The sequence below is a fragment of the Populus trichocarpa genome, chromosome 1 (assembly GCF_000002775.5).
Source record: "Populus trichocarpa isolate Nisqually-1 chromosome 1, P.trichocarpa_v4.1, whole genome shotgun sequence".
In the NCBI taxonomy this organism is placed as follows: Eukaryota; Viridiplantae; Streptophyta; class Magnoliopsida; order Malpighiales; family Salicaceae; genus Populus; species Populus trichocarpa.
In genome coordinates, this window is record NC_037285.2 from 9,798,633 (window position 1) to 9,870,721 (window position 72,089).

Here is a 72,089-nt window from a genome sequence, read left to right on the forward strand (position 1 = left end):
GTACTGATTAATGATTATTTATAGAAAGACTGAAATTAAACAAGAGATTTTATATGCTACTTGCTGAAGTATAAGTGAAATCTTGGTGATTTCAGCAATGGTTTTTCTTCTGGCTTTTTCTTTCAAGAGATTTCTTTCATCATTACAAGCTGGGCTGGTTCTCTGAGTTTGCATATCTTCTTTTTATGTGTCTTTGCTTTTGTTCTTTGACTCTGTTCCAGCGTAGTCTTGCTCGGTGTTTCTGGTTTCTCTTTGGGTGTCTTTTAAGTGAGTTTTTGTACACTAATCCCAACTTATCAATTGAGCATGGTTGAGATAGATCGTCCATGAATCAACCAGCAAGACATGGAAAAAAAAAAAAAACCTTAATTATCTAGAATAACATAACACTATTTGTGAGAAATAAAAAAAAAATGGTGACAATTTAGTTAATTTTTTTATATAGGTTTTTTATTTGATGCTGAGATGTAAATTTAGGATCAGGATAGAACCCATCACAAAAAAAAAAAATTAAATAAATAAATTGACGATTTAATCTTACTTGAGATATATATATATATATATATATATTTTAAAAGAAAGAAAGAATAGAATAATAGCAATTAACTTCAGGACTCCTTGGCGTTGATATTCGTTGTGAAATATAATTTCATCCTAAATAATTAGTTCTTTTCGTGGGAATACCAACGACTTTTTTTTTTTTTTTAATAATACCAGTGCTATTATTCAACACAAAGTACCTATTAACAAAACAGCTAAAATAAAATAAATATGGGGGAATTTTTATGTTCACATCAATAGTGAAATAACTGATTTTTTTTTCTTTCAATCAAATCCTTTTATAGCCTAATTGGAAAATATTAAGCTTGAAATTATGGTTAAAATACAAAATTAAAAGATAGAGGCTTAAAATATAAAAATAAATAAAATATATGGCGAACCGCGACAATTTTTATTTTTATCCAAAAATTTATTTTCTTTATTTTTTAGCTCTTGAGTTGGAAAAAGAAGAGACAAACTTGCTTAAAAACAGTGAGGAAAGAGAAAGTGACTGGTTTGATCTCTTTTCGACAATGAAACTTGTTGTTTTTTGTGTCAAATAATTTCACTCAATGAAAGAAGTTCAATTGTTGTGAATTATATATATGAGTTGATAAAATGTTTTAGGTTGTTTGTGTGGTTTTTATCATGTGCTTTCGGTAAAAATAGATTGACAATGAATTTTCATTTTCAATTCAAATCCCTTTAATTTCTATCCATCATAGTGTGGTTGGAATCTAAATAGTAGCAAGCGAGGTGTCGTCTATTGTTGGGTTTTTATAAAAAGAAATAGTGGTGCCCCTTTAATTTCTAGCCCGCATGCCTAGTTTTTTTTTGTTCAACCTGTAGTGAAGCGTAAGAATTACAGGTTGAACCAAAAATAGTTTTTTTATTTTTGGTTCAACCTGTAGTGAACCAAAAATAGTCTAGATACTATTTTTGGTTCAACCTGTAGTGAAGCGTAAGAATTACATAGTTTTTCTCTAAATCTAAATGTTGCCTTAATTTATAAATTAATTGTTATTGTTGTTTTTATTTTGTTAAAAAGATCGTAAAACTCTCTACGGCCAGGTTTGGAATAGAAAAACATAATAGTTGGTGATAAGGAAGCCCGATTCATTAATACATAACCCTGACAAACCCCTTTAAACGTTTGTAACTAAAATAGAATTTACTAAAATCAAATTTGTTGGTCAGTTTCTAATGGGCCTTTATGTTAAAATATGAACAAAGTTTTTGCTCATATTAATGCAGACCTGCTCAGGTTTTGGGTTCAATGCCACATCGAGATGGCTTCATTATAGATCGAGACTTGAGAGAGGTGCCCTTATAAGAGTTATGTAGGCTGTATCAAAAAGGACTATAGTTAGGGGGAACCAATTATGCATGAAGAGCCTATATGTTTTTTTTAAAAAAATGTTTTTAAAAAAATTGATTTTTTTTAGTTGCTTTAAATTAAATTTTTTGGTGATTTTAAATAGTTTTGATGTACTAATATAAAAAATAAATTTTAAAAAAATAATATTATTTCAATGAATTTTCATGTAAAAAACATTTTAAAAAACAATTACTACTACAATACCAAATGGGCTCGTAGCCTCCCATGTTTGTACTTGTTCAGCGCATCACTGTATATTTATATTTAAAAATATGGTAAATACATCATAAATTATGTATAGAATTGGTTTTGTGAGTAAAGGGTGCGCTTGTGTATGTGTGTTATTTGAATGAAATAACAATAAAAATGAAGGCACATTATAAACATATGAAAACATATGATCTTATTAAAAAGGAAGGCACATTTGTCAAAGAAAGTCTTGTGGTATTATGAGTCAGATTGCTAACAAAACTAAAACAGGTTGAAACATGATAGAATCAAAATAATTCTATAAGCATGATCAGACAGAGACAATTATTTTGAATACAATAGGGGCAGGCTTTATTTTCCAACTTTGGTACTCTTGCATGGGTTTCATTGACGGTATGGACAAAAAACTGCGGTAGAACTTCGTCTTGTGGGACTCATTAGCAAATGCATCTATAACTGTAGGGGCTAGGGTCAATGTTGTTGACTGCACAAATATTGGATTGTGTTAGGGCTCCTGACCATGTTCAACCATTCTTTTTTCGGGTTGAGCTATTGTCGGGGCCTGAACAAAGGTGATGAGTCGATTGGAAGAACCTTCGTCTTAGTCATTTATAAGTGCTTGCTCGAGTAAGCTAGTGAGGCAAGTCATGCTAACTTTCAGAGACTCCAACTCTTTTTAGAAATGAGCATCACAATGAACACGCTCTTCATCTTTCCTATTTCTCAGTCGAAATCGGATGTTGTAGACTTTACGGATTGGAACTCTTTGGGGATCTATATTTCAACTTGGAGAATGTATGTATGTTATTTATAATAAATGAAAGTATGTGTATGAATGCAAATATGTGCACCTGCATTTTTGGTATGGATGGCGAAAAATCCATAGTCTGATTATCTCATATTTTTTTTAGAAAATCATAGTTTTAACTTAAAAAATCATGCAAAGTTCAAGATTATTGATCAAATTTGACTTACAATCAACAAATACCAGAGACTATGGAAAATTGATGTGAAGAATGCATTTTTTCATGGAGAGTTGGATTAAGAAATCTAAATGAACCGACTAGAAAGTTTTCGGAATCAAGATCATCGCAAATATTATGTGTGTAAGCCGAGAAAGTCTACGAATTAAAACAAGTACTAAGAGTTTGATATGGTAAGATTGCTGAATTTTTTATTCAATAAGGTTATTTAGTAACACCTGTAGATTTCAGCATGTTTGTAAAAATTGATGGAAGAAAGTTAGCTATCGGAGCTGATGATTTAAGCATCACTGGGGATGACGTGGCATAAATTCTTCAAACAATAGAGGTAGAACGCCGCCGAACAACAATGGCAACTCAAGAGAGTGCATGGTTGATACAATTGATGATTGATCTACATCAACGAGTAGATTATATACAGTTTTGTTGTGTTGTGGTAACTAGTCAGCATTTTGTTTGGCAGCGAATCTAGTTTTTCATTCAAGAATTAAACATGTGAAAGTGCATTATCATTTTATCATAGAAAAGATGTGGCAGCAACAAATTAAGTTAAGATTGATCAAAACAGATAATCAAATTGCAGACGTATTCACAAATAGCTTAGGTAATGGTAAATTTGAATTTTTTCGTCATCAACTTAATGAGGTAAAAGGATGACTTCTTGAGGTACTAGGAATGGCAGCTGATGTTCTTGTTCTGTTTTGTCAAGGATATTTATGAGCCGTCTAGACTGATCAAGTTGAGCAATAAAAAAAAGGGGCTGTTCTCACGCAAGAACATACAGGGAGTTATTCTACACAATGGTGGCCTCTCCCAAAAAGGGGGCAAATAGACATGATGATCCAGCTAGGGTGGCAGCACCCGACCGTGTGGTACAAGGGACCACACGGAGAATCTAAAAGAAAGATGTTTCCAAATTCTACCATTTGTATGGCCTCAATGCATTACAGTTTCTACGTTAATTGTCACTTTCAAGTATAAATGCTCCGTGTGATTTACCAAGATCTCAGGCATACAAGGATAAAATTTTACCTCGATAGATCGCTCTCCAGCACTGGAGCCCTGCGTATCAAACCTCAAAAGCATGGACATTTTGAAGGAAAAATGCCTGGTTTTTCTAGTATGGATGATTCATCAAAACTCAACAGCTGGAAAGTAAAAAACGTTGTATACCACATGCTTCAATAGAGGAAAAGCACGCAAAACAGCTTCGTGAGAAGTAAAACTGTATTCAATACTTGATATTGCCATCAGTGCATAACTTACAGGTATTAAAAGAATGATAATCCCAATAAATTAAACCAAAAAACCCAGGGAGGAGACTAAAATACATGTCAAAATCACCGAAAATTATCAACAGAACTAGAATTACACAACTAAGCACTCACAACCACAAACTGTTCTAAGAAGACAGGCTCGAACAAGCAATGACAAAAGGCAAGTTATCACAGGGGAACATCAACCAAAAACGGACATCAAAGCACAGACAGCCATCAGCAGCATGAACAATAGCTTTGATCTGTTACCTGTGATTGATGCTGCAAAAGAAATATCTTCTGGCCTGAAAGAAAGAAAATGTACTATGAGAATCATGTCACACTTATGAGATGACTTTGAAGAATGTTAAAATTAAACGGGCAATGGTCTATACTTCTGCAATTTGCTAAGTTCACCGCAAAAGAGGGCGTTGTCTGGAATGGGCAACTCGGTTTTGTTAGTCTCCTCTGGATTGACAATTCTGATATACGTTTCCTGGCCAAGATACCAGGAGTCAAGGTTTTCTGTTCTGAGGTTCCAGACTCCAACATTGTCAAGTGAAACCAAAATTGCCGTCCAAGCTCCAGGATAAGCCTGTACAGAATAGGAGATTACAATCAAGTTGCAAACAAGAAACAAAATAACTATATGGATAGTCTGCGCTATTAACTAGCTTGTTATAGGTGTTGCCATGTCGGTATTAACACCAGTTAATGACTAGCAAGCAGCTATTTTAACCTAATCTTTTCTTTTCCAGTGTACCCAATCTCTTTATTAAAAAATGTGAAAAAAAATCTAGAAAAACTTTACAGGAGAGGAAAACACGATGACTACGAACTGTGACCCAGGATTTTCAGAGACACTGAATGTATATAAAAATCTTTCAACAACATACCTGGACTGTGGAGCGTGCAATGCCATCCCACTTATTATATGTGCCCCTGCTGTTCTCTGTCCATTCACCATAATCCATCCTGAAATAAATCAATGAAGCGCTTGTGACTGAATCTACATTCTCAAAACCCTTTATACACATTGATGAATGTAATGAAGTGTTCGAGGATGGAAATGAATTCCTACCCCACAACAAAAACCGCATATCCACTTAGGTGATAGCTATGCATCTTGGTGTCATTGTTCTGCAGAATGACTTCCATAAATCCCCTGTATGTTCCATTGATCACTGATGTTGCCATTTTAGGTGGTCCTGTAAGGGGCGTCTCAGGGAAATCAAGCTTATACGCACCCTTCACTTTGAACTGGTCTGCAAGCCTGATTGGAGTAGTAGGATTGACAAATGATATCCCACTGAGAGTTGCTCGTCTTTTCCCGTTAATTGTTACCAGAGGCTTATTTTTCAACACGTAAACATCGGTCACATTGATTGAGCCATATCTGAATGAGCCTTGAGGGTTGGGACGTGCACCACTTGCAGAAACATTCCATCTGCACAGTTTGACCGTAGAATCCTCACAGTGAATTATAACGAGCAAAGTTTATAATAATGTGAAAATTCTCTAATACAGAAATGCAATTCCGTTAAAATTTGATTGCAAGGTTATAATACAATATTTTCCTTTGGAGCAGCAAGGAATAAGTAGCTTATTTGAGGTCCTAATTTTTCAAAATTTTGAAGCACACAGTACTTTTTTCTCAAATCCCAGTTCCTTTTCTATTTATAGGGAAAGATGAAATTATTAATCAGAGCACTCATTAAGTTCAGAATTGCTAAACAATGCAGTAAGGCATTTTAACCACCATAGAAGCCAACCTGATGGATCTTGCTTGGTTCATTGAGAAGGTTTTGTCAAACTCATCATTAGGTGCCTCTGGAAGGGGACCCTTTGCCTTCCCCTTGGAATTTGTGTAATGCAAGATTGCAACACCAGTAACCCTTTTCCACTGCGATTCATTCACAAACCTTGCACTAGCTACAATGTAGTAATCAGTACTTGCGTTCTGATCCATTGTCACCAAAAAAGAATAAGATTGCCCTACATGTATATCTAAGCTAGTATAATTTTGTTGCACTGTATATGATCCCTCTGACTCAGCTAAAAGCAGATTGTGGTTCTGGATCCTGAAATTCAAACTAGTTGAAGTTCCAACATTGTGCACACGGATGCGATAGGTTTTCCCTGTCCAATATAGCAACATCAATTATTTAGAAGAGTGAGCTTGATCTTTAGGAACTCCATCATAAGCAATACAGTACAACAACAGTACAAGGAAGTTTCATTCTAACATGATGCATCGATAGGCAATTAACATAAGAGCATATCTACAAGTCTTTTGAAACTACCCTATTTCTTGAACAGGTCAATCATTTAAAAAACAAATTTGTTCCATTAAAATCTAGAGGCCAATGACAGAGTGTAAAATGACTAATTTACCAAATTCACAAAGAGAGTCCCATCTATATTATTGGTATTTCTTCCATCCCCTGTCATCGCTCTACCCCTCGAATTGTCTCACAATAATACCCATGAAGAAAGGGTATATGGTTTGTGTCTAGCGATCATTAACTAATTTGGAAGGTTAAAGAGCTGCTGCAATGCATTACTCAGGAAGAAATTCTAACAGGGGGAAGAAGCAATTCCATTTAGTAACAAGGGGGAGCAGTTATTAGGATCTAAGTCAATATAACAAATGAAAACTAATCACCTGGTTGAACTTCAATGGTTTCATAGTCAATGCCATCAGGGACAAGTGTTGTGTTATATTGGTAAGGGCCTTTGCCATTAATAAGAACCCCATCTGGCATCCCTAGATCTTTCCCAGCATCAAGAGCCTTCCTCAAAGCCTTCAATCCAAAATTAAATCAGCATCAAAATTGTAAACCAGACTCCTATCAGCAACCTGACTATTAAAGTTCAACATTTTAACAAATACTAACCGTGTGGTTCCTTTTGTACCAATCACCAATCAAAATGACAATGTCCCCATGTGGAGTATCAAAAGGAATTGGAATAATAGCCCGGTTGTTTATAACAAAGCTGCCAAATCCACCAGAAGCTCTCTGCATATGGAGAGTAGGGAAGTAAAAGAAACTCCCTATCTGATCTTTAACCTGAAACTGGTAAGTCCAGTTCCACTTTGGGGGAATTGGACAGTTAGTACCAAGAACCCCATCTTGCCATGAACTTCTCCTTTGTTGAATTCCAGACCTATAACATCCACCATCAAATTCCAGTCAGTAAAAGAGGTACATGTCACCGTTTATACTCTAAATCGCCACGTAATTTCACGGTTCACTAGCAAAGAACCAAACTTTAACACTATGGCACTACAATTCACAGTTTAATTCAAAATTAGTAGCAAAAATGCAGCAAGGAAAGAAAAATACCAATGCATAAGGAGATTCTCATCCAATTTGTTCTTGATATTGATAGCAACATTGTTGTTAGTGGTCACATTGATAGTAGGACCAGGAAACTTTCCATTTATAGCAATAACCTGCAAAGAAAATGCAAAGTAACACCATCGCAGCATGACTCACAAGCTCATTTTATTCTACTAGCTAAATCTACAGCATTAACTTCGGGTTGCCATTTCCTAAGCAAAACTTAGCAGATCTGAAGCTAAAGATAGAAACTAAAGCAAAGCCGTTTGTCAAAAATCAAAATTAAGTACACCCATATGAAAAGATCCACTGAAAGTAGAGTAAAAAAGTTGACAAAGGGAGAAAGCAGAGGGAGAGAGATCTAAAGAACCAACCTGTTGAGGCACACCAAGAGGAGAAGCAGTGATGTAGGAGACTTCAAAGTCATAACTAACAAAAGGATCTGCAGCTAAACACAAGCTCAAAAGCAAGCAAATGTGGATAAGAAACAAAGCTAAAAACTTGCTACGCAAAGCCATCCTTTAAACAACTTTCAATGTTTTAGAACAAAAGAAAATTTAGAACGTAATTTTGTAGTTGGTTATGGTTTACATTACAGGACAGGACAGGGAAAAGGAAGAGAAGGAACTAGAGAGAGAGAGATTTTGTGGGTGTTTTTTGGACAGAGAGAAACGGCTCTATTTCAGTTCACTTTAATTTTAGTGGTGGTTTTTTTGGGCTGTGTCGAGAAAAGAGTATAATTGTGTAAGAGTGACTGCTCCTCAAGCTTTTTGACGGTAACCGGTCATAGTTCATGTGTGAAGGAGAGAAAAGGGAGAGAGAGAATGGTAGATTCAGCTATGTTTGGCTGGGTGGTCCTAACATCATTTAATTAAATTTTAAGATTTTTTTAATTTTAAATTAATTTTTTATTTTTTTATATGTTAATACCAAAAATAATTTTTAAATATAAAAATATTATTTTAATATATTTATAAATAAAAAATATCTTAAAAAATAACAGGTGGTATACACTATTTGTACAGGAGAGAAAAAGGGTGACAACCAGTAGCCAGTACGTTCAGTTACCTCTTAAAATATCACATGGTTGCCAGCCAAAGAACGCGCATGGCCCATGCATGGATCCCACTTCACATAAATTGGGTTTTTGTGCGTGGAAAATGTTTTCCATACAACTTATTTCCTATCAATCTATTATTTCGTGCCTACTTAGTTTAGAAAAAATATATATTAAATTAATAATTTTAAAATATATTTTGTATAATTTTGATACAAAAAAGGTTTTGAGATTTATGGTTATTTTGTGAGAAACTATAAATTCTAGTGAACAACTCTTTTATTTATATTTTATTTAAATTAATGTTTGATTTTTATTTTATCTATTTAAGTGGTTAATTTTTATTTGAATGCATTTCATTACCTGAGATTGTTAAATACTAATAATGGCCAACAGAAAAAACATATTTCTATTTACTTTTGCTTTTTCTACAAAGAAATATAAAAATAATATTTTCTATATTAAATAGTTATTTTAACTATTCATTTAACTGAACGGTTGAAATGTTTAAAAACAAAAATAAAAGTTAAAAGTAATTTTTATTTAATTTTATCTATTATTTTAGGTTGAAGATGATCTTAGTTGATATAAGCCATGTCACAATGTAAACAGTTTCGAGTGATGAAATACACTCAAATTAAAAAACAAAATCGAAGGTTGATCACTCAAATATGTAGAATAAAAGAATAGGGACTCAAACGTAATAAAAATCAAAGATTGGACACTAAATTTGCAGTTTTCTCTAATTTCAAACGGATCTATTTTTGCCACATATTAGTACAAAATGGTCACGTGTCAATTGATACCATCCATGTCAGTATTTAATAGTTTTAGGCAAGGTTGCCAATTCTGTTCCGTTTTGTCCAAAATAACCGAAATATTTCATATCAATTCAAAAAACGGAACAAAACGGAATAAATTTCATCTCATTTTAAATCTCGGTCCGTTCCGAATTTTTCGACTAAATTCCACCCGGAACGTTCCGGTTTCATTCCACATGTTCCGTTCCGCTCTTGAAAAGCCATTGAATCAAATTGAACCTTCTTCAATTTAATTAATTAAATCATCCAATTATAAAAAGCTCTTTTTCATTACTATTTTCAATAGCAATGATATTGATAATAATATTGAAAATTATTATTACTATTTCATTAACAATGATATTAATTTTTTAAAATTAGATTTATCACTAATATATATGGTTTATATTCATGTTGTTTTTTTCATGTTTATACTTTGTAGAAATTTGAGCAAAACAAGAGATACTTTAGATTCCATTAGCCTTGATAACATTGACCTAACTTTATATTTAAAATATTTGTGTTAAAATATTTTATTTTCATAATATTTTGATATTTTATTTAAGTTGAATTACTTTAAGTTAAAAACCTATTTAATCTTGACTATTTAGGAATATTTTAAATTTTAAAATTATATTTGTTTGGCATTGTGTTTGTATTGCATAATTTATAATTAATTTATCTTGAATTTGAATTATGTTTGTTGAATATATATATATATATATATATATATATATATATATATATATATATATATATATATGTGTGTGTGAACAGTACAACCTCGAAACGGCACGCCGAAACACTCTGTAACTGAAACATTCCATTCCAATTAAAAAAACAAAACACCTACCGAAACGGAATTGACAACCTTAGTTTTAGGAGACAAAAAAACACTTAAATAGAAGAGAGAGAAAAATCAAAATCTCATTACTCAAATAAATAAAATTAAATAATTTAAACACCCAAACAAAATAAAAATAAAAATAATTAAAATGCTTGACACTGATTATAGTTTTCTCTTAACTTTTCTTAGAGCGTTCATGGTTATAGTTGCAGTGGTTATAATAATTATCGATATAAAAGTTATAAATAATGTAAAGAAAAAATTGGAAAAAACTTAAAAATAGATTTTAGAGATATATTTTAAGAGAGATGAGGTGTTTCTCGAACTTTCCGTGTGTGTGGATTTAAAAATGAAGATACTTATTTTTAAGTGAGTTTTAAATATAGAAAATAAGTTTTTATGTTAATTAAACTATCACTATCTGAATTTATTTTATAGTAATAAAACTGATTAGTTAAAATAACAATTTATTTTGAATGAAATATTTAGTTTTATTCATTGAGGTACATGTCTCATTTCAATATTCATCAACTTAAAATGTTCCATTTACTTCAATTTTATTTTGATATCAATTATAAATATATATTGTTATTGCTCTTATATCTTATACAAATAAGACTCTTTTCTCAATTTTTCATCTCACTTTGGATTCTCTATAAAAGTCTATATAAAAAAAAAGAATTCAAAGTAGAATTTCTAATAAATTAATCAAAATTTCATCATCTTAAATTGTATTTGCACAGTTTTATATGTTTAGATTTATTTTTAATTTGTATTATCTAACATATACAAAGTATTGAGGTATTTTCATGGTGGATTGAATCTTGGTTTTGAAACTTGATTTGTAGTTAAGGATCAAAATTTTAAAAAAAATGGACCGAAGTTAATAAAAGAAAATAAAACAGACCGTATTTGGATATTGGCATAAAAAATTCAATTTAGTACTTACAATTTTTATCAAAACAGTTATTTGGTTCCTTTTATTTTAGCATTGTACATTTTGATCCCAAATTTTATTTTTTTATTATTTTAGTTCTTGGATATTAAAAAATGAGAGAAAGTAGAAAATAGTTGGATGGCTATATATATTTTAGCCACAAAAAAAGTCGATCTTTTTATTTGTATCAATAAGTCTGTCTTCTCAGTAAGAGTTAAATGTAGGTAGTCTTTTCTTTTAAAAAATAGATTAGGGTCCATTTTGTTTTATTTAATTTGTTTGATTTTTATTTTTGGGTGTTTTGAGGTTGGCAATTTGTTTATCAAATCTTATATAGTGTGTGTTTAGGTGAAAACAAGCTAAAAAATGAGGTTGAGGGGTCTTAAAACTTGAACCATGATTTTTTTATTACCAAAGATGACGGGAAAACAAAACAGGTTGTAATAGATCACTTGATTAAATAAAAACTTGAGAGAGTGAAGTCCGCTCTTGAAAAAGAAAAAAAAAGTCAAGCTCGGGCTTCCAAGCCTAGGTGTACTGATTTTTTTTATAAGAAGCTAGGCGTGAGTTTAGTATGTCAAACCAATTATACCTAATCTTTTTATTTTATTAATTTTATTAATTTTTACTATTTAAATATTGACTAATACCCTTACTTTTATTTTTTAAAACTATTTGGCTTAGATTTATTATTAAAATAGTGATTAATTTTTTAATATTTTTTTAGTTTTAGAATGCTTTGAAAAGATTAGTTTTATTTGTCTCCAATTGTTTTTCTCTTATATCTTATATAAATCAGTTATATTTGTATAAATAATTTATAAAAATGGAGATGTTATATATATATATATATATCAATGACAACATATAAAGCATAAACCTCCTTTTGTTTTTTAATTAAAAAATTAAAATACATGAAAACATATTTATAACAGTTATTTTTTCTCTAAAATAATGAATTGATAAATTAAATTGTAAAGACAATTATTAATTCTAATTAAATGCTAAATAAGAAGTTGATATTTCTATTAAAAAAACAAATAATAGATACATATGTAAATATTTTATAAGTATGTTTTACGGAACTTCTTGCTAGTTAACGACAACATAGATGCAATAAATTATTGTCGGTAGTCAGATTGTTTTTTCTTTTTTAAAGCACAATTTAATTACTAATTTACTATTAAAAGTAACATTTTTAGAATTACTGAAACTTTTACATCATTTTATGTTTTTAAGAATAATAAAATGACTCAAATAACATTGAAAACAAAAATTTTAAAGCTAGCGTTCATGGGATTTTTATCTTCTAACTATGGTTTTTTTTATTATCAAGTTTTTAGATGGAAATTTATTCTTTTAATAAATATAAAATAATATTAAAATGAAAGAGGAAGTGGCATGTGCAACTTACGTGTTTGAGCTCCTGTGATCTTCTGACGGCACGGGCAACACCTTGCGGTGGAGACAAACATTAATCATTATTAAATTTTAATTATGCGGCGGATTTATTGCCCAGTGCTGGCCTCCCTGAAAAACAGAAAAAGAAAAATTAATTGCTTAGACTTAGAGATGCCAACGTGACATTATAGCCTACCCAACCATGCAACCAGCAAGCGTGGCCTCATAGGGCCACATGGACAGTGATATTCCACTCATGATCTGGCAGGCTAGGGCATCATTGCAACGCGGCGTTGATATCCGACTTCCACTTGTGATCTGGCTAGTGGTTGAGTATCATAGCATTTGGATCAATACTTTTCATGCGTGGATCTTTGAATCATGGGCATTAAGTAGATTTCTTGTTCTTGTGAAGTTGTTTTTTCTTCAATTCATTTTCAAACCTATATACACATACCTATCAACTTCATTAATTAAACCCAAAAAACTTCTTACATTTCTCAGCTATGTTGTTTTGTTCATTTTCTTTAATTTTTTACGTCTAATTTGCATAATTTATGCACTAAATTGGTGTCAATTTAAAGCAAGTTGCAAAAAAGTTAAGGCCAAATTCATTATTTATACCTTATATTTTCATTAATTTTATTAAAAGAGCCCCTTTATTATCCATTTGGTCAAACGAGTTTTTATATTTCTTATTTCAAACAATTGAGTATTGTTTGTCCAAATTAAAAATTTATCTCAACAAATCATTATTATCAACTTTTTTTTTTCATTCTCTTTAATACTATCAGTCGTCCTCGCCATCCCCATCTTTCTTATTGAGTAATATCTTTTTTTATTAGATAAATTATATTTAATTGATTGAAACAAAATTACAAGGATTTAATTGATTAAAGTGATAATGAAGGGGTTTTTTTTTTTACGAATTGGTGAAAACGTACACTAGGTGCAAATTATGAGTTTTGCCAAAAAAAAAAAAAGTTAATGATCATTAATGATAGAATTTGTAAAATCTTAATGATAGAGTGGGTCATATATAACTAACACAATTTCATCCAAAAAAACATAATTATATATGTAATTTCAATGAATAGGTATATATTATGGTTAAAGAATTTTGTTTCAATAGATATTTATGAAACTCAAGTATTAATAGAGTTGGGTGACAACATAAAAAACCAATGAAACTCAATCTTGGTTAACGAACAACCAAACAACTTGAGTTTTAAAAATGAATTTTTTTATATCATTTTCATATTGATTAGTGAATTTAGTAATGTGTTTTCTTGTTAACTGGTTATCTTTTCTAGAAAAATATTTGAAATCAACTATCTTGATTTTTATAAGAATTGGATGCAACATATTAACTCACTTAAGATATGGACTATTATATATAGACATATTTGTACGTCCAACTTCTAACTACATTTATGTTAAGTGTTGAGTCAACTCAACCTTGTCAATTGTTTTTCTTATTTGTTAATCAACAATAGTTTGAGGTGTACGAGGTTAAAGTTTCTTGTTGAAAAAAAGCTTTATGGGGCACTAAGTTTCCTAATAATAGTTGTTATGGCTACGAACATGGTTGTTATGCCATGTAAATGGCTTGAGGCTGCCTATACACTTATGAGGTCATTGGTGCATTAGGAGCAATCATGCCTTGATTGAGAAAAGCTTAGTATAATGCTTGATACATGGACATATGATATCTAGTTTGGTGTTATGTGTTTCCAAACACCTCTATTGAAGTGCTTTTTATTGTAAAATATCCTAATACTTTCCTCTCATGTGTATGGATAAAAAAAGTGTTCAATCTACTTCGTTTAAGATCATTTTTTTATCTAGTTGATTTGATCATATATGACCTGTAAAGTATATATGGTTAACTACCATAATACTATTATGGTAGTTAACAAAACTATGCAAGTATAAGTTGTATTAGCTATATTCTCCATCTACATCTAGATTACACTTAAATCAAATTTATGTAAGTTTAAGTTTTGATAAAAAAATGTTATTTTCGGAGTAGCCACTACTAACTAACTGGAATTTGACACAACTAGTTGTGACCACCTAACAATGTCATCTAGTCTGTAAAAAAGATAGATATAAGGTTGTGTTGAAGGCATAGAAGCACCAAGATATCTATTAGAAGTTAATAGAGGCAACATCATTAAGAAAAATGAAAAGGTAAAATATTGCACGAGAACTTTAGGGTTTTATTCAAGTGTAGTTTTTCTATTGTTGCATGAAATTAGATGATGAATATCCATCTTGTGACATGTCTAACGTGGGTTGTTCTACTAGTACATATGATGATAGAGGATTGTTAGGCTCTTTATGACAAAAAAGAATGGCCTTTATTTGTTGTTTATATTGATTGAACATCATTCATTGTAGCAATGATCTTACATGTAGCATTTTTAGGTAGCATGGTTACTAATCATAAATAATTTATAATACTCGCCACATTACTTTTTTAAGGATTCTTATTTTAGATTAGGATTTGGTCTTCTAATTAATCACATGAACTCTTATCTCTATTATCAATCAATTGCCTTTTCATAGTTGATTATGCCTTTTTATTGTCAAAATATATTATATTATATTATATTAGACTAGTAAACAAGGATATTTAATTTATCATAACAAGAGCATACAAAACATAAAAGATTGTTCAATGTAAGCATATAATGCATACAATTTTAAATCTATAAACATGCAAAAAAAAAAACAAAAATTAAGACAAACATGTTTTCAACATAAATATAATAAAAAGAATACTAGCATGCATACTAAATATATAGTCAAACTTGCAATTTATATAAAATCAAAGTCCTAGCATGCATACTAATAATAAAAATAACAATATTTAAATTAAAACAAAGAATAATACATACTTGTTAAAGTACTTTAAAGAAATGAAACTTTTGTTGTTGTCAATGATGAATCTTTTTTTTTATAGGTTTTATTGCTCCTTACTTATGCAACTAGGATGTTTTGGAATATGTCTTCCAATATTTTAATAACACTACTTTAGTTTAGATGAATTTCTAAATAAGATCTTTGAATCACAATAAAAGAACTCAAATATCTCTCAACAAGCTATGAACTTAAATTCTAAGGTGAGAAAGAGTGTGAAAAAATCTAAAAAATTCAAGTTATAAACTCTTCCTTCGATCATTTTTTCATAACGAATTTTGAAAGTTAAAAGGTTGGAGAATTAATTCTCACCATCATCAACCTTTGATTAGCCACCATAAATTAAGGATTAAATTTTAAAAAATCAATAATTATTTGAGATTAATTTTCTATTTATTTATAATTTATTTAAATTATGTTAATTAAATAAATTTTTAACACTTTCAACCCTCATGATCGATCATAACCTCTAAGCTTTTGGTCAATAGCTTCCTATATTTCCTAGTTGATTTGATCATAATAACTCGGAAACAATTAATTAGCAGATAGAATGTCTATTATAATATTCTCATCTTCGAATAAAGAAGGTGGAGTGAACACACACACACACACTAGAATACATATAAAATTAATTAATTAATTCCATGGCATAATTAAATATACTAGAATCTCATGCAGAAGACAGAAGTCGTGAGTGATGACTCTGATAGATACTCAAAGGATTACCAAAATTCTCATTCAAATGTTTTTAATTGCTTAAATCCGATCTACCTCCCATGTTGAACAAGCACGTGATTGGAGGGAGCCAACAAAAGATAAACAAAAATAATAATAAATAAAAATTGCTCAGCTAATTAATAACTACAATTCTAAAAATAATATAAATATCCGATCTAATTCTGAGAGATGTACCTCGACTGATCAGACTTTAAATTTGCTTTTTAGAAATCATCAATTTGAATGTCACAAACCTCAGGATCACTAGAAGTTTAAATAGTCGTTAACTTCAGGGATCGTGAGATTAGTCGAGGTGTGTACAAACTGGTTCGGACACCCATATTAATAAAAAAATATAAACACCCCCATCTAATATTATACTATTTCTTAAAAATTTTAGTTTCATTATTATTCCTACGTCTTTAATATTCTTGGCGAACAACAACAGTGCGACACCCTAGCAAATAATACTTTAACCTCGAGCCAAAAGGTACATTTACCTAACTTGTTAAAAAAAAACAAAAGGATAAATCATAAATTTGATGCGTACCTGGTCAGAATTTCTTAGTAAATTACCACTTATACTCTCTCTTTTTTTCCGTAGCCTTGAAGATTATCTATCATGCAGGCATGGCGGAGCTACGAATTTTAGTTTCGAAGAGTTAAATTAAAGAAAAAAAAATACTAAAAATCTAATTTGGCTGAAAAAAAAAAGAATTTTCTTGCATGGACAGCCTCTAATTTGGCCCCTGCATGCAAGAACATTATTATGCTAGCCCACATGTTAGAATATACAATTAATTAATCCACTGGGGCACTGGGCGAATGTTGTGAATTTCTAGGATCATGCCATGTGCTTTCATCAAATCTCGATTTACCTTATCCCTTGCTTGGTCAAAACACTCTCTTTGTCTTGAGCTTTCTTGTAAAGAGCATCCTTGCAAGCTCATGAGCCGAGAGTTAATTTAGAAATTAAAGTGGTTGGCAGAAACAATATTTGAATAATACAAACTTTCGCAGGCTGCGTTTTGGTAGAAACTTGACAAGGAAGAATTCTGAAGATCAAAATCAATCCCATTCTAGAGAAGAACAAAAGTTTTATAAGAGCAGCTGTCCTGCATGCATATATAAATTATCGTAAGTAGTTACTTTATCATAATTTAGATCAGCCACTGCAGCAAGACAGACAGCTAGGCAAACCTACCAAGCCAAGTTAAGTTACAAGCTGGCTATTGCGTTCTTGTATGAAATCACGATTAAAAAAACACAAAAGAAGAAAACTTTAGCATGCAACACGTTAGTTTCTGCTTTTTAAAATGTTTTTTTTTTGTTTTGATATATTAATTATCAAAAAAATATATTATTTTAATGTATATTTAATTAAAAAACACTTTACAAAACGGGCAGCCACACAATTTCATCGACACATTGAATGATGATAAAATAGAATCCAGTTTCTGCCCTTCAACATTACAATTTCAAATTAATAAGAAACTGATTTAGTGGTGAAGCTGGTGAAAATTAATGACATTGATGATTGACCCTCCTGGCACAACTTCCATTTCGTAAATTTTCCCCCTTAGAAAACAGTTGTTCAACAATTAAATGATTTTTTTTTGTTTGATCTGAGATTTTCTTTCATCTCTCAACAACAACATCATTGCCCCCTCCCCAAAAATAAATAAACAAACCTTTCCATAACGACCGAAATTAAGTAAAGGAAAGGAGCAGGGATATTGCATTGGTGATTCGATCGTGGGCCATCACCAAGATCGATCATGGCTACCTCTTCAAATTGTTATTCTATGTGGAGTTGGTGTGGATCATTTCCTTTCACATGCTGCGATGATCGATCTTACTTTCATTCATTAATCACGCCAAGCCAAGGAAAACTCCAGACATGCCAACTAATCAAACCATAGCTCAACTTATACGTACGTGATATTCTTATGAAATGATGCCTTGCTGATTAAACCACAGACACATCATGATGAGTTGGGATGTTAGATATCCTGCAATAGATTCGTAATTAGTTGATTCTCTGATCAATCATGATAACTTGAACATTGGTTAGGAAATTATAGCACTGCCATGGGGCATCCGAATTGCCGATCAGTGGGTGATTTTCTTAAATTAAACTGTGATGCGGATCAGTCACTGTTTTATTACTGGGAAAATATGTCGGCTTAGGTTGATAACTTTGATTTTATCTTCAATAAGGCTTCCTTCTCGTTAATTTTGTGGTAGAAGATTATTCTTAGATTCGTGAGATACAAAGAGAAACTTGAAAAAAGAAAGGCTCAAATAAGTTAATTGGAAGTCCGGGAAATGGAAAGAAGTAGATGCTATCTGAGAAATTAATATGCATTGTTCAACATCTTCAGTGTTTTTAAAATAGATAGGCTCGATTTCATATATCTGTTTTTCATGTGTATTATAGATTTTGTAATTAGCAATAACAACTATTGTTGTCATTGGAAGTATTTTTTTTTTAAATCATTTTTATATTAGATTTATTAAAAATTCAACTTCATTATTTATTTCAATTTTCTTTATTCAGAGTTATGATCATAATTTTTAAAAAACATCTCGACAATGAGTTAGTGCTCAGTTTTATATTTCTATCATATTATTAAATAAAAAGCTATTTTAAAAAAAATATAATTATTGAGAATTAGACTTCATGATTTTATAGGGTTATTGTTATATCATAAAAATATTCTGGTATTAAGTTGGTACTTGATTTTGCAAGCATCTATTTTTTTCATCAAATAATTAAATAATAGTTTTTTTTTTTTAAAAAATATTAAACTCAATGAAGTTCATAATCCAACCTAGGTTGATCCGAGTTGATCCAATGTATTGTTATCTTAATGTTTTTCTTAAAAAACAATTTCTTGAAAATATTTTTAAAATAAATATATATTTTTACTACTCATCTAAATTATTTTTAATCCATGGATCACACCAGAGCAACTTTTATAAAATATAATTTAAAATTTAAGCTAAATAAAAAAATATAATCAGGAGGTTACATTTAACCCGCTGAGTTGAGTTAAATGAAACTGTCACCCACCATAGAAAAACCCGTTGAGTTGAGTGTTGAGTTGAGTTAAATGACAGTGTCACTCACCATAGAGTAGAGTAGTGCAGGGAATTATCTAGTGTATTTGTATTTTTTAGTATTAATGATTATTTTTGGATTGTCTATTTTTTCGACGAAGAAGAAGGGGAGAGAGAAAGAAAAAAGAAAAGGAAAGAACATGTATAGTGATGTGATAATTAGCATGTCAATACGCTAACTTGGTAGTGAACATTGCGGGGCAGCATGTTGCTCATTGATCTCCTTATGTTTCAAAAAGTATACTATTTCCGACATTTCATTTCAGACAAATTTCTAACAGAGTTACATTCGAATACCAAGCATCATTTATTTGGGGGAAGGAGGGAAACACAAGGAGATTGAAGGAAAAATGCCCAAGACTATCCTTTTCATTTATTCCATGAAGCGGAGATCTTCTCAGATATGAACTAGAAAGCTTTATACATTTGGGGGAGGCCAAATCTTGGCAAATAACTCCTCAACTCGCTTTGCTTGATTAACATAACCATCCAATCCAGCAGCCAGAAGCTCCACAGATGCAGGCCCCATTGCTGATGCAAGGCTTAATTGATCCCATTTAATAAGCTGAGCAGAAAGGGAAGATGAGTAAGAAAATCATTTAGCAGTAACTGATATAGAGGGCTCACTAAGATGAAGAAAACTGCTATAATTCATTGAAATGTTTTATTTTTTTTTTCCTCATCCAAGCTAAATGTCTGGGATACAACTGAGGGGGGCAATTGTTTCTGGAAAATAAATATTTTCCCAATTTGAAAAGTTAGTAAGCAGAAAATAACTTGTAAGCGGAAAATAACTTATAGTCAAACTCGAAACACCTTTTCGGAAATCAAAATCTGAGCGGGAAAAATTCCTTTTTGATGCCAACCTTGAGTACCTTTAAACTTCAGAAATTGACTTACGGTTCTCAAGAGAGGAAAACATTTTACATGGGATCCACATAAATAAACAAGTTAAAAAATACTGTACAACCATCACATGCTAACACTCAATTGGGATCCACATCAATAAATAAGTTATAAAACTCTATTTGGCAAAACGTTTTGGGCTCTTCGCATAAATGATCTTCATTTAAAACACCCAAACATCGGAAAATAACTTATTTTCTATGATAATGTTTTCACCAGTAAAATATTTCCCTAAATGCAGATTGGTTTCTGCAAAACAAACACCCCCTAAATGAACAGATTTCTGTTGTGACCAAATCTTACTCCTTTGGTCATGGTTTTCTAAAACCCTACAGAAAACAAATGTTGATAAATAAACAAAAAAAAATAATCTGTGACTCAATCTCAAACAGGATGCAGATAGTTGCAAGCATAGGTTTATGTACATAAAATGGAAAGCACGTGCGTCTATTGTGTTAATAATGGAGACAAGAATGGATACAAGAATAATGGTAGTGATGTGACTCATTGGTTGTTCTAGCATACTGGTGATGCATGATGATTATGACCTAGAGATAACAGTAGCATATTAGAAGAATACTATTACATTGATAGGTTCAGTAAGCACTGCATGATCCAACAGCACTACGAGATGCAACATGCACGTGAAACCTAAAATCATAGCTTTGTTCCCTCTTTGACAATTCTTCATGTGGTTTTCAAGAAATGCATTTTGCTTCACTCTGCTATGCTGCCTTAATTTAACATTGGAATTTGTGCATCTACAAGGAAAGAAACGAGAAGATGGAAATAAAGCAGACCTCTTCTTCACTGAAACTGTAAGCAGCAGCAGAATGTGGTGATAACCTCCGAACAAAAGAGTACTTCTCATCAGGAGTGGTTAAAGACTCTTTCAGAGATTGCATTACTTTCAATGGTGCAATGATATAGTCAACCCTGAAAAGGAGGCGGAACTCTTAAAGATAAAATACTGATCTTGATGTCTAGCTGCCCAATCCAATTTTCCAGCTAAATATGATAGGAAAAAGTGAGGTGTTACCCCAAGAGACTGAATAAATCTTGTTTGTTGCGAACTGCAGCAGCCATCAACTTCGATTTATACCCATATTTGTGGATGTAATTGTAAGCCTTTGTCACCTAAAATGAGTAACTATAGTATGTAAAAAGTCTTTCTTTTTTTCTTCAAAGAATAACTTTAAATTCTCTAGCTACTAAGATCTTGGGGGTGCAGTAAAAAGCAATGGTGGTGTTAATTTATAAGTTGATCATCATCATTCATATTTGTATTAAAGCATCAATAGACTAGGCACGTTAAAATCAATAAGCTAAAACTTTAGTGCAAATTAAGAAATCAGTAAATTAGAGATAACTATTGTTTGACTAACCAGTGCCAACCCAGGATCCTCTCCTCTTTTCAGAGCAGCTTCAATCTCAGGGTCACCAGAATGGTTCCGCGACCAATCCTAGAAGATATAAAAATGCACTTTCACAATAAACTAATGTTTCAGCAGAAAATATTGGCATCTCTCAGTAGAAAGGAATACTTACCCTAAGGCGTCCCACAAAAATCTGAATAACAGAAGCACCAGCTTGAGCGGCGGCGGCGGCTTGAACAAAGCTGAGAAACATGAGAAAACATCAATGTTCAGGAAACTTAAAAATGTATTGTCATCCTATGAGATATTGAATATCAGGACTCTGACTACAGCATTCATCTAAACAAATTACTTTTGCAAAAACATTACAGAAAGTGACTGAGAGACAAGATGTAATGGAAAAAAAAAAAAACATCCAATACCAAAAATAAGCAGGTAATCCACAAAGCATTAAAAAAAACTACGAATACAATGAGAATGAAAATCTAGTAATTTAGCTGTGCATTCAAATTAATTCAGACAATAAAATATCCAAATCTAAAACAACAGATCAAAATCTATTAGGAAATAAAATTGCAACTTGAGCAAATCATTCAGCAAATTAACACATGTACAAAGTATCATCTACTCCTTTGAAGTTCTCAAAGCACAAAGTACAAGATTTGTATGGAAAAAAAAATGAGGAAATGAAATGCATCCTCAAATGTCATAACTTCCAGACAATGTCATCAAAATCCTAAAACATTGCTGGATTGAAACAGTATGCACACTCGCCTTGGTGCACATTTAAGTTTATCCCAATAGATAAAATAAATCACACTTGCTAATTTGACATCAATGACTTATCAGTATTTTGCTAGTTCTATATAATTTCATTGCGGATTTTTGCATAGATCTACTCAAGTGAACAACAAGTACCTGTAAACAAAAGTCAAATGCGTCTGTATGCCCTCAGACTCCAACAATCTCGAGGCTTCTATTCCCTGCGAGAAGACAAAGTAATAGGGGAAGAAAGGGATAAAAAGAGTCATCAAAGTTATTGTTTCAAATGTGAAAAATTCTTAAGATTGCTAGTAAATATATTATTCTCAGATACCCACTTGCCAAGTTGCTGGAATTTTGAATAACAATCGCTCAGGAGGAACATCAATTTCACCGTATGACTTCAACAAGTCATGCACCTACATATGATAAGTATACAACCACTATTACAAAACATATCATGTCATCTGTTACACAAAAGTTGATATTTCTCGAGCATGCTCTTAATCCACAAGCAATGTAAAACCAAAACACACGATCAGAAATAGAAATAAGATTTTATAAGATAGTTACTAAAACCAACAGCCGAATTGGTGTTTGATCATTTTCTATAAAAGTTAAAAGGTGTTACCTTTCTAATAATGCCATGGGTGTCATAAGCCAACCGCGCATCCACTTCAGTTGAAACTCGGCCGGGTACCAATTTAGATAAATCACCTCCAACATTCACCAAAGCCTATAACAACACCAGCAACCCACGTCATCAATCCAACAAACAAAGTTCACATTACATGTATTTCCTAACAAGCAATCATAAAAATCCAACAAAACAAACCTTGTTAGCGAAACAAGACAATCTCAGCACATCGTTTTCAAGAGAAGAACACCCTGAATCCGCCAATGCGGTGTCCACAGCACTCTACAATTAAACCAAATTTCTAAAATCTATTTCTCACACTAGCATCGATCAAAATGAAAACAAGAATCCAAAATTTGATACTAAATGTTTGCTTACTCTGAATATTGTATCGGGCAGGCTACAGATACCCAAAAGAAGTGAAGAGCTAACAGTGGCAGCAGTTGGAGGAAACCTGTATATACATAAAACAACCAACATTAGCGGGGGGGTGTCAATAAAAGCAACCCAGTTAAAGAAAGGGAAAAAAAACAACAAATATACTTCTGGAAATCATCGAAAACGACAGTATCAGGCACGATCTCACTCAAGCTAGACACAGCATCCAATTCAGTGCTAGCACCTATAAAAAAGGGGGGATCCAAAATCAGTAAAGAGTTGCAGTTTAATAAAACGGGATATGGAGAGAGAGACCAGCATCAAGAGAAGAAGCACGAATTTGAGGAAATGAAGGGTTATGGAGCTTGAAAAAAATAGCATTTGAAGATGGTGATCCACTGAGTAACCTCAGTCTCCCTCCTCCTCCTCCTTTCTGTTTTCAAAACAAAGATCAGATAAATGAATGATGAAGCTATAAATAAATGCATTAATTACACAATAGTGATTACCTGGAGGAAGGAGGATTTGGAGGATAGAGCAGAAGAGAGCGGAGATTGCAAGGAGAGTGACATTTTCTTTTTGTTTTGTTTCTTTAATGTTCTGTTCGAGAATAGAGATTGTATATGTAGTATTGTACTTCTTTCTTCCTTCTTTGTTCTCCTAAAACGTGGATGAGAGATCTGAGATACTTTGTGTATGTTTAAAAAGGTTAAAAATTATAAATAAAAATATATTTTTAGTTTAGAAATGTATTAAAATAATATTTTTCTAAGTTGATTGGTTTTTAAAACAATGATTTTTCATATAAAAAATGATGTCAACACATATTAATTTTTCAAATTCATGACATGAACTATTAGACTATAAGCATTTTTTAAAAAAAAAACCACAAAACTCAATTCTCAATCAGTTAAATATTGTATAATTAACATGGAAAAAAATATCAATTACATAAAAAGATCCAAAAAAAAAAGATAATTAAAATAATAGGGATCAAAATTTAAATACAAAATAAAATTTATTTTTGAATGAAGGGTGAAATTAAAAAGAAAATTAATTGAACAAAAGGACCAAAAAAATTAAAAGAATGAGGATCAAAGTGAAAAAAATAAAAATAATTCTTTTATTGAAGGGTAAAATTGAAAAGAACAATCAATTTAACAAAAGGCTTAAAAAGAAAAATAATCAAAAGAATAAGAACAAAAATGATCAACATAACATATCACAAATTGAGATTGAAGGATGTAATTGAAAACAATTCAAAATTTTACAAAAGAACCAAAAATAGAAATTAAGAAAAAGAATAAGGATCGAAGTTGATATCCTCACAAATCAAAGGACAATTATAATACTTTCCATTGGCAACACGGTTTTTAAGATGAGGAGAGAGAGAAGAAGAAACGAAGGTCATTGGCATCGATATGTCAACCTAACGCCACCATGTGTTACCTCAATAGGAAGAGGATGATGCGACGTTTTCAATAACATAGTGAAAGCTGAAATTTTTCACCATGAAGTGTCGCACACGCCTCTTGAAGGGCACAGGTGCCTCCCAAATACCAGCACTTGCATTACACACGTTAGCTACTTTTCTTTTTTAATATGTTTTATATTTACTCAAAGACCAAATTACCCCTTACCTAATCTGATTGTTACCAAAATCCCGTATGAAAAGACAGAAGTGCCATTGGACTCCATTTTTAAATTTTTTTGCATCCAATGGTATTTTAGTTTGTATCCAATTATATTTTAGTCCTTCCATTATAGTTTTAAAATGGAACAACGCCAACTTACCCTCAAACAACTAGATAATGACCAAATGAGATTTGTGCTATGATCATCATGCACGGTTAGTTCAAGGATTTTATATCAGAAGATAAAATCCACCATTACATTGTTTTAATGAACACGAGTTTGCATGAAAAATAGTTTTCCAATCCCTATTAGCTTTATTAATGAGTTCAACAAAATTGCAGTATCATGATATCTTATCTATCAGAGGAAATAAAAAGGATCATTATCTCTTATATTAAAAGAACTATGGTAAAACCCCAACTCTTTCATTTTTCACCCTAAAGTCAAATTACTATCCATTTCCTCTATATTTTTTTTTTACTTTGATTCCCTATCTTTCAATCTCACTCTCTCTTAACAAATTAGTCAGAATTGGCCTACAATTCAGTCCAATAAGGGCTAAATAAAAAAAAAGACTAAAAAAAAGTGTGAATCATCCATTTGTCCTACAATTCAGTCCAATAAGGGCTAAATAAATAAAAAAGACTAAAAAAATGTGTGAACCATCCACGATGTTTCGTGAGGGGATTCACAATGCATTTTGCATAGTGGATTTCCCTCATCTTTTAAATGTACTTACTAGTTTTGTACCTGCGTTTCCTTATAGGTCAAAATTTTATTCTAGTAAAAAAATGAACATGCGGGCTTTTCAATGCATTTTTGGATATAAAAATTTTTTAATCATAAATTAAAATGCTTATACACCTATCTAACTAATTAAATCGATGTTTGATTAAGAAATAATTAAAATTAAAATATTTGATCTCGCAACATAAGTTATGTACTAAGTTTTGTTCAATAACTATGTTTCTTATAATATATTTTTTATTTAATCAAACGATTTATTTGTGTGAATAAAAGGTAAAAAAAGTCTCAAACAAAAGCAAATTGAATCAAATTATGAAACTCAACTATAAAACAACTTAACGTTGAATGATGAAACTAAAAAATTAATTAAAAAAATATGGGTTAACCTACTTTAACCCGATAACCCCGCTACGTTAGGCACATGATTGAGATAACTCAATAGGAAGAAAAGTGAAAAAAAAGCACGAAGACCAACTCTAAAAAAAATATTGAAGAATGAAACTGAATTTTTTTTTTCAAAAAGACATAAAAAAGATCGTAGCCAACCAATGTTGACCTTCAAAACTCATGAGCGTGGTCCTGAGTCAGAGATTGACCGCGCAGAAGATAAACCTAAAAAAACAACAAAGCAAAATTCTCAATAAAAAAATATTGAGGCATGAAACTGTAAAAAAATAATTAAAAATCAACAATAAAAACTCTAAATCAACCCAAGTTAACACATTAGCATCGCGACCACGAGCATAGGATTTGGATAATTCTATGAAAATAAAAGCAAAAAAAAACATGAATACAAATTCCATAAAAATCAAATATTGAATGATGAAATTGAAAGAAAAAAACTATAAAAGACTTTAATGAATACCAAAGTCAACTCGTGTTAACTTTCAAAAATCATGGCTCAATAAAAAAAATATAGAGGAATAAAATTGAAAAAATACCATAAAAAGGTCCAAAACAAAATAAACATCTACAAAAAGAATAGGGGTAAAATCCGATATGAAAAAAATTGAAATTAAATGATGAGGAATGAAATTGAAATAAAATTTAATTAGTGAAAGAATTAAGAAATATCAAAAGAATGAGGATAATATTTGATATAAAAATCAAATGCAACATAATAACCAGGGATGAAATTGAAGGAATAAAAAAAAGATAAAAAACAAAATAAATAGCAATAAAAAAAATTATATAAAATATAAACTGTACCACACTACTATTCTTTGCCCGACCACTTTTTATTTTTATTAATATTTTATATTTATAAAAAATCAAATTGCCAATAAATACGAAGAGCGTGTTTAGCAGTGTGGTTGCGGGTGCTTTTCAAATAACTTTTCGTGCTAAAATGCATGCCAATGATTTTTTTTATTTTTTAAAAATTATTTTTGACATCAGCACATAAAAACGATCCAAAATGTACAAATCATATTAAATTTTAACAAAAATAAAAAAAAATTCAAATTTTTTAGGAACGCGGGTTGAACCGCGTTCCCAAACGCTTCCGAAAAAGAGAAGCGCCTTGGAAGGAACCAATAAATACAAAATAATAATATTTTAGTTTATTGGTTAATTAAGTACTGTTTATAAAGAAAGTAAATAATGGTTTTGTCCCTAATCAATGTTGCAAATGAGTAATGTGTCCTTGTAAAAAATCAAATTACCTCTTAGTGGCTTTTTTGCATGGACAAAGTGGAGAAAGTACTGTTCATATCTACGGTACTTTCTCCGCAGGACTTAGATTCTGTTAATAATAATAATTAGCCATGACAGCGAGTCAATTGCAACAACACTATTAACAGGAAAATTGTAGGCTCACAGATGCAGCCACCCCAAAAGTATCAAAGTAGCCAGCAGCCAAATACCCTGTTATCAGCTGACAGCAAAAAGAGGTCATCATTCCCTAACAGCAAGCATCCCCAGGAACATTCATTGCTGCAGGAAACAATATCCAGTTTTCTTGATTAGTAGAGCACGATTAGGAATCGATTGTCAATGGCAGTGAGCTCCTGCGCCTGCTCCAGCTGTTGACTCGAGGTAAGAACTCATTTTACCTTCAGACAACAGCAGTTTTCTGATACAAAGCAACCATTTTACCATAAAGTCAAGACCATAAATAGAAAACCAGTGGGAATAGGAGAGCGGCGATCGAAACAGATGGGGAGTTTGCATAGCATGCATGGAGGCAAGTCCAAAACCACCGAAAATTGCAGTATAATAAACTGCTCACAGTGACCGCAGCTAAGATTCCAGTAGCAAGACTGAAGACTGTAATTCATAGCATCTTTCAGAAACAGCTGCTTTGAGCTCAACCTTAACATCTCTGATATTTTAAATAAAGAATCAACTGGATAAATAGACCTTTAAGCTTAAACTTAAAAGCAAAAATGGCTTTACAAGTTGAAACGAGGTAAAGGGGGTAAATTGACAGTAATTTAAAACCACAGCTCTAAATTACTGGTCCAAAATGCAAAATAATGAACACTAGCACCAACAGCCTCTTTATTTTGCAAAATATCTATAAAATATTCAAAATCAAATTTCTAAATTATCTCTGCATGTCATCAGATGTTCCTCGTATTATTCAGGATGCATCCACCTTCTTCCATGTCACCAGGGAATTGAGAAATTTCATCACCTGAAGTATTGTCAAGTTTCCACCATAAGATTGGGCAAGAAAAGCAAAAGGAGATTGAGATAAAGATGGAAAGTTCATGGAAGACAAATGATAAAAATTTGAACCTCCGATGGATCTCTGAGAGAGTAAACTGCATTGGTTTCTTTGGGTCTAGATGACACCAAAATTCCACAGCCTCGATTCCCCTCCCGGAGCACCTGGTTTTAGACCAAATTATCACATAGAATTAAACACAAATCTTTCCCCCTACATGAAAATTAAAATCTTGTCAAGATTAAATGATCTTTCAATACCTTGAATGCATCTTCATCTGTCAGATCATCACCAATATAAATTGGGAGTACATCATCTCTATTACTTAGACCTGCGCCTCAGTATATGAGGTACAAATGGTTAATAACCTAAGGAAAAACAAATCTATATCACGTAGGATGTTTAGAATCAGCAATCTCACCTAGAGATTCAAGCAAAAATTCAACTGCTTTTCCTTTATTCCAGTCAATCATTGGACGGACCTCTAAAACCTGAATACACAGCAAAGCGAGTGCAAAATCATATTTTCAAGAAAGCAGCATATAGATAAGATCATATCACCAAAATCAGTATCTAGCAAACAATCAGAATACCTTCCGTCCATGAGTTTTTCGCAAACGAGGATACTTATCTAAAATATCCTGAACACATTGTGCAATAGATTGCCAGTTCTGAAGTCAAGTAGCAGCAGGACACATCTTAGAACTTGGCCAAACGAAAAGTCATATAATGGTAGACATCTCAATGATAAGGATATTTCATCCATAGAACAACAGTGTCTTACCTTCTCATCTACATTACGGAAATGTACAGAGACGCAAAATTTATGATTCTCAACTTTTGCACCTTTGATCCCCTTAGTATCCTCGACAAGGGTTCTAAAAACCTGGGTGAAATTCAAGGTAGTCAGTTTACCCTCTGAAACAATGACGAGAATTTTATGTTTTATACATGAAACGCAACACTGTGCACCTCATCGATCAGAGGTATAAATTCTCTAGCAGGCTGAAACAGATTCACCTCCTTGCCCTATGAAATTCAAACAGCAAGTAGAACAATTTATTTAGTTTGTAAAAAGAAGGTTCAACAGAATATAAAACCCCTGGAGTCTAATTTTGCTGGAAACATGAGGAGAAATACATACACAAAGAGCCAGAAATCTGATACCTGTTGGTCAGTAGTTGATTCATTACAGTTTGGATGGTCATTGGACACCGCTTTTCGTACAGGGCCCAAGATGTCCATCCCATGACTACCAGCATAATACAATTCTGTTAGTCCTACAAGCTGATAAACCTGGAAAAATAGAATAGCTTAGCACAATGGCAACAAGTTATAATTATACTAGAAAATAAATAGAACATGTGCATAATGGGGAATTCTCCTCCAACCTTGTCACGACTTCTTCCACTAATAATCGCCGTTGGGAAATATTTTGCGAAGTTTCTTACTGCAAAACGCATCTGAAAACAGTTCTCAATTTAAAGATGCAAACACCAAATGGTAAAAGATAAAAAAAGAAAGAACATGTTGAACATCCAGCAAATTATGAGCAATTCTTACATCATCAGACATAAGGGCATTATCTGGGTCATCTACTATTGGAGAGAGAGTACCATCGTAGTCTAGAAACATTGCTATCTTTTTGTTTTTGGCAAAATTTGCAATTTCCTCAAATGAGTTGAGTGCTGATGGATGCTTGAGCTACACAATCAGAAAACAAAGAAAAGAAATGACATACAAGCAGAACATAAACCACCCATCATACATACTTTGAAGAGCACAAACTGTGGCCTAGAAAAATTCTGATTTTTTAAGCATATTGCCAAACGAATTGGCCAACAATGAAGCAAGCATTACCATCCAGGTGCCGTAAGCTGTGTCAGCACCATCCTTAATGAGCTTCTTGCGAGGGGGTGATGAGGATTTCATGGCATCCAGACATGCGTTCGAGCAGACTTCATCAAGTTTCCCAGGCTTTTTTCTAGGAATGTTAACGTTTCTATACTTGCTAGAGGAGAGTGATCCTCCCGATGGTGCGTAAGACAACAAATTAGAATGGATGCCGAGCCTTGACTTGTTTATTGGAGCAGGATCAGTGAGAACAGGAGAAGAATGGTTTGACTCGATATCCATGGTAGCCAAATTACTTGGTAGTACTTGTGAAGAATGAATTATGATACCAACAAACACTTGACCAAACAATAATTTGTGCACGTTATACAAAATGCCTTTTACCCAACCCTTTTATCAATGAAAAACCACCTCTTCAATGTTTTCTTGTCGCTGCTACTAGGAAAGCTGTTCATCAAGCAAGCACTTCCTGAGAACTGGCCATCACAGCAAATAATTAAATTTCAATGAAAATTTACATCAAAATATGAATGTATGCCTAAACAGAATCTAAATTCATACCTTGTCATCTCCAAAGCTACACAACATTTGATGGGTGGCAGAACATTATTTGCACTAGGATTTTTCAAGAAATGAAAGAATGGTTCCAGCAAAATGCACCAGAAATATCTGTTCAAAAGATCAATGAAAGAGGCATGTTTAGTCTTGGGAACTTTGCTTGCTACACAAACGCGTCTGGAATCTTTACACAGATTGAAACGACCCGCATTCAAATAAAATGGACTCGATTTGTCTTCAAGAAATGCAAAACTTGACCGTACCAAAGTTCAGATATTGACCACCATTAATGGTAGAAGCTAAGAGAATAGCTTGTCCACATCGATATCAAAGTCAGCTATCCTGATACCGACATTGATATTAGAATTTTCGAGTCTTAAATGCACACAACATTTTATTAAAAAAAGATGTCAAGATCAGAGGCCTAACACATCATATAATACCCTGACAGGTTCTTAAAGTGGAATTCCAATGGACATTATCTATTTTTCCCTGCAAAAAGGACAGGTATGTAAAGAAAATAAAATGAAAGAGACAGCAACCTATTACTTTAACATTTTATCATATATATCAGCTTAAATATATGAATTTTCTTGCTGGAGCAAATAATGCAAACGAAAAGCAACTACCAACAAAACAAAACAAATATGAAACCAATTCCTATTAAGTAAAATCCCCATCACCTAAAAATCAAAACTTGAGTAAAACGTGATATATAGGCCAAAACACATCCAGTTTGCTTAGGTGGGGAAAATCAAGATTCATTATTTCAACAACCAAAAACATTAACCTTATTTTTACGTTCTTCACGACCTCGAAGTGACAATTAACATTGTTAACCAAAAAAACATTACAGTAACGATGATACTCGACTGCACAGTACTCGCTACAGACACGATAATAATTATAAAATCCCAGAACCAAGTATATGATTGATAATTAGCTAATATAATTTGAATTATCTCTAAAAATTCTCCACCTCTTCCACTACGACATGATTTGTTCACCTAGATTCACTCGAGTATCAAGAAGATAAAGATGACAAATAATTCTGGGATTTTCCAATTTGATGATGATACAATGATATCTGTGTGGCCAATGAGCATGTAGCTCGAGATCTCTCAATAAAAAAAAAATGGTCCTGTATATGTGTATATGACACAAAAGGCGAGACTACGTGGGCCTTTCCACATGTAGATCTAATATACATCATTTTCAATGTACATAGTTCTTTCATAAATCAAAATCAATTAATGTACAGATTGCAAAACGAAAATTTCATTTTTCTGCAACGATCAGCTACCAGAAGACCATACAATCCGACCCCACCGCGAAATACGTAGTAAAAACTTTCAGCTAATGTTTCCTTTTAATTTATTAACTTTCTCTCGTATTAGCCCCCTCCAAATCGATGTGTTTAATTTTGTTGTTTTTGGGGTTTCTTTTATGTGTGAAACACCGGTGGGAGACTTTTTCAATCCCGAATATGTAATTAACAAAATCTGTCATTATCGCACAACTATTACCAGGCGAAAACAACTTCACAGCATCGAAAAGAAATCTAAACTGTGTAAACAGCATACAGAGCTTTCTTTTCCCATTACAGGGTCATTGTATCACATCAAGAAAAGCGATTAATTAGCACACGTTTTGAAACCTCAACGAACTAATTTTCCTTAATCATAACAACCGACAAAAAAAGAAATTTATGGTAAAATGAAGAAACGAGCAGCTCGGCTTTCAAGATCACCTGCTATAGAGATCAATAAACTAATACAAAACACACATCCAAGAGATCCAAGAGTAAGGAAACATTATTTCACCAAAAACCAACCATAGGCATTCAAAAGTCATACACTTATCTCCCAAGATTTAAGGTTTAAGAAAAATAAAAAAGATTAAAAAGATCGCATCCTTAATAGATCATCGGGATTGCTTGTCTAACCAGAAAGAGATGACAGCCAAGCCAGATCTCACAAAAAGGATTCATACTTGTCAATATTGTTGACACAAAGTTACAACAACATTGCACATGAAAACATGAAAATATCTTCAGATTCTAAAATAAATATATATAAAAAACAACAGAAGTCGTACCTAATCCACGTGTTAACAAAAGTGCCTGCCTGTTTTTTTTTCTGTTCTTTTATTTTTTTCTTATCAAACAACGACTGATCTCTATAATGCAGTTCTCAGATCAAAAACCGAAAACCTGAAGATCCCACAAAGAGAGGGGGGGAAAAGAGCTGAGAGAATTAAATAGGCAAAAGTAAAATCATGTATGGGAATGAAACCGAGAGAGAGAGAGAGAGAGATGACTAATATATACATACATAAAATGGAAAGGGAAGAAAACAATCACCTCTCTGATAATTAAGAAAGTTGCAGAGGAGAGAGAGGAAGTAGAGGAAAGAAGGGAAGGGAAGAGAACGAGGGCGAAAAGAATGGGTATTTATAGAGTTTGATATGCCATAGAAGACGTGCTTAACAAGGTAAACCCTAAACAACCAGGTTGTTGAATCAGGAAACACCGCTCTAGTTTCCCCTTTTTAAACGTAAACCCTTAATGAAAAATCTGTCTAAATTGAATATTAATTAATTAATTAGTATAATAATAAAATAACTTCCCATTAATAAAACAACCTATGTCGTAATCCCTCACAAATTCACTGGTCCCTTCATAAATGTTGGGCCATTTAATTAATTCTTTTTTATATGAAATATGAACTCGTACTGTATGGACCAAATTTGTTATATATTAATCTTGAGTAATATAGATCAATGGGTAAGGTTTTAAATTTGTTTTTTAGAAGTCATCATTTTGAATTCCACAAACCTCAAGGTTACTAAAACCTTACATGATCGTTAATTTTAAAACCCGTAAAATTAATCAAAATATGTTTAAGCAGACTCGGATACTCATATTAATAAATAATAATAATAATAATAATAATAATAATAATTTGCTATATATAGTATTTATTACAGCATCAGGTAATGAATTATATATAAGTTACATGTACGCACAATTTGGTATGAATAATAGGTTGATCTAATATATAAAATTGCTAAACATTAAAAAAAATCTTTGAAAATATTGGATGGAATAATGAATTTTAATGATTTGTGTTTTTTTAATTTTTTTCTTGTTATATTTTTATATATAAAGTAAACTCGTCATGGTTTGAGTAATGGAATTCACAATAAAATGAAAAGAAAAAAGAAAACTGCTAATTTTACCTAAATAATTTCATCTATGAAAAACAGGATCTGCGCGTAAATTAACTGTCGAGATCTTTAGGATTCTAAAGGTAATTCCGTAATAATAGCATTATTAAAAAAAAAAAAAAAAGTACGAGAGGGTTAATTGATTGATTAACCGGAGTAATTTAAAATAGGAAGCAGCGGTAGTAGTGGAAGAGGAGGGTTGATGTTTCTGGGCCTGTTTTGCATTATTGGCATTATTGTTGAATCGTAGTTTCAGGTCACAGGAGTATTAAAATGGTGGCATCTGAGAAAACATGAGGAAAGAAGAGGCCACATGTCAGTTTTTTGGGGGTCCATGTTGCAAAACACGGCCAGATTGAGCGCTCCCGTCTATTTCATGCACCGTCGGCATTTTTAGAGCCCTGTTTTCTTCTTTTTTTTCACTCACAGAAAAACACTTGCTAGCTAAATTCCACTTTCTCCATCTTTACGATCTCCTGGCTTCAATCCGATTTCAGGTGGAGGTTTAATGTCGATCTTGGTCATTACGCTGTTTGAAAGGAGTTCATCAACTCTATTACCTCCACGGTGTCTTTGTGTGTCCACCTTACTTAGACTACATGAATTTATTAATTAATTATCATATCAGAATTGATACGATTTAATCTTTTTTTAAGTAAGAACATTATAAAACATGAAATTATAAGTCATGTGAATTTTAATGTAAAATATAAAATTATATATGATATTTAATTTAAATGAATAAAATACTCAACAAATTAATAAGATCTTGAGTGATGGATACTTCCATATTAATTATATATATCTAAATATAAAAATAAAAATGTGTGGTAGAAAGCCTTTTCATCCTACTCATTTTGTTTGCTTTTGGTGACATAAACAAAATAAATATAAACATGTGTTAATTGAGTTGATATATATATATATATAAACTTTGATGTTGGTTATTGGGTGGTCCGTCCATAATGGATGGGTCTGATCCAAGTTATTAGAGGAGTTACTAAAAAAAGTAACCGTTTTTTCTAATCATATATGAAGGGACATAACTTATATGTAAAAAAGATAAGTTTCATTTATTGAATAATCATTCTTTTTTTTTTCTCTCATCTTGGACACTCTGTATATATTACTTTGACAAGATTTATAAAGACGTTCGTATTGTGGAATATCACTTTGATTCTAATAATTAAAGTGGTACTGAAATAATTAATTCAGAAATAAGAAAGTGAATTCTCACAAATAAGTTTTCTTTCCAATCTATACTTGAGATAGTTTTGAAGTCAATTTTCATCCTTTTAAAATATAAACTATCCTCATTTCTTTTCCACAATAACAAAATACTATCCAAAACTCATGCTAGAAAAATATGATTATATAAAAACTTCATAAAGAAGGTGAATCAAAACCAATCACAGTTTAAATATTCAAATATTTAGAATGCAATTACAAGTTTCATCTATTTTTTTAATATAAAAGAAAATAAATACTAGAACTACTTATACTTTCACTTAAATGTGTGTATCAAAAAACTAAAATTTACGTACTGATGAAATGTATCATCAAATAAAGTTTTAAAATTTATGGGATTTGGGTTTTATAAATTTGAATAGGGTAAAACAATCTTGGATTAATAAAAAGACGTATTTGGGCCTATTTAATGTTATTTTGTAGTAGCGTTTGGTAACAAAGTTAATATAATGTGCTTATGAATATTTAAAGTAGATAAATAATATTTAATGATGTATGTTTCTTGTGTACAACACACACACACACACACATATATATATATATATATAGAGAGAGAGAGAGAGAGATCATTTATATAAAATCAATGATTAAAAAAAAGAATTTTAAAACATAATTATAAAACACCGTCATCTTTGATATGTGCAATAAAAAAATTATTAAAAACTTGTCATTTTAATTAAAATGAAAGTAGACCCTACAATAAGCACTTAAAAATGGAGGGTACCCTGCTTTGTTTCAAAAGCAAAATAGTTTTAGAGTTAATAATTTGTTAAACATTATTCTTTAATAAAAATATTTTAACATGTAATATTAAAAAAATCAATATCCGATAAAAAATATTTTTTAAGCTAACCCATAAACAATTTATCTAAAAAGTTTTATTTATGATGAAAACAATCTACTTTTAAAGACAAAAAAATTGTTCTATTATTTTGTATGATGAATAATTAAAGTAAATAAATGACATGAATTAAATATAATAATACTAAAATTAATTCTATATCAACTTAGATTTTAAATTCCAGTGTAATTACGGGCTAGAGAATGTGTATTATGCATAACTTGAAGGAGCTCTTTCGGCATCTTCTCCTCTATCTTTCCTAGCTTATTTTGTACATGGTTTTGCTTAGTTTTTAGCTCTCTATTTTTCTTTATGTTCTAGAGTTTATGTTTTGGTGCTTTGTAGATAGATAGAGTCTAATTATTATTTTGGTTCTTAGACTTCTAAAGAAATGTATCTTTTAAAGTTGTTGGAATTATAAATTAAGAACTATTTGTATGATCATTTGCACCAAATGACTAGCATTTTAGTCCTAAGAACAAATGGTTTAGTATTTGACAATAACATTTTCCTTTCTTCATTCTAGTATCTCGAACAAGTAAGCATATTGTATACACACTCATTTTAGTTTAATACTTTATGTTTTAGGTATAATACTATTTTTTGTATGTTTTAGTATGTATGCTAGGATCTTGTTCTGTTAAATCATGATTTTGAATATTTTATTATATGTTTAGTATGCTTTAATTCAATTGTAAGATTAAGTATTTTATTTTGATTTTATAAACATATGTCGCACTCGACATCACAGCGATCTTTTAAAATTGCATGGGAAAAGAATAAATATCTGGTATCTTGTTCTTATAGGGGAAAATATTTAGTTTAATGAGTCGCTACCTAGTATTATGATAACTAAGAATCCTAATTGGTCAACAGATATTCTATTGTACATGACTGGTTACGCGAAAGAGAAGATATTATCACTCCTAATTAAAATATCCTATCTAAGGTAGGCTGCATTACTGATTTTGTCTTAAATTGTTAAGGGTTTGTTTTATTATGCTTTTGATGATCTTTCTATAATATTACTGACTCTAGTGTCAATGAATATTCAACTACAAGTATTTTCAACTTTAGTGATGGTAAATATTACAAAAAGGGTATGGTATTCCTGACTTTGACGTCAGTGAATATTAGGGTTCAAGATAATTTTCAATTTTTACTGTTAATATTTCTGACTTTGATGTTAGCGAACAACAAGGGTATTCCTAATTCTAACATCAGTAAATACAAATATTTCTGACTCTGACGCCAGTGAATAAATAAGTAAAATTTTGAATTTAAAAGCAAAGCATATCTTTTTACTATTTTTTTTAAAGAAAGAAAAAAAAAAGACAAATATGTATCATATACTAGATTCACATTTCACATTATAAGTCTATAACTCAATACTCAATAAAGTCATCAAAACAAAATATGAGGAACTCATAAATAAATCAAAAAGGATCCTTGAATTTTTTCAGAATTTTCTGATATCTAAAAATACTTGTTTGGCTAGATATCAAGATAAAAAAGAGTTAATTTACTCTATAAATAGTATCTAAATAATATCACTGGAAGCATAATCAAAGAAATATTTTAATGATTTTCATGATTATATTTCTATTCGGTTTGAGTTGCGGGTTTGGCAACATAGCTTGGGTTGACCTAAAGTCAATTGAAGATATCGTTGCCTCAATTGATTTTTTTTTACTTTATATATATTAAATTTTGAGTTTTAAATCAAAATTTTATTTGGAAATAGAAAATATATTAACAATGCTTGTATATTTTTTTCTTATATTTTTAAAAAATATATATTTTGATGTGTACGATGGCTTAATCAATACGATCATTCTTGTTAAGAATGTTGACTGACATAATGGTCAGGTTTGATTTTTTTTTGTTTGTTTATAGAATTATATTTTTCTAACAAAAATGTGGAATATATATATATATATATATATATATATATATATATATATATATATATATGAAACACGATGAAAAGAAAGGTAGGAATATACCAATAACCATAGCCATTTCATGAAAAGGATAAGGTAGGGATAAGTTTAATTTCAAAATAAGTGAAAGATAAGTAAGTTTTATCGAATAATATCATCATCTGTATCTATGTTTTTAAACAAAATTATACAAAAAAGATATTAGAAATAAAATTTAAAAAACCTTAGGAATAGAGGAAAACCCGGCATAAATGCAAAAACCAGGTGGCAGAAAATGGGGAATCTTACCGCGTCACGTGCAAAAATCCGAAGAGGCGATAAAAGCCGGTTTCCTTTCACAGCTAGAGAAGCACGAATCTCGTGGATACTCACGCGCCCCATCATTTATTCATTTCAGCTGGTAAAGTAACATTTTAGGGGGTGATTGAGCGGTGCTAAAACTTATTTTTTAAAATAATTTTTATTTAAAAATATATTAAAATAATATATTTTTTTTATTTTTAGAATTTATTTTTGATATTAGCACATTAAAATGACTCAAAAATATCAAAAAATAATTTAAAACAAAAACAATTTATAAATTGGTAAAACGATGGTGCAACCACTGTATCAAACGAGGCCTTAGTTACTAGACTCGCAGAATCTCTATAAAGTGTTACTTGATTATTTAAAGGCACTGTTTATATTTGCCTTTGAAATTATGTTTTGTTGCATCTTAAAAGTACGTTTTGAAAAAATATTAAATTGATTTTTTAGTATTTTTTATGATTTTACGTGCATATATTAAAAACTAAAAAAAATATGAGAAAAATTATTTTAATACATTCTCAAGTAAAAAGACACATTTGAAAAGTATCATGCACCACAATATCAAACATATACTCCTTGCATTTTGTCACCATATCATATAGTGGAGTGTTTTTAACAACTAGCAAAATTATCAAAATAAAATTAACAAGATAGCATACTTGAAAAAATAATTATAAAAATAGCATAAATAGATAGGTTGTGCTATTAGGAGTAGCACAATCTTCACAATTTTCTCATACGATTGTTGATGTACCAAAAAAATATTTGGGTTGTTCGGGCCTCGACCCAAACAACCCTAGTCACCCTAGGTCTGGCTTGGGTTATACACCTCGTGTTAAATAGTTTAATTCCCAACTAAAAAATAATAAAATAAGAGGAAATTTTTTATGACTAGGGGTGAAGATTCCCAATTAATTGGTATAGAATCCTCAAAAAAAATAAAAAAAAATGTATGCAAAAAATATCGATGGTCAGGGATTTGACAGAAATAACCCATGAGACATTTAAGTTGGTGATATTGTCATAAATAAATGAAAATTTGGTCTTCCTTCCTCTTTGGTAAGGGAAAATAAAACTTGATTTTTGTTCTTCCTCACTTTCATCTCATTCATTTCTCTCAAATAGCTACTTACATTTTTAATGTTTTGCTGTTAACATGAAAAAAAACAACTCATTTCTATTTAATAACAACTATGGTCCAGGGAGAATCTTTATATGGGCCAACCCTAAATTCTCATATTATCATTTATGTTTTTCTAGACTATGAGGGTTACATTTCAACTTCTATTAGAATGCAAGTAATGTAATGTTATTTTACAATTATATTCATTTATATTGTCTAATTGTAACTTTAAAATGAGATTAAATTGATGTATTTGTAATGCTAAGTGGTGTGCTAGTAGAGTATTTGATAATAATTCAACACATGTGTTGTCATTTCATCGTAGTGAGTTAAATAGGCAGCAACCTATCATGTATTTTTTTAAAACCATTTGTTTAGGACAACAACTTAACTTCAATAAATTATTGTTGTTTAATATTTATGAAACTCATCTTCTACAGGTCATGTGGACTTTGTGTGAGAATGATAAATTGGCAGTTGCTTTAGTTGTTCGCACTAGCGGATGGACATATGGACATCAATGGTCTCGTTGATATTTTTTTAAGACGGTTGAGATACATTACCCAGATCAAGTAATGCAACAATTCATCTACAAATAACACATTCCAATTGATATTGATATGAGTGATGCATTACACGTCATAAATTATCATGGTAAAAATGATGGTTACATTTGGTTAAATTGTCATGGAACTTGTGTATCACAGTGGTATGCATAGAGAAATAAAATATTTATAGAGAGATATTTTTTATGATTACAGAGGAGTATATGATTTAGTATATAGGCATCACACATCGAGTCATTACACCAGATTCAGAGTAAGTTCCTCCCCTATAGACATGCAATACGAGTAACATGCCTAACATATTCAAAAAACAGTAAGTAATTAAATATTTTTAGAATTAATATATGTTAAATGATGTGTTTTATTTATAGATATTTTAATTTAATATCAATGTTTTATTAATATTAGCTTGACTTGTTGCTACATAAGGGTTGATAAGTTGTATTTATGCTTCATAATATTGAAGAAGAACACGAAGGACACATATATTCATTTTGGTGGTTCAATGTTTGCCGCAACATGCTTGACAACTTTAAAGAGATGTTAGCTCTTGATGATGTCATGTAGAGGATGAAGATTGAGGCCACTCAGGCAGAAGCATGATCATGATGCAATTATGCTATTAAAGAGTCTGAATCATCTAATAGACGACATATTAATATATTTTTGGATTTCAATTAGTAAAATGTTGTATCATTTAAGTATTTCATATTTCTTTTATATGTATGTATGTATGTATGTATGCATCCATGTTTATTTATTTTCCTTCCTCTCATGAAAACATTCTCATATAAATCTAAAGTTCATAAATATAGTGGTGAAAATAATTAAAATTTATGTTTTAAATGGTAAGCACGAGACTACTTGTGATTATAAAATATAAAAATTTATTGTATTTGATTATTGTAGTTATTTGCATATGTTTTTAAAGGGGACAATTTTAGGTAGACTTTCTAAATAGAGGATTTTTTGCTAACATATTATTAAAATTGGAAAATTTCATACTCTAAAATCATTAACTAAATTAAAATATAAGATTAATAAACTAAATAATCATTAAAATTATAGTTGTTATGTAATTCAATAATAAATCTCATAAGAATCATTCTTGTTATATTTAGATGCAGAAAAAATTTGTTACGGAATTTTTATGGAATGATCTACGATGACTACTATAATCTAATTAATAACATAATTCTAAACCGTGATATTTAATTATTGTTATGATTAATAAGCATAAACATCATATTCAATGGATATTATATTTCACAATTAAAATATCAATTAAATTTTATATTTTATAACTGTGATATTTTAGTTACTTCAGGTAAAAAAAATTCTTAGTGCTGTTTTAATTGACCTAATCATCTTACATTGTATGCTAACAGCACAAAATGGCCATTATGAAAGTGCACGCATCACTAAGAAAAAGAAAGAGTGTGAAATGACCATGTAGACCAAATAAAAGAGGCGGTTGACAAGCGACCTTTGATTGATTATAAATGAGAGAATGCAGCCACGCAAGATACACGAGGCGAGACCTTGTCTTCAGCCTAAAAGACAACACGAAATATGGGCCCCGCATCCACAAAACATACACACGGCTGGCGGAGGCTTTTGGTCCTTTAGTCGTTGACGTTACGTGATCACGTGTCAACGTACTTTAGATGGGGACTCACAGAGGTTCCCCATTCCATGGCTCAATAATAATAATAATAATAATCACATGAAGGGACCCACAATTTTCAAGCAAACATTATGAGAGAGAAAAATGTCTGATGACGTGGAAATGACGTCATGAACTGGGACGTGACTTGTCGCTGACTCGGACCTTTTTCCCTTCTAACTAAATTTGGAGGGGGCAGAGCAAAAGGAGGGGGCTTGACTGACGGTGGCTTTGAGGGAGTGAGAATGGTCATTTTCAGATAAAAGAAAGGAAAGAAAGCGAAGAAGAAGAAGGACGAGTGACGTGGATTCACCAGCCAATTAATAACTCACCCGTCATCGAGATAAGCATTCACCTGGCACTGTTGGATAAACAAAATTTAACTTTTTTAAAATTGTGTTTTAGTTGGAAAATTAATGTTTAATATTATTTAATAATACTATGTAAATTAAAAAAATATCGTATGATGACATAATATTTGTGAAATTTAATCGCAATTTTAATTTTATTTCTGATGATATTTTACCTGATTTTGTTGCACGCTCAAAAAACCATGAAAACTATAGTCCTTATCAGATGAATTTCATACGTGGTGAAATTGTAGATAAGTTAATAGAATAATAAAAAATATTTGATATAAAATATTATTTATTTAATGATGTAATAATGGTAGTTAAATCTACAATATTTAAATTAAAAACCATCAATATTAATATATATCTTTTTTAATTATTTTATAACCTCAATTTGAAAAGCATGTTTAACCAAACACATTAAATTACTTTTTATTCAACTTCAATTTCAACCATAGTTTTAACCAAACATATATAAATATCAAACCAACCTCAACCAAAAATACTTAAATTATAAAACAATTATTTTCAAACCACAACCACGTAACCACGGACTTTATTTTTTAGATTATTATGGGGTTTTCTATTTTTGATTAAAGTATAAAATGAGGTAACGGTTGCGGTTTAAAATATTATTTTTGCTTAGAAATATATTAAAATAATATTTTTTTTATTTTAAAAAAATTATCAACACACCAAAATAATTTAAAAAATAAATAAAAAATACAATTTAAAAAAAATATAATTTCAATAGCTTACAATAACCAGAGAACGACATACTCCTAGTATGTCTGTTTGAGAGTGTGGTTGCAGTTGCTTTTTACTCGAAAATGCATTAGAATAATATTTTTTATTTTTTAAAAATTATATTTGATATCAGCACATCAAAATAATTAGAAAATATCAAAAAAATATTAATTTGAAGTAAAGAAAAAAATAAAAATAAATTAAATTTTTTAAAAAATATTTTTAAAACACAAAAACAAATAGGAATACTTTGAATCCGGGTTGCAATTTGCCTACTGCTAGTAGTCAAGGCCTACTTAGTTTTGAAGAATTGTGTGCAATTAAAATAATTTCTCTCTTTTCTTATTATTTGAACTTTCACCTACACATATAACTTTACCAATCGAATTCTACCATTCTTTGCATTTTGTCCCTGATCTAATAATATTATAAGCTCCCCATTGCAACTTCAAGATTTGAAAAGAAATGGTGTCATCTAATGAATTTTTTGGGAAAAACCACAAACCTTTTTTTTATTTTATCATAGATATATTTCTATTTATAAGGATTCAAGGTTTTTAATTTTTTCTTCTATTTCTTTTAGGGTTTTTTTAACATTTTTATGTTTTGTGAGCCTTTTTTAGGTTTTAATTTTTATTTTTTTAAAAGTATTTTAAAGTCAGATTTTATTTTTAATTTTTTTTTATGGTGGGTGTAAGGGATTCTCATTTAAATTTTGTCAAATATATATATAAGTGAAAATATGAATATATAAAGAAAAAAAAAATTTAAAAAAAGCTATGAAAGAATATATCTAATAATATTAAAAATAGATTAATTTATGAATCCATATATAAACAAGGAAAAAAAAAATTAAAAAAAGCTATGAAATAATACCCTTTTCTAAGAGTGTTTTTTTTTTTTACACTCTAGCACAATAACAAATAAAAAAAAAAAACATGGTTTGATAAGTCGCATGTGACCTCTACAACTCGCTAAAACATATGATCATGATAATTTTTCAATCTCTCTCAACTCCTGCCTCAAAAAAACAAACTCAATAATTCAAAATTCATAAACACGTTTCATAATTCATCAAATTAACAATTCATAATTCATAATTAAACACAAAGAAAATTCACACACATTTGATTAAATTTAAACTAGATTCAATTTTTATAACATTAAAGCATATACTCTAACTACATCTAAAAAGCACCCCAGCTGATGAACAAGCATATACAACCCTAACTCATCTAACTTGAGAACATGCTTGTAGCATCTTTATAGAGGCCAGCACCAAAATCACCTCAGCTTATAGACAGTCTTGAAATACTCTTAGTTCGACTTACCTTCCCAAATATATGTTTTTGCTCATGATAAGTTTTGAGACATTTAGCCTTCCTAATCTTCTAAAGTCCACTATGACACATTGAGTGTATTGTTGACAACATAGTTTTCAGACCCAGCCCGGACCAAGGGCCGGGTTCCGGGTTTCGGGTTTCGACCGGGTCGCCCGGGTCAATTATTATTTTTTTAAATCAAAACGACGTCGTTTTAGGAAAAAAAACAAAAAACAAAAATCAACGGGTTGCAACCAGATTTTTGACCGGTTCTTGCCGGGTCCTAGGTCGACCAACCGGGCCAGGTTTCAAAACTATGGTTGGCAAGGGCACATTTCATCTCATCTAAACTTTCACATATGACAACTGATGTTCTTCAATCCTCCCATTATAAATAATGCACCTAATAAATACATTAAAAAATAATAAGCACTCGTCATCTATAATAACATTAATAGTATTTAATAAATGCTATATAGATAAAAATATTACATATCAATCAATTCTGTCTCAGATATCGAGGCTCATAATGCATCAAATTACTTAAACATTTAAGAAACACACAACCATGTTGGTGTAATAAATCGGCATGTTATGAAAAAATATCATTCATGTAGCTTTTTAAATCAATTGTCGGATACTACTCCACAAATATTTGATCTCTCTTATCAACCAAAAGATCTGGGTAAGCTACATATATCACTAGCTAATTTCTGGTCCTGTACGACCTTAACTCATCCAACTTAAGGGTGGGCCTATAGCACCCCTATAGGGGTTAACACCAAAATCTTCCTAGCTCATAAACAGACTTAAAACACTCGTGGATGGACCTGCCTCCTTAACTACATATCCTTATCCACGATAAGCGATTTTATTTTTTTTATGGTCGCATCAAGACGCTTAGCCTCCCCAACCTTTTAAAGTCCACCATGACACAAATTAAGCATATTGTTGGTCAAGGCCCATCCCATCCCATTGACTCCTTCACAGTTAGCGACTGCTACTCTTTAAGCCTCATGTTATAAGTAATACGTCAAATAAATACCTTAAAGAATAATTAACAATAATCATCTATAATAACATTAACAATATTTAATAAATACTATATAGATAAAAATATTGCATATCAATCGATTATGTCTCCAATATAAAAGCTTGTAATGCATTGAATTACATTATCACCTCGGGAAACACGATTATATTGGTGTAATAAATCAACACCTTATAGGAAAATGCCATACCATATAGCCTTTAGATTAATTATCGAATGCTACTCCATAAATATATGATCTCTCCTAGCATCCCAAAGATCCAGGTAAGCTGCATGAATCACTAGTCAATTCTTTTCTCGTTTACCTTGACGATTGATACCATACTACTCATTACATGTATCAACATAATATAGGATATATTAAGACATGCCAAACTACTGCATCATTCGATCAAGAGTAATGCATCTCAACTATATCAAATCCTCGTTATATGATGTCTATTTAACATGTCAATACATTAAAGATATTAGAAAACAAGTCAAAACTAAAAAATTTATGCCCAAAGAATGAAAAGAAAAATAAATTTATAACTCATACTTGGTGAGGCTATTGTACATCTAACTCGTCCTGATAAAACTCATGTATGTGAGTGAGATTTAAAGTAAAATATCTAGACCCATACCATTTGACATGACAAGTCATAAAGCTAGTATATTTTTTTGGTGAGGCTATTATGCATCTAACTCGTTCTGATAAAACTTATGGATGTGGGTGAGATTTAAAGTAAAATCTCTATCCCCACACCATTTGACATGACAAGCCATAAAATTAATATATTTTTTGCATTTAATTTATATAAATTATGTTATTCAAAATTTATTAAGTTTTATAATTACCTGGATCTTATAAAGAGTTGCCTATGGGTGTCTATGTTGAACATATTATTACCTCAACTCCCTGAACGCCCGAAATAGATATGTTTCCACAATAAAAGCTATATTAATTTACATTTACAATTCAAAGTTAGTATTTAAAATGGAATTAATTATACCAAACAAAGTAATTTCTTCGTTGAAAAACATTTAAAATAATTATACTTTGATAAATAATAGACACCCGAATATTTGTTTCCTCTTCTTCATACATGCTTTATATAGTTACTGATAAAGGTATGCAAGCATGTCCCCTAATTATAGTTAAGAATGACGGGAGGAATATTGACATTACATTGTCTACAACACTGTGGATTCAAGGCCCCCTAACATATACATTATATATACTTGAGCATACATAACCAATTGATCCTTTATATCTACAATTGAGTATAACTTGACACCCAAGTAAACTCCATACTAGAAAACTTTTCTTATTTAGATATATCATTCAAGTAGAGCTCTAGAATATGCAACTCATTATTGGTAAACCCAAACATGTAATTCACACTTCCATCACTATAAATGGATACACCGACATAACAAGTTGGACTAACTTTATTTTGCACCCTCTAAGTAATTTCAACTTTAATTTCAAATAGATTACAATCAAGTCGATCACATAACATTCTTGATAGCTCAATAAAAAACATATCTAATATAGCAATTAGAAACTCATTACTTTCTCCATTGTAAATGATACAATTGTCAGTATAGACAATGATACCACCATATAAACATAGTATTTCAATATTATGAAATTTTTCAAAAACAACACAACAAAACTCAAGCCTAATTTATTAATATCATGGTATTAATTAAGGTACATAATTTTAATAAAAGTTTATTCAACAAAACTCTAACAATAACATAAAAGGCAAAAACCTAAATTCATTAATTTTTTATATAAATAACAAGATTTTCAACTCAATTGATATATTTCATAGCTAATTAACATATTTTATACCTAACTCAACGTGATCCATAATTTAACTTAAAAAAGCTTGATCCTAACATGAGCAACCAAATTGTAAAGCAATCTCTCCTCCCCTCCCCTAACTTGAAAAATGAAAACCACAGGTGCAAAGTAGAAATACCAGGCTTGCCATGACCTAGAAGAAGCAAGGCCACATCACCTAATACAAAGGCAGGATTAATCAAAGAATGACTAAACAATCGAACATAAACCAACAACTAAATGAAGGAAAAACACTTCTAGGAAGAAAAAAAAAAGAACAGACTCCTCTCAATACATAAATGTCTTTTATGTGAGACTAATACCATTCATTTAACACAAACCTACAATCCAACTCAGCCTAAACAGTCAAAGAAACAAAGATTGATTCCTCCAAGCCAAATAGATATTGGGTAAGCAACCAAGGGTGGAGGCATGCATGGGCTAGGGTGGGTTCTAGCCTAGGTCAAGATTTTATCAATATTTTTTACTAGTTTTATATAAAGAAAATTTGTAATTCTTAATTGAGGTATCAAAAAATTCTAAAAATTTACATAGAGCCTTCTAATATGATGTTTTAGCTAGGGTTAAAATTTCAGAATTTTTGGAAAAATTCAGAAATTTGATAAAAAATCACAATTTGACCAGTTTTATGTTATTGGGTGTAATTTTCAATCCGACCATCAGATTGAGCTGAAATTTTACGAGGGATCTTAAAATATATTAAATAAAATCTGGTTAAAATTTTAGGATAAATAGAGTTTGGTAGACTTGTAGTGCTAAAAAAAACCGTCAAATAAAAGCAAAACGAGTCATTAAGGGTAAAATGATTATTTGCCATTAAAAAATAAAACAAATAAGTTCTTTCTTTCTTTTATATGTTGCCGACTGGGCAGAAGCAGAATAGAAAAGAAAAGAAAAGGTGAGAGAGAAAGAGAGAAAAGTAAGGGAAAAACATAAAAAAAAATCCAAGGAAAAAAAATAAAAAAAGTGAGAGAATAACCTTATAAACTTACAAAGTACAACTTATAAAATATTAATCTAAGAAAGAATCAAGTGAAGGAAGGAGGAATTGAGAGAGGGAAAAACTTTAATTACTTTGTTTTTTAGTTGACATGAGATTGTTATTTTATCCCGGTTGAGGGGTTGTTATAATATCGATTCAAATTCGATTATAGATGAATTATATTCCACAAAACATCGAAGGATGTAACTTTAATAGTGAGTTTCTTGTTACTTTCACTTTAATTTTATATACTTTTAAATTTATTTTTTAATATTTTAGATAGTGTATTTGAATTAAAACTTTACTGTTAACTTAAAAAATTCATGTACATGAGTTAATAATTTATCTTCAAAAAATATTTGTATATTTATTTAATAACTCAGGGCAGGAAAAATTTCTGGCTCCGCCCTTATAAGCAACCAAGGAAAAGAATGAATGCAGTTTAAGAAAAACACATAAAATCTACAATGTGAAACTTACACCATCCATTTTCAACACCAAAACCACCACAAAAAAGAATCCAATAAGAGAGAGAAGAAGAAGAAGAAGAAGAAAAAAAAAAAAACTTCTAAGACTATGTGTGTAAACCTTGGAAAACATTGAGCTGTCTGCTGAAGAGAGTCATGAATATTCAACCCAGCCAAGCATTCCCTCTAAAGCAAGGATCCAAAACTTGAGAAAACCAACTGAAATCCCAAAAAAAAAAGAAGCAAAGCGTAAGCAGGCTTCCAAAGAATAGAAAATCCAACAACCCAAAATAAACAGGAGCTGGAATGAAAATTTCAGAAGAAAACTACAAAGAGAGCACAAAATTACGAAGTTGAAAAGAGCGAGGAGCAAAAACAGAAGTTTAGAGGATTGAACTATCTCGTAAGAGGAAAACCAAATGTAAAAAACCCTCTCACAGAGATGGCAACTCAATCCCAAGACAGAGAACAAAAAATAAAAACGCACAGTAGCCAAAGCTCTTCAACGTCCCAATCAATCCCACCCAAGAAACTGACGTGAAAAGCCCAGGAACCAGCAATTGCAATATGAAACAAAAAACAAACGAAACCAAAAAAGAAAGAGAGACTTATCTTGTAGCTTGCCAACGAAACTAGCACAGTGGCAAGAGAGAAAAGGCAGAACGAAGGTCACGCAGCTTGTTCGCAAGCAACCATGAATGAAATCCAATTTTACCAACCCCCATTTTTCTAGTGGACAGGGGGACAACCTAGTACATCACAAGTGGGGTGTTCAGTGTTTATAAACATGGCAGCGAAGTATTTTTTATTAAATTTGCTTTTAACATCGAAATTTAAAAATATTAATTTAAAATAAAAACTTTCAAATAAAAAATTAAATAAATTAAAACTCAATTTCAAACACCTTTAATTCACAATGAGGGCACACCCCCATTCGATGAAGAGGAAGGCTCAAGCCATCCGAACCCAGCCCCGCCAAAAAAAATAAAATCAAACGCGACAACTTCAGGAACCCAAAGCTACCACCCCCTGAACAAAGTTCTTGGCACGCCTTAACACGAACCTAAACCAAACAAAGCCGCCGGAAAGACGACAAGAAGCCTTACGGGCCCGAGAAGCATGGCTGGAAACTCTCTCATTTGCGTGAAAAGACATGCGAGAATTAGACAGTGGTAACGAAAAACACTGCTTGAATCCACGGTAGAATATTCACTCATAGGTCACAGTGTTTCTTATCACTTTTTTTTTTTGGACTTGAAGCTGTCGGCCACTTTGTTAATTAGTCTGCCACCGTATACTCTCATCATGTGACAAAAATGCTACTGTAAAATTATTAATGGAAGGATCCAACCAAGTGGTTTCAAGCTCTCGTGAAACATGTTCTTAGCTTTCTTATTTAATAATAATTAGACTAGGAGTGACAGATATTACCGAATTTTTTAGAAAAAGTTTAGGCATCACGACGGAGTCCCATTATACACTATAGCTAGAGTCGAGGGCAAAAACTAACAAAGCAAGTCCTTGGCCCTTGGTGATAGTTAATGGATTAATTTGAAGACTTTCCTTGATCAGTTCTGGTTTGTGTTTGAAAAAAATACTTAACAATTTGTGAGGAACTCTGTCACACTGAGTCACACACACGTACCAAAGAAAGAAAAATCCTTTGGAGAGAGAGGAGATGAGAGGAAGCCATCCTGTAAGGACAACTAGAAGATCAGCTGTAAGCAATTTTATTTTGGTTGGCAGAATAGAATATAAGCAATTTGGTTAAAGGATAAGTTATTAAAGAGAAGGAAGACAACATCTGAACTGTCTTAATTCCCTAAACAAATTCATTGCACAGTAGTAGTATCTATTTTGCGCGCGCGCGCGCGTGGGAGAGAGAGAGATGAAACAAGAAGAAAGCATGGTCAGTATGGACAAAGGATAACAAGTTAAAAGGAATGAGAGGACAACTTCTGAACCCTGTTGAGAACCCTGAGCAAAGCATGACTGTAACCCTTAACTGAGAAGTTGCTACTTCCTGTATGTATTGTTAAACACTTAACAACTGAATATTGGTTTTAAAAAGATTCATTTTATTTTCTGTATATAAAATCAAAGATTACTAACTATAGTTGAGGTTGCCCACTTGATGATGCTTCAACAGATTATTTTGTGATCAACTTGCTGTCTATGAACTGATTTCATAGACAGTAGCACATGTTGCTTTGCGAGCAGCCCTAAAGAACCTTTTAACTTGCTCCCCCAACTTGTCATAAGAGATAATCTCTAAAGATCGGACACGGATGCATGCAAGAATTTGGAACAAGAATGATAATTTTAAATAATCACTCACATGATTTTCAACTGCTGAAATCCATTAAGATGGACTCAGGCACGTTAATTATATATGCAAGTTGGTCTTTAATCAAATCAAAGACAACATACTGTACATGGAGTATTCATACATACACATATATAGAGAGAGAGTCACTGCAGATTAGTACGCGGCAGGGTACGCTCAATAAAGCTCCGTTTGTTTTTCTTTTTCGGTGCATCACAGTTTTGCACGGATTCTGGAAACTCTGTTTTGAAATCATTGATTAAGAAAGAGCTATAATTTGTAGCTTTTTTTAAAATAGTAACTGCAAAAACTAACACAGTTGCTGACTAACTAGCATCCAAACCAAGGTCGACCAGAATTCTGAATGGCTGCGTGTTCAGATAATCGGGGTTACCAATCTAGGCATTCGAAGTTGTTTATCGAAAGAAATGTTCTTGTGTTCACAAAATGACACTGCAGATACACAGCAAGGAATACAAGTACATGCTATTACTGTATTACCTACCTCTTTCGGATTTTGATAATGGAGAGAGAGTCAGAAATGACCCAGGATTCCTGATTTGTACTTTCGGAACGGTTGTTTTAGATAGGGAGAGCTTCACTTACATGATTAAAATATTCTGTTCGAGTTAATCCTGTTTTAGCTCAGAACTTCTCTGGGACCTGAGATTATCTTCTCCCAGCCAGCAACAAATAAATTAATGCATAGTTGCAGTGTAGTTGATACATATCAAAGCAAGTGCCCAAAGCATTTTTATTAGTCACATGTAGCTTCACACAATATTCAGGTGATAACTTTAAATATTTTTCACTAATAAAGAACTACTCTTGAAACAATACTCCTACTAGTTTACATAAGAGCTCCCCTGGAAACACTCATTAGCAGTCTTATTAGGATTAGAAGAGATGAATTTCCTTTCAACTCATGCTAGGGAAAGATGCGGCAAAACTTCTGCAAATTTCTTTTGTTTTTTTTTTACTATCTTCACTGTCAAGATTCATCAAAGTTATCAAAGAAATAATAATAAAAAAAAAAAAATCCGTCAAAATCTCCTTCTATCCTTGGATTTTGGTGGCCTATCTCCTGCAATAACAGCCCTTTTCCCCTGTTTTCTTGAAAAGTGATTGCAATTTTCCTATCAATACAAAGCTGTTAAATTGTATTCCACGGACATAATCAATTCCCATCTTCTTAGCCATTGTCATAAAAGATTAGGATTATTGCTAGAGTGAACATGGACTGATGTCTTGCTTCCATTTTTTGCCATGGTTTAAATGCTAGTGATGCTTCTATAACTTAGAAGAGACCCAACAAAATCTATTACAAGTTCATTTCATACTGTTGATTAACTAGCAACTAGTTCACTAAACAAAGCACAAAAAAAAAAATGTTGACTATGTTGGGCTAACAACTTGGAGGAACATCAGGTAAAGCTATCTGCTAAAATAATGTATGGGTTTGATTTATCAATTCATGGGCCATCCAGATTAAGATTGAAAATCAATCGGGCTTTATTTGGTATAAGTTAGCCTATAGGACACCTTTGTGTAACCCTGTAAGGCCAGCATGTATATTGTAAAAGAGGGCGTAACAAAACAGCCCAAAACCTGATTATGGCCATTATTTGAAACAAAGGAAATCTTAAATTATATACAGAAAAAATATTGCAGTAGTAGAGAACGCTGATCACTTCAATTTCTCTAGCCTTAAGAAATGGCTAATACATTGAGGTTTATCTACTGGCAGCTAGTCCATCTTTTGTTTTCTAACTCTAAATCCCCTGTCAGGAAGGGGCTTGAAAAAAGGAAATTGCCTTCAAACTTTCTGGAGGTTTCGAAGTTCAAAAACAAAGGGGCAACAGAGACATACACAAGAATTTCAAAACCTCGACACGCCACAAAGTAGAAACAGTGCTGAAATTTCTTCTGCATGCCATTCACAACTTTCAATTCATAAAAGAGTCCAAATATTACATGAACAGATTCAATATTTAATTCCGTATAGAAATCATGCTATTTGTTTTCATCATTCGTCGAATGTCTATCTTCTTACATCACAAATGAATCGAGATTCCAACTGTTTTTACCAAATTCAAGAGAAGAAAAATTGAATGAATCACTCACTAGAAATAGAATCTAACAGAAAAGTCATGCTCACTCCCGTTAAAGAATTACAACTGGTACTCAAGCTTCTCGGCAATGCCCTGCCAACAATATATATAGATTTTATCAGGAGCAATAACAACAGAAAAACAATACCCAACAAAGATTTAGTCTCAAATCCCAAGAATTTAACAGAAATTGAACTGAACTAATAATCTTACCATGGAGTTCCAAAGAGGCAGAGTCTTTCAATACTCGCACACATTGCAGACCAGGAAAAGATTTTAAGATAAATTAGTCAGAGGCAAACTCTTTCACTGATAGGAGTCTTGCATCTTTCGAATTCACGGAGCAAATTCTTGTCCTGAAACCCAACAAGAAATTGGGCTAATCCATCAAGAAACAAAGCCCCCTGATAAACATTCAGTGCAGCAACAATATCTGATATCACACTTCTTCTTAACCTATTAGCATGCAAAAACACAGTCACTAACTCCTCCATTTCAGCCTTCATTGCCTCACTAACATCCATTTTCTCCTTTCTCTCACAATTCACCCATTCTTCTGCAATCTTCCCTGCAAATCCTGACTGGGCTGTTTTCACTCTATCAAGAAGTGCAGGTACCATTAACCTTAGTCCACGCTCAATTTGCTCAATCTTGATCATCAAATGCTTTGAAGGGTCTTTCCATGCCATCACCACATGACAAGGCCTATCAAAGACAAAAACTTTACGGTCATTTTCGGTGTCTTCATCACTGTCTGCTTCATCAAGAAATGACCTGAGGAGGTTAGTGAAAACGTAAGGGTGAAGATCACCGAGAAACAAGAAGGGTGTTTCAAGGGGGTTTCTCCAAGAAGGGTAAAGAAGGTAAGGAAGATTCTTGGTATTGGTGGTGGCAGCAAGGTCAAGAGACTCGTAGTAAGAGAGGAGGTGGTGGAGGATGAGGTGGAGGTGAGAGGAGAGGAGAGTGGGAGAGGAAGGAGAGCTGGAAAGGGAATGATGGAGGAGAGGGAGGAGTGTGTTCTTGAGAGTGTTGAACCAGTTTGTGTAGTAGTCTTTGAATGGGATAGGTGTTTGTTTGGTGGTGTTGCTGCGAGAAAAGATAGAGAAGGGGCTTGGCATCTTGGAGAAGAAGATGAGAGTGAATCTTGATGAGCTTTCTTGGAGAGAATAATGGAATGGTTAGAAAGGTGGTATTTGATAGCTGGACAAGGACCCTAGCAACTCTTGCCTCTTGGTGGGTAGTTATTTTTCAAGTGTGGCAGTGGAGGGAGATCAGGGACGACTACAGGTAGGTAGTTATGGAGATCAGCGATGCCTTTTAAAAGCTGATGAGGATGCAGGTTAATTAATATTAGATGGATATTAGTAACTTTTAATGAGTTGAAATTATAATTCTATTATAACTATAACTATAATCTCTTATCATAATTATAACTATAATTATAAGTAAAAAAAAATGTGTCTTTTAAGTAGCTTTACTATTCACTAAACAATTATATTATAATTATAATTATATTCACTAAACACCAAAGCACATATCAGTATAAAAACAATTATATTATAATTATAAATAAAATTAAAATTAAAATACTTTGTCTTTTACTATAGCTTTGTTACTGTTCACCAACCGTCATATCACTGTATATTTTGCTTAGAAAAAAAGAAGCAATCTTTATTGTTTATCAAGAAACAAAACACCACTAATTGTATATTTTGGCTCCTCCAATTTTTAGTTTTTATATTTATTTGGTCCTTATAATTTTTTGTTTTTATGTTTCGATTCTCAAACTTTGTTTTTATCATGTTTGCATCCTTAGATATTGAGAAAAGAGAGACAAAGTTGTTGGAATAGAGAGAAGATACAAAGTTTTGGCTAGCCATATTTTATCTACAAAAATATTAATCTCGGTATTAATTGATTTGTATTGGAGAGGGGAGTATAATGAATGTGGTTTAGCTCTTTGACCATGCTGGAAAATATATACCATAGGCCGTTAAGGTTTTTTTATTCGATTTGCTTTGTGATTTTAGATTGATTATAGAGTTTTGGGGTTGGAAATTGAATTATTGAAGTCCTAAGGGTGTTTGAAGGTAAAAACAAGTTAAAATTTAGATTCTGAGAGTCCAAACAGTTCAACATTAAATTTACATTCATTGACAATTATATTTTAAAATAATAAGGTGGATAACATGGGATTCTTTTTTTTTTTTTTTGGAAGAAAATAACCAATTGCAAAGAACTTACTTGTTATCCTCTAAAGTTCAAACACATTTGAGTTAGATTCTATTGGCTCATCATCTTTATTTTTTTAATTAATTATCTTATTTTTTATTTAAATTTTAAAATAAAATTCTCATTAGATAAAATTATTATGATGATATTTAAAAAGTTATCTACTTACACCATATTTTTTAAATAAGATTATAGTTTTTCATGATAAATTAACAATTATTTTATGAATAATTATATATGAATCTAGTGTGTGATGTTTAAATATTTATCATGAATATTAAATGACAATAAAATATATATTTTTTTTCAATATAGTTTTTATATAATTATTCTTTTATTTTTTTCATATAGGATATCAAAATTACTGAGGCAAGATTTTTTTTATTTGGTTTTTTTTAAAACTTACTTTTCAGATCATGATAAATTTTATTTAAAAAACCTCGCTTTTGATAAAAAAAAAATATTTTTGTAAAAGAAAAGGAATACATGAATAAGAAAAGAGAATTTTTCTTGAAAATAAACATTTTTTACTTGGGAATTTAAACAATTAAATTTCTTATAAATTTTTATTTTAATTTCTATGAGATTAAATAAAAATAGATTTCAAACATGGCTCCGCAACCTCGCACAAGTAAAAATAACTAGTGGTGTCTAAACTAGGATTTTATAATTCTTTCATGGTCATCTTGACCAACAAAAATAGATTGTATTAGAGTAATTTTTGAATTTCCAATTTAACTTGGGAAAGACTACCAAGAAACATAAAATCATCACAATCTTTTGTAACAATATCTTTCTAAAAAAAATATGATTTTTATAATGGCCAGGTTCACAAACTAAATTCTTTAAAAAAAAAAAAAAGAAATCCTTCTATTTGTGGATTGGATCAATTTCATTAATTAATTTTGTATTAATATTTTTTATTTTGTCAAAACATATAAATGCTGACTAATTTAATTACCATTAAAGTTGGATAAAAGAAAATGATAAAGGAAGACAAAATATAAATGCATTGCTCTCACATCTTCACCATAATCATCTCTTGGAACGACAACATCTTTATAAAGAAAAATATGGCTCTTTATTGACACAAAGAGAATCTACTGTTTTTCCTTTTTTTAATATGGCGTAGAAAAAGAGGAGCACCTCACAGGGAAGTAAAGTAACAGAAATCGCCGCCGCATATGGTGGGAGTTGGTGCTCACCACAGCAATCTTTCACCGACAAAATTGTTTAGTCAAAAAGTCAAACCCACTTGTAGTTTTGTTTTGTTTTTGTTTTTTTATCGCGAGATGTTCGAACCTTTTTCCACCGACAAAATTGTAGAGTCAAACCCACTTGTAGTTTTTCTTGTTATCCGAGAGATTTCCGAAATCTATTATTAATATCAATTAAGTTATAATCCATTTACAAATCATATATATATAAATATATATATATATATATATATATATATATTCTTGAATTAGTTGTTTATTACTATCTATTCTCGCAATTACAAATTTCATCATCTCCCTGTAAATTCTTATTAAAACACTCTCTCTCTCACTCCAATTTTTAAGAGAAAACTATATTTTAGACCTCGTATATTTAAGAATTCCACTTTACCCTCTTATAAGTTTATATTTGAGAACAAACAACATTAATTTATATATATATATATATATAATTTATTTATTTTCAAAGAAAGTTGCCGGGTCTAATGCAGTAGGTAGTGTTTGGAAACGTTATTTTTTAAAAAAAATTAAAATTTTTATATTTTTATATAATTTTAATGTACTTATATTTAAAAATAAAAAAATATTATTTTAATATATTTTTAAATAAAAAATATTTTAAATCATAATCACTCTAACATTTTCAATAACCCCGGAAATCATGAAGGCTACACCTTCATGAAAATTAATGAAAAGCTTATTGGATGTCTTGAGTTGTATTTTAAAAAATAAAAAATAAAATTTAAACCGTGATACCATTATTAACCCACAAGCTCTTTAATAGTGAAGAGGCATTATTAAAACACAGTAACAATGTTGTTACATCTAAGACATTATTAAATAATAAATATGATTATGTTTCTCTCTCTACTCACTCTCCTCTTAACCAAAAGTTTTCTTCTTCTTTCTCTCTCCCTATCTCCATGGCCTGCAAAACCACTTCTTTCTTATGCTTCTGCCTCCTTCTCATCTCCATTGATTCAATCATTTCTCAGGACATAACAGACACAGAAAGAGGCTGCAGTAACCGTTGGATCCACGTCAGAAGTTTGCCGCCAAGGTTCAATCTTGATCTCCTTGCAAACTGTTCTGAATACCCACTTTTTAACAATTTCTGTCCTTACCTTGCAAACCATGGTTTAGGGCCCAGAACACACAACAAGTCTCAATCTTGGTATCGTACAAACCCTTTGTTGTTGGAACTTATATTCCACCATAGGATGCTTGAATACCCTTGTTTAACATCAGATCCCAATCAAGCCAATGCCATCTACTTACCTTACTATGCAGCAATTGATGCTTTGAGGTATCTATATGGTCCTGAAGTGAATAGCAGCATGGAACATGGGCTTGAATTGTATGATTATTTACAAGACAATGAAGGTTGGATATGGTCAAGGAATCATGGGGCTGATCATTTCTTGGTCATGTCAAGGCCTGCCTGGGATTTCTCTCAATCTGTAGATGTTGATCCTCCTATTTGGGGTACTTCATTTCTTGAATTGCCAGAGTTTTATAATGTTACTGTTTTGATTGTTGAAGGAAGGGCTTGGCCTTGGCAAGAACAGGCTGTGCCCTATTTGACATCATTTCACCCTCCAAATTTAGGATTTCTTGAGTCTTGGATTAAACGCGTTAAGGCGTCGAGAAGGACGACTTTGATGCTTTTTGCAGGTGGGGGTGGTGTTGGTTCCACTCCAAATATCAGGAGGAGTATCAGGAATGAATGCGAAAGCAGCAGCTTTAGCAGCAGTAGTGACATTTATGTCAATAATGTCGAAGGGTTCGATTACCCGAAGATGAGGAAAGTTTGTGATATAGTGGATTGCTCCAACGGGATATGTGAGCATGATCCAATAAGGTATATGAGGCCGATGCTACAAGCAACATTTTGTTTGCAGCCTCCAGGGGACACACCAACTAGGAGGTCGACTTTTGATGGGATTATTGCTGGGTGTATACCAGTTTTCTTTGAAGAACAATCTGCGAAGTCACAATATGGTTGGCATTTGCCAGAGGAAATGTATAGAGACTTCGCTGTGTTTATACCAAAGGAGGATGTTGTGTTTAAAGGGTTGAGGATTTTGGATGTGTTGACAGGGATACCGAGAAATGAAGTCCGGAGGATGAGGGAGAGAGTTATAGAATTGATACCAAGAGTTTTGTACAGGAAGCATGGGAGTTCATCCGGTTTAAGAGCTAGAAAGGATGCCTTTGACATTGCAGTTGAAGGTGCTTTGCAGAGGATCAATTCTAGGTTGAAAGCAAGGGACTTTGATCAATGACCAGAAATCTGTTATTTTCTGGCTGTTGTAATTATTATTTATTCTTGTTTTTGCTTTCTTGTTCTTTTAATCACCTTTATTGCTTAGGTGGAGAGAACTTTAGATAATTTGTATTTGTAACAATTTAAGCTACTCAATTTTGAAGGAAATTATCCTATTTTACCTTTACACTTCATGTTTTGGGGCATGTTATGTAGAGATGCTCGTATCTGGTTGTCAACAGTAACTGGAAATTCAAGACAAAGAACAATGGTACAAAGGGGAATTTAATTGAAGAAAGAAAATTTATAGCATGTGCAAAAAATAAAAGCAACAAAAAGATGACAATCAAATTGCAAAATACACATGGAACTCGATGGGAGAACTGGGGAACTGCACGGTACAGGGAAGTCTCTATTCTCTTCTGTACGGTTATTGGTTGGAAGTGTAACATTTCACCCCCATCTAATGATTGCAGAACCCCAAGTTAAACCGGCTCCAAAGCCTGCAGTTGCAATAGTATGGCCTGATTTCACCTTCCCACTTCTGACAGCTTCATCCAATGCCAATGGAATAGAAGCAGCACTCGTGTTACCATAATTAGCCAAATTTGATATGATCCTTTCCGGCGGGACTTCTAAGCGGGTTGCCACTGCATCAATGATCCTTTGATTTGCCTGTAGAAATAATCTCTGTTACTTGTAAGCATTCCGTCATAAAACTTCAAAAGAATTACTTTGCAGAAGCCTCTTGTAATTTGCACATGATTTCATTCGAAATTCTGTCTGTGTAAACTACCTCGTGCTTGACTTATCAACAGCAGCTTATTTACACCTTTCATATTGCAAATCAAATATCCAATTATTAATGAATTAATGGACATCGAGTCCATTCTCGGTTGCTTTCAACACTTCCTAATGCCTACAGGCACAAATGGAAGTGAATCTGAGAATCATTGTCTATTCCATTCATGATCACCCTACCTGAAAGGTTCTGAACCATAAACACATTTTCCGAACCATTCTCACAATGCAGATGAAAGATGATATATCATGCTAAAATTGAATTTTAAATTCACCTCTTTGCAGAACAAATAATGAGGTCAGAATCATATACCAGATACAATAAGAAACAGCAGTGTTAACAAGCCCAGGTCTTAAAAAAGTCTCCTGGAGGTCGATAGCATGGTTGTATTTAAGATTAAAATCAGAGTTCTACACTTAGTAAATGAATTATGTCATATCTCATACCTGGTGGAGCAGTAACCAGTCGATGCTCGAACCAGTGAGACCAGCCTTTCCAAGAGCAGACTCTATAGACTGGGGCACACATCTAACAGCAAAGCGGAAAACCTCTTTTCCATTCATGTGAATGCAGGAAAAGTTGGCATGGCGTTTTGGAGGAAAGTCTAAAACTGAGCCATTAGAACCCACTGCATGATCAACTTCATTATCTTTGATGGAGGCGTTTAAATGTCTGAACAAAAAATGGAGGAAACACATTGCATCACATACCAGAAGAAGTATGGGGTTTGTTCACTTGGGAAAATTAAAAAGCACTACCTTCCACCTTCGCCATCGCTGTTCACGTCAAAACTAAAAAGACCATCATCCTCAATATCACAGGCCTGCAGAATTATCGAGATGTCAAAATAATTGCACACACGTGTCTATTCCCATTTTCAAGCAGCTATCAAATTAAACAGTTTTTCATAGTGGGTGGCTTTTGAGTTCATAAATACTTTCAGCAAAACAAAATCTGACATAAAAACTGATATAAGATTTTTCTCCAGCCTGAGTGCTGTTGAAGCTTGATAATTGAGGACATGCATTGAGCAGAAGACAAGGATTAGAATTCAATATAACAATGCTTGTGGTTTGTCTGAGCATACTATGAATCTATCTTACATAAACCTGTTTAATTCAAGGGAAGATGGAATCTAGCTATCAGTTCCTTTAATAACAAGTCTGATACAGAGACAGTTGAACAGGAAGTGTTTGGTTATCTTCCTATGTTTCTTTGAAACTAAAATGTCGATGCAACCTACAACCATACCAAAATCATGCAAGGAGCTTAACAACTCTTAGTTACTTTCAAGCATAGGTTAATATGACTAATTCTCAACGTAAGTTAGAATTGACAGTCATGGACATACAACCCCCACCCATAATTATCAAGAAAATTACTCCAAAATAGCATGACTCAATACTTGAACTACTGTAATTACTCATCTAGAAGTACAGGCTAAAAAGTTGAGAAAAAAGAACATTACCTGTACGACTACAGCACCAGCAGCATCCCCAAAGAGAATACAAGTTCCTCTATCCGTCCAGTCAACATACCGAGAAAGTGTATCAGCACCAATAACCAATACATTCTTAAACCCACCTCCTGTAAGTGACATCAGCGAAATCATATCATTTAACCATTGAAGCAATAGCCAAGACTCATAACAGAAAAGCAAACAAGTTTGTTACCCCTAATGTGACAAGCAGCGGAGACTAGACCAAGCACAAATCCACTACAAGCAGCTGTAATATCATAAGCCAAGGGATTTGTTTTGCAGCCCAGAGCTTTTTGGACCTGAGAATTCAAAAAAAAAGAGCATGGGAGAGTCTTAAAATGATCACAACAAGAAGCTAGTCAAATGAGGTCATAAACAAAGTATTTATGCCATGCAAAAATTTAAAGTTGCTCTTTCCCAATGTGATAGCCAGGAACGTGCAGCTCACAATCATCCATGGAAAATTATGTAACAAAGGCTTTGAGACCCGAAACAGGATATATGTTCATTTATTTGAAACAATGCAGTTAACTGGTGCAGATTAAACTCTACGCTTGGAAGAAGGAAAATGCAAGAGGATTAATAATAGGAGAGAAAATGGAATAAAAACAAAATTTTCATTGTCTGGCAAAGAGGAAGCAAAACTGGATGAAAATATTTAAGGTTATGTTTGGCATTTGAACCACATCTTTTGAGTGCAAAATGGAAGAGCTGCAGTTGAAGGTGTTAGATTTTACAAGTTTTACTTTTTCTGTAGCATTGTAAGAATTTCACATACAAAGACATGATGGCAAAATACTTAAACATGTGTTCTCTTTATCTGATAATTCATCCTTCCTACCAAGGATATGAGTTGAAAACCATTTTTCTATTTCTCTTAATTTCTCCATCTCTCAAATCAAACAAAGCTTACATTAAGCCCACGCCCCATTGATAATAGATAGCATGACCCTCTTGAGATTTAATATTCATGTAAACCAAAATAAGATGTCATCTAAAAAACCAAAGATATCAAGATACAGATAAGGATAGAAAACAACAAACAAGTAAAAGAGCAAAGAAATCAATAGTCAACAAATTTTAAGAGTTCCACAAGAAAATGTGTGACTGCACATTTGTTTGAGCATTTCCAAAAACCATCCTTAGTCTATGTGCATATGAATGCATGATGCAACTTTATTCTGAACATTGAACAACCATGAAGCCAAACCTCAAGTATGAAAATTAATAGTTTGATCTGTATACTTGTTACAGTCTGGATTATGCATCCTATTAATCCAATACCTGAGGAGCACTACCAAAAAGATCTTCTGGCGTAGAAGTGCACATCAAGACTAGGTCCAAATCATCAGGGTCAACCCCTGCCATCTGAAGAGCTTTACTTGCTGCCTCTGCTGATAGAGTAATCAAGCTATCTTTTCCTGTAACAGTGATGACAAGACCCAGCTGTTAAGATATTTGCAACAAAAGGGATACCTTGAGCAAAACAGTAAATGCACCTTCCACTTAGTAAAAAAATCATTGTATGGATGATATGAGCAATAATGCAAGGAAAATCTAAGTATAAGTTGATCACTACCAAATGCAACAAAATGTTATGTGATCCAGCAACTATGATATGTAAACAATTTGCCCTGAAAAATAAAATACTGCAAGAGATGCCCGATTGATTGATGTATTCAAAAGATATCATCTTGCAGGAAATAAAAAATGGCATCACACAATCATACTTTGACCCAGAAGTGGTAAAATCTAGCAATCCCCTCAAAGACATCAAAAGATGATTGCCCTTTGTCTAGCCTCAAGTGCACCTTTAAAGAATTGTAATTAAGAGACCACAGTAAAGCAAGCCGAGACATCCAGAATGCTCCTAGCTATCCAATATATGACACTGAAATGCATGCAGTTGAAAACCAACCTGTAATAACTCGTCTATTACGAATGCCAGTGCGAACAGATATCCATTCATCAGAAGTATCAACTATTTTTGCAAGGTCATCGTTTGAAATCTGAAGACTTGGTAATGCTGAGCCACATCCAACTAATTTGCAGCCTTGACTGACAAGCCTGTGGAAATAGAATAACTAAGTAAGGTTATTTTTAACACAATTTTTTATTAAATTAGATCATGTAAAACATCCAGCCTGAGGGTGCCTCTTTCCCAGGCAGGACTCATGGTTGAGAGTGACACTAATAGCCTGAGTAAAAAACCGGAGTGCCAAAACTTTGCAGATCACAAACAGTAGCAGACCAAAACGATAAATCTTTTAGAACTCAAGCATGACAGAGTTCATGGTAATTAAGCTTTGTTAACCAGAATATAATCCCCATATCATGAAGTGTAAGCTTCAACCAACTACTCACGCCTTTCCACAAAGAAATTAAGTAGAATATGTTGTTAATGAATATATCTATGATTTGCACCGAAAATCTGTGGTTCACAAATAAAAGCTTAGCTACTCTTCCAAACACTATTCATGATGACACCATTGAGTCTCTGTAAGCAATGAAAGACACATGCAGGAGAAAATGAAGATCTAGCCGAAAGAACAACCTATGATCAACTTGGTTATTGAGCCAAAGATTGTTATATGTTTAATGAGGAAAGCATGATTGTGCAAAACTTTTAAAACAGTAAATTAAGTAACCGCATTCCATTGTTGGTTAAAGTTATGGAGAAAGAATTTAATTTTAGATATCACAAAAAATATCACCCTAAATAGTGCAGAATGGAGAAAAACTGAGTGATTAGATTTATTTGAAAATCAATCCAAAAGATTAACTCAATTCTACAGCCAATGCAGTAATCACTATCAACAGAGGATCTGAAATTTATCTGGCTGGCTACCAAACAAATGCACTCTGCGAATAAAATATCAATAAGAAATAGCAAGGACAGAGAGGAAACAAAGCAGCATTTGCCTTCAGACTCCATATTCTTCTTGAAACTCCTCAATCACCTTCAGTCATTCACAAAGCCAATCCGATGAATGTAACCTCATGCAAGAGGATTATTAGGAAAAATAATTTATTTCCTTAGCTATTTTGATTCATATTTAGTTTAGAAAAATAATTTTCTTTTATGTATTTTTATTATTTTTCCTATTTAGTTTAGGAATTTTATTTTTTCTTATTCCGTTTAGGCCCAAGACTACTATAATAAGTAGGTTATTTACCTTGTATTTCAATAAACTACTCAGAAGAGAAAAATATTCAGTAATAAAATTTTGAATTAGGGTTTTTGAGTGGTGAATTGTGTGTTTCTTGTGCTTGCTGATTCTTTCCGTCTGTGTCATAACCTGTTCTGTTAAAGGAAACTCTAAGTTGCAATCCCTACTACTCTGGCATACAACCTACGCAGCTTTGACAGACGATAAATCCATTTTCACTAGTTGAGGTGCCATTACATTAGCCTCCTATAAACCAGACTATTTGAACAAGATAGTTAGCATGCCAGGGAACTGATACACATTGAGGCAGCTGATCAATTCAAATTAGTCATTGCTCGCTTGCAGAGTACGATGCTATGTAAACCTCAATGTTGTCGATTAAGTTAACTATTCACCATTTGCTATATCAATCAGAGACATCGTTCCAGTATTCAAGTTGCTTTGATATTTGATTCATCTGAAAAAGAACATGACATTAGAATGTCATGCACCACCTTGTACAACCAATAATCAGTAAACTCCATTACTAATTCATTTTCTATGAACTCAATAGATAGTTTTTTCAGCTCTCTAACTTTCCACGACATGCTTAAACCAAAATCCTTCTTCACCGTCACTTCAAGATATCCTAGAAAAGCCATCCTCTAAAAAATCACCTTGCAATTGATATCCAGCTAATGATTCAACAAAACTTGCACACTATTACCATATTTAACCTCAAGCTTACGAAATCAACAAAGTCAACCCCACTTGGAATTGAAATTTCAATTACAAGGGCTCATGCAACAGCAATTAAGCTGCGAACTCTACAAAGTTTTTCCACTTCATGCAAATATTCACCATCAAATAAACAGCCAAGACCATTGCTAATCAAAACCCACTTGCATTAAAGACCCATTTGCCAATTGAAGCTAAGAAAAGTATTCAATAACCAAAACACTGACCTTGGCAGTTGAGATTGAGAAGAGGAAATCTTCTCTGAGCCTTCAATGGTGCCGGAACACACCACTCTCTTTGAGATTCTTTGAGTGGACCAAATCCCAGATCCAATAACCCCTATTGAAGGCTTAATCTTCCCTCTGAGGCTTGGAACTGAAGGACTAAAGAACCCAGATGCATTTGCCATTAAAAAAAAACTCTCTTACCAAAAAATGAAAATTTTTATTTTTGAAGAGTGAAAAAACAAAGAAGCAAGGATCTTGTATTGTTAAAGCTTTATATATGAGACAACAAAATGAGAAGACAGGTGTACATAGTGCTATAGCCCATGAGACTTCAACAAAATATATATATAAAAAAAATGGTGTTTATTAGATATGCAAGGGAAAAAATTCACGTTTCTTTTTTTGGGTTAGTCTTAGGAGAGTCCGAGGATGAAAGAGATAAACAAAACCGAGAGAGAGAGAGAGAGAGGGCGATGATGCCAAACCCAAATTGAGGAAACTCCAATACTTTTCCCCTCTTCCTATGAGGGTCAATGAGAGCAGAGCAATGCTGCTTCTCAATTCTAAAGATTTGATTTTGTTGTTGATACAATCAAAGTGGTTTGGTTGTTTGTTGGGTGAAAAAAAAAACTACAAGCGATTGACACATAAGCTAACGGAGGTTCCTACTTTAATCTTATTTGAGCTATTACCAAACACCAAGAATTTTAGGCTGTCTCCGTGGGCTAGTTAATACACTGTATCATTTTCTGCACTACTTGCGTGTTGAATTATTTTTTAATGTTAAAAAAAATATTTAGACGGAACCAAATAACTTGATAAATTTAAAAATAATTTAAAAATTATTAAAAATATAGTTTGACAAAAAAAAAATCAATATAACATTTAAAAAAAAATTAAGACAAAAATATATTAGATTAATCTGGTTCAACCTAGGTTAACCAACCAAATCTTCTACCTGAATTATAAAAATGAGATAACCCCATAAAAAATAAATTAAAATAAAAAAATGAAACTTAATTTCCAATTAAACCAATGTTGACAGATGAAATTGAAAAACAATCAATTAAAAAAAAAATAACTTGTGTTAACCTGCAATCAAAAAACAAATAACTCGTGTTAACCTGTTAAAACTGCAACCTGAGTCATATGATCGAGATTAACTTCATATAAAATAAATCGAAACAAATTATAAAATTTAATTCTCAGTCAATCAAATATTAAATAATAAAATTAAAAAAAAAAACATATCAATTAAAAAATGATAAAAAAAAAACTCGAGTCAACCCAGGTTAATCTGCCAAACCCGTGACCCGGGTAACGAGACCGAGATAACCTCATAGAAAGCAAAAAAAAATGAAGCCTAATTCCATATCAATTAAATGTTAAAGGATGAAATTTAGAATAAAAAATCAATTAAAAAAAGAACAAAAAACCCTGAGTTAACCCGCGACCCGGGAAAAGCAAACTCGATGTTTAAGGATAAAATTAAAAAAGATTAAAAATAACCCAAGTCAACTCGAGTTAGCTCATCAAATGAATCAAATGAGACCAGAATAACTTTATATAAAGCAAATCAAAAAAATTATGAAGCATAATTTTAAATCAACTAAATGTTAAAGGATGAAATTAAAAAAATAATAATAAAATAATTTGACCTAAATTAATTTGCTAAACTCGTGACCCAATTCATGAGATCAGGATAAGCTCGTAAAAAGTAAATAAAAAAAATGACATGAGTCAACATGAGTTAACTTGCCAAATTCTCAACCAAGGTCATTAAATTGTGATAACCCCATATAAAGTAAATCAAAATAAATTATGAAGCCTAATTTTCAATAAACATATTGTTAAATGTTGAAATTAAAAAAAAAATCAATCTAAAAACAGGACACAATAAAGTGACTTGAGTCTATACGAGTTAACCCGTAAAATATGTGACCCAACTTATAAGACCAGAAGAACCTTGTCAAAAGCAAATCAAAATAAATCATAAAGCGTAATTCATAATCAACTCAATGCTGGGAGATAAAATTAAAAAAATACAAAAAAAAACCTCGAGTCAACTGGGTCAACCCTTCAAATCCGCGACCCGAGTCATGAGACCGAGATAACCTCATAAAAATCAAACTAAAATAAATCATGAAGTTTAATTCTCAATCAATCTAATGTTGAAGGATGAAATTAAAATATATATATATATCAATTAGAAAAAGACAAGAAAAACTTGAGTCAACCAAGTTAACTCGCTGAAACCATGACATGGATTTTAAGATCGAGCTAACCATGTATAAAGCAAACTATAAAAATTATAAAACTCTATCTTCAATAAATTAAATGTTAAAATATGAAATCAGAGAAAAAAATATAGATTTAGATGAAAATACAAATAAAAAAACATTATTAAAATAAATAGTGTTTTTTGATACGGGGAACAGTAAAACCACCGCATCTTTTAGCTTATGCTATAATAATAATAATATATGTTTGGAACCAATTAAACTTCAAATTAAAATTTATTTTTTGTTTTTTTTATTCCTATCTCTATTATTTTTAATAATAATAATAATAATACATGAATGGGCAATTTTGGTAATATGGGTTTTATCAATATTGCTACAGAAAATCGTAACTCTTGAGATCCGATTTGTAACAATAAACTTTTCAATAAATTGAATGCTGATTCTTTGTTAATTATAAATTTTAAGTTTCCTAAAATTTAATTCAGAGCTGTCAAGGCCCAAGGGTCTGTGTTGCATGGGGTTGGCAGTTGGCATTTAAAAGAGTATTTTGGAGTGTGGTTGGTATTTAGAGGGTTGGCAGTTGGTATTTAAAAAGTATTTAGTATTGTAGTTGTGGTTATTTTTTAAAGTATTTTTATTTAGAAATACATTAAAATAATATATTTATTTTATTTTTAAAATTTATTTTTGATATCAGCGCATCAAAATAATTTAAAAATACTAAAAAAATATTAATTTAAAATAAAAAAATTTTAAATTTTTAAAAAATATTTTTTTTTTTAAAAAAAAAACAAACCGTTATAATCTTACACGATGTAAATTCAAAGTCTTCCTCCTCGTCTTGCACGCAGAGCACGAGTACGGTGATAGTTTGGGTTTCTTACATGCCTTCCCCACTTGAATGTTTCTCCTTCGTAGTTGGAAGAGTTTGTTTAGCTAATCAAGTTCATTTTTTGCATCATTGACTATCTCTCCCCTGATCTTTTTTTTTTCTCTGTCTTTTCAAATATTTTTTTAATTTTCATTTGAGTAATGTCCAATGCTTAAGTACCATATTAAGATCTAACAAAGTTATCTTTATTATTATTATTATTATTATTATTATAAAAAACAATCTAATTAAAGATGTTCTTAATTACCGCTCAAGAATTTCTACTAATTATCATATCAAACACTGATGATTCGGATGTTATTTTACTTTTTTCAATTGAAAGCTCAAAACATGTTTACTTTTTTTTTTAATCTCATTCCCATGTCATAAGGTGATAGAATAGAATTGATTTCAAGCTTGATGGTATACTTTTAGTGATTACTAGTTAGGTAGCTCGTGTGCTAGTTAGGCAGATCAAAATTTTTATGTGACTTGAGTTATAAATCTTAATGCTAAATGACAAAGACAAAAAGAAATAAAAAAAAAAACCATAATCCAAACCGAGTTAGCATAATAAACTTGTGACTCGGATAGTAAAACTAGGACATCTTCATAGAAAACATATTAGGAAAAAAACATAATATTTAATAAACTCAATGTCGAAGGTTAAAAGCAAGAAAGAAAACAGGTGTAAAGAAAAAATAGTTAAAAAAAACCATTGTCAGCCCGAGTTAACATTTCATACCTGTGACCCGGATCGTGAGACGAGAATGACAGCATAAAAAAATAACAAAGCACAATCCTCAACAATCCAATGCTGAAGGCTGAAAATAAAAAAGTAGAATCAATTTTTAAAAAAGATAAAAAAAAAAGGAATTAAAAGAATTGGGAAATTTTTTTACATAAAAACAAAATGATATAAAATCCTGAGCTAATCCGAGCCAGCATGGAAAATGTGTGACCCGGACCGTAAGGTCGGGTTGTCATCATAGAAAGCAAAAATAAAATAAAATAAAATAAAGAAGTTTAATCTTCAATAAACTCAATTTTAAATGATGAAATTAAAAAATAAAATCGGTGAAAAAAAAGACATAAAAAGACTGATATCAATCTGGGTTAAAATTTTATATTTGTGATCTGAGTCATGAGATTGAAATCATCACACCAAAAAACTTAATTAATCCCAATCTTAAACAAATCAAATATTAAAGAATGAAATTGAAAAAAAAAACAATTAAAAAAACAAGAGTCAAATCTGATATAAAAATTAAATTAAATCAAAAGAATGAGGACCAAGTTTGATATAAATATCAAATAAGACAAATTGCTAAGGAATAAAATTGAAAAGAAAAAAAACTAATAAAAAAGGATTCAAAACAAACAAAGAATAATAAAAAGAATTAGGATCACAATTAAAATAAAAAGAAAAAGGAGAACAACTCTTAATTTCAGCTAGGTTGGTATGTTTTCAAGGGGAAGAGAGAGGAAAGGAGGAGGAGAAAGAAACTCCACCACCATAAAATGCCTTTCACATGCCATCCCATTAGATATGTCTCCACATGATCCGTTGATAAAAACAACGAATGATCTTTTTTTTGTCATGAAACGCCATATATGTTGTCTAAAGGGTGTAGGTGCCTTCTGTATGTGCCAATAATTTTTCTTAGTTTTTTAAATTTAATTTAATTTATCATAAGATCTTAGTGCCCCACCCCACATGATATTAACAAAAAAACCATAATAAAAAGACCAAATAGCCCTTTGACCTTAGTAATTACATTATGCTAACAAAGATATAAAACTAAAAGTGCTTCTGCCCTGACAGTTAAGAAAATTTAACATTTAAGAATATTTTAAATATTATATTTTGCAAATAAAAGGTTAAAAGACCGTTTTACTCCAATTCAATCTAGTAATGACAAATGATTCTAGTTGGAAAAAAAAAAATTCTGTCATTGTAAGCAAATTACATGGTTTTGACTGTGAAAGAAAAAACAAAAATTTCACTGTTCAAGTCCATAAGAAACTGCACAGTGATTTCCTAGTCACTTTTATTTTTTGTGGGTAGATATGCCTTTATAATATATTGTTGACGTTATCGAATATAAATGAAATTTAAGGGTGCCGTCGGCTTGGTAGGTTGGTAGGCAAGAAAGATATGAAGGCGATTGTGAAATTTTAGTTAGATTACTGAAATCCAACAGTTGAAGCCCAGATTAATGAAATGATGATCACGAAGCAAGAAAACTAGACAATCACTGTCAAATAGAGGACGATCTTCCAATCACTTCCACCAAAAAATGCGGTGTTTTCTTCCTTCTTTATTGCAATTTTAATGCAGAAGGTCTTCCTTTCACTGTCTGCCAAGTTCTAGACTTTAGAGCCCGCCATGACCAGCTAAGAACCAAAAAGAATTAAGGTTTTCTTTTTCAGTTTCATCCGCGTTGATCTTCTTGTTTATTCGAGTTAAAAGAAGGCTGAATTTAGAGATAATAATTGTTTTTTAAAAAGGTTTTTTTTTTAAATATATTAAAATAATATTTTATTTATTTTTTAAAAATTATTTTTGATATTAGCACATCAAAATAATCAAAAAACACTAAAAAATATTAATTTAAAGTAAAGAAAAAAGGCTCTTGAAAATAAAAAAACAAACAGACACGACTCATTCAAGATTGCTACCGCGTGAAGAAATCAAAATCTTGGATTCCATCTATATTAAGAGGGTGTTTGAGAGTATGGTAGCGGTTGTTTTACAAAGTGTTTTTCGCTCGGAAATATATCAATTTTTTTTAATTTTTTTTAATATTAGCATATTAAAATGATCTGGAAATATTAAAAATAATAATTTTAAAAAAAATTATATAAAAAAAATATTAATTTGAAGTAAAGAAAAAACGCTCTTGAAACTAAAAAAACAAACAGACACGACTCATTCGAGATTACTACCGCGTGAAGAAATCAAAATCTTGGATTCCATCCATATTAAGAGGGTGTTTGAGAGTGTGGTAGCGGTTGTTTTACAAAGTGTTTTTCGCTCGGAAATATATCAATTTTTTTTAAATTTTTTTTTTAATATTAACATATTAAAATGATCTGGAAATATTAAAAATAATAATTTAAAATAAAAAATAATTATATATAAAAAAAACTTTTCTTTTTTAAAAAATTAACTTCTAAGCTCCCTGCAAAATAAAACTCTCAGCTCAGAAAATGCAGGATCTTTACTGCAATTGAAAATAGTCTCCCCTTAGCTGGGTTGTGATGAAAAAAAACAAAAAAAACAAAAAAAGGAAAAAGGTAGAGGGATGTGCAGAGGGCAGATTGATGGCCCAAACGGCAGGGATGTCTGTCCTTCGAGGCTCTCAACAACAAATTGGCCGTCGCCTCAACCATTCTAGTATTGAATCCCAATCTCATCGTAATTTTCTATTACGATCCGTAGCTGCACACACTGCAATGTAAAGTTACTGACTCCAAAAAAGCTAGCAGAGCGTCGTTCTTCTATATTTACGCATAAATTGTTAATATAATGCTTATGTTCTTGTAAATGGCTATCTTCCCTCACCTGTTTCTTCATAAGACATCTACTTTATTGTCTTCTCAGAAGTAGCCATCTTTTTTTTCCAATCACCTCACCTGGAGGCGTCAATCTTTTCACCAACGAGCGATATAATAAGACATAAC

The 72,089-nt window shown here is 31.6% G+C and overlaps 6 protein-coding genes across 11 annotated transcripts; 1 reads left to right on the forward strand and 5 right to left on the reverse strand.

The window, feature by feature from the left end:
- Positions 1 to 4,324: 4,324 nt before the first annotated feature.
- Positions 4,325 to 8,431, reverse strand: LOC18093985 (monocopper oxidase-like protein SKU5). The gene is made up of 9 exons (XM_006368111.3): positions 8,086 to 8,431; positions 7,715 to 7,824; positions 7,265 to 7,535; positions 7,033 to 7,171; positions 6,140 to 6,506; positions 5,449 to 5,814; positions 5,264 to 5,342; positions 4,763 to 4,962; positions 4,325 to 4,672 (listed from the first exon to the last, which is right to left on the reverse strand). Exons 1-9 carry the CDS (start codon positions 8,227 to 8,229, stop codon positions 4,570 to 4,572), a joined length of 1,779 nt encoding a protein of 592 aa, XP_006368173.1. The 5' UTR covers positions 8,230 to 8,431; the 3' UTR covers positions 4,325 to 4,569.
- An 11,311-nt stretch (positions 8,432 to 19,742) lies between these two features.
- On the reverse strand, positions 19,743 to 24,255 carry LOC18093986 (uncharacterized). Its single transcript, XM_006368112.3, has 13 exons — positions 24,087 to 24,255; positions 23,893 to 24,010; positions 23,743 to 23,821; positions 23,578 to 23,653; positions 23,398 to 23,481; positions 23,194 to 23,298; positions 22,901 to 22,981; positions 22,719 to 22,783; positions 21,973 to 22,042; positions 21,810 to 21,887; positions 21,464 to 21,561; positions 21,225 to 21,360; positions 19,743 to 20,083 (listed from the first exon to the last, which is right to left on the reverse strand). The coding sequence occupies exons 1-13, from the start codon at positions 24,147 to 24,149 to the stop codon at positions 19,937 to 19,939; spliced, it is 1,200 nt and encodes a 399-aa protein (XP_006368174.1). The 5' UTR covers positions 24,150 to 24,255; the 3' UTR covers positions 19,743 to 19,936.
- Positions 24,256 to 28,260: 4,005 nt separating this feature from the next.
- Positions 28,261 to 33,566, reverse strand: LOC18093987 (probable trehalose-phosphate phosphatase F). 6 transcript variants are annotated; one of them, XM_024604498.2, is made up of 16 exons: positions 33,405 to 33,566; positions 33,140 to 33,254; positions 31,486 to 31,534; positions 31,306 to 31,384; positions 31,046 to 31,153; positions 30,491 to 30,960; positions 30,194 to 30,334; positions 30,022 to 30,093; positions 29,798 to 29,926; positions 29,603 to 29,659; positions 29,415 to 29,516; positions 29,224 to 29,301; positions 29,052 to 29,121; positions 28,891 to 28,961; positions 28,702 to 28,794; positions 28,261 to 28,597 (listed from the first exon to the last, which is right to left on the reverse strand). In XM_024604498.2, the coding sequence occupies exons 6-16, from the start codon at positions 30,764 to 30,766 to the stop codon at positions 28,544 to 28,546; spliced, it is 1,143 nt and encodes a 380-aa protein (XP_024460266.1). In that variant the 5' UTR covers positions 30,767 to 30,960; positions 31,046 to 31,153; positions 31,306 to 31,384; positions 31,486 to 31,534; positions 33,140 to 33,254; positions 33,405 to 33,566; the 3' UTR covers positions 28,261 to 28,543. The 6 variants fall into 6 exon arrangements, with proteins under 6 accessions (XP_024460266.1, XP_024460261.1, XP_052306239.1 ...); XM_024604493.2 differs by having other exon boundaries at positions 31,472 to 31,534; XM_052450279.1 differs by having other exon boundaries at positions 31,472 to 31,534; positions 33,376 to 33,550.
- Positions 33,567 to 52,940: 19,374 nt separating this feature from the next.
- Positions 52,941 to 54,479, reverse strand: LOC18093990 (protein INAPERTURATE POLLEN1). The gene is made up of 2 exons (XM_024587580.2): positions 53,391 to 54,479; positions 52,941 to 53,270 (listed from the first exon to the last, which is right to left on the reverse strand). The coding sequence occupies exon 1, from the start codon at positions 54,293 to 54,295 to the stop codon at positions 53,468 to 53,470; it is 828 nt and encodes a 275-aa protein (XP_024443348.2). The 5' UTR covers positions 54,296 to 54,479; the 3' UTR covers positions 52,941 to 53,270; positions 53,391 to 53,467.
- A 2,986-nt stretch (positions 54,480 to 57,465) lies between these two features.
- On the forward strand, positions 57,466 to 59,079 carry LOC18093991 (probable xyloglucan galactosyltransferase GT19). Its single transcript, XM_024585733.2, has one exon. It carries the CDS (start codon positions 57,550 to 57,552, stop codon positions 58,909 to 58,911), a length of 1,362 nt encoding a protein of 453 aa, XP_024441501.2. The 5' UTR covers positions 57,466 to 57,549; the 3' UTR covers positions 58,912 to 59,079.
- An 82-nt stretch (positions 59,080 to 59,161) lies between these two features.
- On the reverse strand, positions 59,162 to 65,953 carry LOC18093992 (beta-ketoacyl-[acyl-carrier-protein] synthase III A, chloroplastic). The gene is made up of 8 exons (XM_006368118.3): positions 65,289 to 65,953; positions 63,093 to 63,241; positions 62,459 to 62,595; positions 61,368 to 61,473; positions 61,163 to 61,281; positions 60,453 to 60,517; positions 60,141 to 60,366; positions 59,162 to 59,567 (listed from the first exon to the last, which is right to left on the reverse strand). The coding sequence occupies exons 1-8, from the start codon at positions 65,468 to 65,470 to the stop codon at positions 59,346 to 59,348; spliced, it is 1,206 nt and encodes a 401-aa protein (XP_006368180.2). The 5' UTR covers positions 65,471 to 65,953; the 3' UTR covers positions 59,162 to 59,345.
- Between the last annotated feature and the right edge of the window lie 6,136 nt (positions 65,954 to 72,089).

Bases quoted from the DNA above. Each gene is read 5' to 3' on its own strand.
- LOC18093992 (XM_006368118.3), bottom strand. From the start codon at position 65,470: ATGGCAAATGCATCTGGGTTCTTTAGTCCTTCAGTTCCAAGCCTCAGA. The intron at 62,596-63,092 runs GTTGGTTTTCAA...TCACTGTTACAG, and splicing joins TAATAGACGAGTTATTACAG to GAAAAGATAGCTTGATTACT. The intron at 61,282-61,367 runs GTAACAAACTTG...TGTCACTTACAG, and splicing joins CGCTGCTTGTCACATTAGGG to GAGGTGGGTTTAAGAATGTA.
- LOC18093987 (XM_024604484.2), bottom strand. From the start codon at position 30,766: ATGGATATCGAGTCAAACCATTCTTCTCCTGTTCTCACTGATCCTGCT. The intron at 30,094-30,193 runs GTAAGAATTGCT...AACTGTTTTCAG, and splicing joins ATGCCCTTATGTCTGATGAT to ATGCGTTTTGCAGTAAGAAA. The intron at 29,122-29,223 runs GTATTCTGATTG...CTGTGTATTCAG, and splicing joins GAAAAACTCATGGACGGAAG to GTTTTAGAGGTCCGTCCAAT.
- LOC18093985 (XM_006368111.3), bottom strand. From the start codon at position 8,229: ATGGCTTTGCGTAGCAAGTTTTTAGCTTTGTTTCTTATCCACATTTGC. The intron at 6,507-7,032 runs GTGATTAGTTTT...TATATTGGACAG, and splicing joins AACCATTGAAGTTCAACCAG to GGAAAACCTATCGCATCCGT. The intron at 4,673-4,762 runs GTATAGACCATT...TCTTTCTTTCAG, and splicing joins GAACTTAGCAAATTGCAGAA to GCCAGAAGATATTTCTTTTG.
- LOC18093990 (XM_024587580.2), bottom strand. From the start codon at position 54,295: ATGCCAAGCCCCTTCTCTATCTTTTCTCGCAGCAACACCACCAAACAA.
- LOC18093991 (XM_024585733.2), top strand. From the start codon at position 57,550: ATGGCCTGCAAAACCACTTCTTTCTTATGCTTCTGCCTCCTTCTCATC.
- LOC18093986 (XM_006368112.3), bottom strand. From the start codon at position 24,149: ATGTCACTCTCCTTGCAATCTCCGCTCTCTTCTGCTCTATCCTCCAAA. The intron at 24,011-24,086 runs GTAATCACTATT...TTTTGAAAACAG, and splicing joins CCAAATCCTCCTTCCTCCAG to AAAGGAGGAGGAGGAGGGAG. The intron at 22,784-22,900 runs GTGGGTATCTGA...GTCTTCTCGCAG, and splicing joins AAATTCCAGCAACTTGGCAA to GGAATAGAAGCCTCGAGATT.